This window comes from Tiliqua scincoides, chromosome 3, assembly GCF_035046505.1.
Source record: "Tiliqua scincoides isolate rTilSci1 chromosome 3, rTilSci1.hap2, whole genome shotgun sequence".
In the NCBI taxonomy this organism is placed as follows: Eukaryota; Metazoa; Chordata; class Lepidosauria; order Squamata; family Scincidae; genus Tiliqua; species Tiliqua scincoides.
Genome location: NC_089823.1, coordinates 30,644,555 through 30,716,643, shown reverse-complemented (window position 1 = coordinate 30,716,643; position 72,089 = coordinate 30,644,555). Strand labels below are relative to the sequence as shown.

Genomic DNA, 72,089 nt, shown 5'->3' with positions numbered 1-72,089 from the left:
ATTGTTCAAATAAGTTATATTTAACTTCCAACTATTTCTCCTTGATTTGGATTATGATCTGCAAACATATTAGGTAAAATTTCAGTCTGAAACATTCCATCTAAACCAGATATTGAGGCCCAGCACATATCAATTCTAGACCAAGAATTATGTGAATTTGAATAATATATGAACTGTTTTTTCTCCAGGTATTGTGTTCTCCATGTGTCAATCAACTGAAATTCTTCTGCCATTTCCAAAAAAGATCTGGGTAGGGTTCCTCCTCTTTTTACAGATATTTTGTTAAATTTTCTGTCCCATTTAGCTTGAAAAACTGCATTAAAATCTTCAAATAAAAAAAAGATCCCTGTCTTCTCCCATGATTAATTACTCATATAATCTTCTGTAAAACTTATCTTGATGTGTGTTTGGTGCATAAATATTGACAATTAATGCTTTCCTTTGATAGAAAGATTTCCAGATTCTTGTTTCTGACGCAATGCTAAACAGTCACAGACCCTTTAAAAATCATTTACTGGAGGTTTTATTTACATATTTACAAACCAAATCAGTTCAGTTTGGATACAGATATTCACTCCTTGCTTCTCATCTTGTTTCTCAGAGAACTACACTCAGAAAATCATATTAATAACCTAAGACAAACAAGACAACTATGTGACACTGTATGTCACTTCCACCTCCTTATTAGGCATATTATGACACTGTTTTGATGCATGATTCTAGCTCTAACTAGGAGGTCATTTTGCTCTGAAATCAAATGTTCTTGGCCCACAACTCTGGTTACATAAGCTCTTGGAATTCTATGTGTTCTGCCAATAATGATCTCTTTAGGTCACTTTGACATAACGACATAATCTCTTATCTTTTTACGTGAAACACCAGTTTTCTCTTGGCTCCTATTTCAGTTATTTTTCCAACCAGAGAAGATAGAGATTTTAGAGGGTTAACCTATTATTGACAATTAATACTGACAATTAATGCTTTCCTTGTTTCAGCTTGAATCTTTATAATCAGAATTCTCCCATCTTCCAATTGCCACTTCAATTCAGGTTCCAATTTGGGGTTAACATATGTAGCTACCCCCTTTTCTTTTGGTGTGGGTCTGAGGCAAAAAAAAAAAAGCAAAAAAAAGGCAAAAAAAAGTTCCAATTTTTCTATTATTGAGAAATCTAACATTTTTTCTAATATGTGTTTCTTGAATACAGATTACATCTGCTTTGGTTTGGTATAATTGATGGAATATTCTTCTGTGCTTCTGAGGAGAATTCAGTTTATTAATATTTACAGAAAAAAATTTCACTTGTTGTTCAGCCATTTTCACTTAGAAATTTTTTTAGTCTTTCTTGATATTTTCCTTGTTCTTTGTCTTGTTTGTATTTTCCCTCTTCCTACCACTTCTTCTTCTTCTTGGCTGTCTTCTATATCTTGATCCATATCTTTCTTTTTTTTCTTTTCTCCATTCTGTTCTTTTTGAGTTTGATCCAAAGATTCATCATCTTCTTCTTGAGAGGACGTACTCTCTTTCTCTGAAAGTTCCCTATTTTGTTCTCCTAGGCTTTTCCATATTTTGATAAAACTTGTTGAGCTTTCATCATTGAATTTATATTAAATCTTTTCTCTTTATAAACAAACACCTTCTTATAAGGCTAATCCCCAGGTTTTATAATCTGAGTCATCCAAGTCTTATAACCAACAAGGGTGGATCAGTAGTCCAATTCAAGTCAATAACGCTATCAAATCAAGTTATGCATGCATGCAAATCAAGTTAATATATCTTTAAATACTCATTCCTGAATCCAGCTTCAAGCCTCTTGCAACAACAGGCCTAAATCCAGTTCCAAGCGGTTTAAAACCTTTGTTTGCTCTCATGTTGTATCTAGTGGGCCGTGGGGGGAGTCACCAGCTATCCGAATCTCTCCAAGATGGCAAACACGATGTGATGTGATCCAGCATAGAGCAAAATCGGGATATCTCTGAAACTGCCGTCTCTAGAGATAGTCCGAATTCATGCTCTCAGCCTTCGTTCCTTCTTCTTGGCAATGAAGAGTTCCTCATTATTGAAGTCCTCTGGAAAACACATCTATTTAGCAGTTTCCCCGGGAGTCCTCCCAGGTTCCCTGCTACTGTACTGTTAACTCTGCCTCCCGGAGCATATTTTCTCTGAAGACGGTTTAATCCTTTGATTCATCCTTTCCGCTGCTTGGGGTCAGAAAGAAATATGGATTTGTTGTTTAAATCTTAAAGCTTTACACATTTGTTGCATAATCTCAGACACAAAAGCCACTCTTGATCTGAACTGAAAGCTCTGGGTGTTCCAAAATAGCATCACAGATTCTGACACCACTTTTTGCATCTGATACAGCTGTCATGTTAGTGTGAATCTGAAACACTTCGACCCATCCCAAAAAGGTGTCGAAAATCAGAAGAGGTACTTTATATATGGCCAGGGGTCATGAGGATGTGCATGAGATTGCACGGTCATGGCCTCACCATCTTCTGTCATGCAGCTGTGCCAATGGAGCATGAGCTGCATGCCGTAGTGGGGATTATCAGATGGCCAGCAAGAGAGACAAGTCAAAGTAACTTTTTAGGTAGGATGCCTGATGGTCAGTGGGTCTTCTCGGACCCATTCCAGCTCTTTTGCTGGTATAAAGGAGATGAAAGAGAGGGCTGGGCTGGGCAAATGGGGATAGAATCCTGGCACACACTGTTGCCACCAAGATCCATGCCCTCCAGCCCCCTGCCCTCCCCACCCCAAACCTCCCCCAAACCTTTTACAACTGGCCCCTGCCACCACTTTACTTGCTCTGATGCTGGCTGGGTCAGAAAGTGGATGGTGCACAGAGCTTCCAGCCATTAGCACCAGTGGCTGTGACAAGATTGCAACAGCACACCATTTATGGCACTGCTGCAGCCCTTACGACAGTGGATCACCAGATCCACTGCCATAAAGGTCCCATCGGTTTGGGCTGTGAGTCAGATAACATCCCAACATTTCTTTTTATTCATGCATATTCCATTTAGTCTTCTGAAAGTCAGAAACCAGCATCAGACACTTTTGTAATGATTTTCTTTTACATTAATCTGTGGGGAGAGGGGCTCTTGTAAAATGCATTAGCTAAGCAGTGGTCTAAAATTGGCACCCCTACCATTTTTTCCCATTAAACCTGTACCAGTTTGACTCACTAATAACTAATGGTATATTTGGCAAATATGCATTTCCTGTTTTTCCTATTTACAATAAAGTTTTCAGACTAATTCAGTGCAAGCTTCAGTTTCCCATGCCTCAAATTAAAAGAAAAGAAAGGTCCCCTGTGCAAACACGGAGTCATTACTGACCCTTGGGGTGTCACTGCTTCCATGATGCTTTCACGGCAGACTATAAGTGGGGTGGTTTGCCATTGCCTTCGCCAGTCATATTACCTTTCCTTCAGCAAGTTGGATACTAATTTTACCAACCTCAGAAGACAGAGTCGACCTCAAGCCAGCTTCCCAGTGAAAGCTGGGACCAAACTCATGTCGTGGGGAGAGAGGCAGCTAACGTGCCTGTATGGGCACACTAGCAATGATTGCCAGGCTAACCCCCTATCAGCCGGCAGCAGGACTTTGCTGCTAGCTGATTGGCTGGCTGGCATTGGGGGGGGCGGGACGACTGAGCCTGATCTAGCGCGCAGGTGCTAGACCCGGCTCAGTTCCGTTAGACCTACCACTTTCATTCTTTTGTCACCACAATTATCCAATACCTCTTTTTCTCAACTTTATCATGTTTCACTTTTTGGTTTTACACACATACCTGAGCTTGTGGCAAGTTACAGCATGGTAACAGAGTACATGAACAAATGAAGGATTGGTGTAGACACGCATTGTCCAAGCTGGTCTTTTTTCCCCCTTTTTTTGCCTATTAGCCCGGCAGCAAACACTGATGCACTTATCTACCTAAGGGCCCAATCCTACCCAACTTTCCAGCACCAATGCAGCTGTAATGCAGTCTAGAGGAAAGGAAAAAAATGTTGCCTTGCCTTGAGGAGGCCTCTAGGACTGCCCCTCCACTGCAGGATGCAGGGCACACCCCATTGGCACGGCTGCATCCGCACTGGAAAGTAGGATAGGATTGAACAGCAGAAAGGTAGGTGGTGGCATGCGGGAAGGCAAGGAGGAGGCGCTTCAAGGCAGGGGAGAGTGGGGAGGTGACATGCTAGGGGAGGGAGTGGGTTGGGAGGAGGGTGGGACGGGCCCTGCCACTGAATCAACTAACCCCATTGGGGGGGGGGCTACTTTCCTTTCTTGAGGGAAAGGGATGAACATCCCCTTTCTCCCAAGGAGCTGCCGGTGGCTGTCCGGTGCGCTTAGTATACCGCAGCAGCCCTTTTCAGCAATATGGCAGCCCTGTGCACTGGGCAGCTTAGAATTGGGCTGCAAGTTCACAAATTCAAGTTACCAATTCTACAGAGAAGTCAAGGGACATATATATAGGATTGCAAATGACCACTCTCACCTGGAGTGAATGTACAGTAGGTTGTCCTCAGACAACCAGGGCTGATCCAAAGCCTCTGGTTTGCAGCTGTTCTTCAGCATGCGTACCTTAAGAAGAAAATAAGTAGATGTACTGTCTGTCACTGAGGAAACAGAGAATGCATGCTTACCTGGTAGTTAGTCTCATCAAAAACTGTTGGGCGTGCTTCTAAGTAAACATGCATTTGGACTTCACATGTCAGTTTGGGCAAAAAAAAAAAAAAAAGGAACTTTGTCTATGGCCTATGTGGGGAAGAAACAGAAAATTGGTTCTTTGAAGCTACTTCAAGGTAGAAATGCTAAATATGTTTTTTCCTGTCCTTTTTGGTTCCTTCTTCCAACCTGATGTACATGTTTCCTCAGAATTTCTACTGAAGGTCAAATGCATTATTGCATGTCTGTTTTTTACATGGTTGTTTTTGTTTACACACACACGCACGCGCGCGGACATGGCTGAAAGAATTAAACTTCCTTCGAAGTTCGCAATTGTTCACACTGTTTGACTTGGGAGGGAATTTGGTATTGTTATATTGCCAATATCAGCTGGAAGGTCATTTTTACCAGAAAAAACAGGGCATGGAGGAAGCTTACCCCCCCCCACACACACACACAACAAGGTCCTGATCCAGATCAGCATTTATACATCAAAAGCTATTTATGAAAAGATGCTAAAAGATGCAAAAACACATTTCCTATCATGTCTAATACGACCCTGAGTGTCAGTGGAATAAATCACCAATGCTGTGTAGGTTTGCACCCTTATGCACCTCTTTCGGCAAAAAGGGCTCAAAACAAGGCCATACAGTACTTCCTATCTTGCAATCCCAGCCCTCAAGCCATAGTCCCATTGATCACCCCCAGCAGGCCTAAGGAGGGGGGACAAAATCTCCCAGGGCCTAGGCTTCCAAGGGCCCCCACCTATGACAAAAACTACACAGTACAAAGCAAATGTATTACAAAATAAATTTGGGGACCTCAATCTCAGCCTATCCAGGACTGAGTTTCCACTATAGTTTTAGTCCACTTCCGGTGCACTTCTGTTCCCCCAATGCCTTCTGAAGACTGTAGTTTGTTAAGGGTAGCTCCAATCTCTGATTCCTTAACACACCACAGTCCCCCCAGAAATGCGTTGGGAAACAGAAGTGCATTGAAAGTGGATTAAAGCTGTAGTGAAAATGCAGCCCAGGGCTTCTCCATAAGCACCAACATAAATTAGTAGAGTCCAACCATGAGAAAGTGAAATTTGCACCTTCAGACCAGAACTACTAGGCGTCAGCAATAGGTGGCCCAATTCAGTTCACAGAATTCCCAGGTCCCAATAGTTTGCTCCACCGCTTCTTCTAGTTTAGTGTGTGTATAGATTAGAACACATGGTACTGGATCACATCTACATATGTTTTGGCATTGTTTGAAGGTGAAATTAACAGTATGGAGTACAAATTAGAGCGACTAAGATGATTACGGGGCTGGGGCACCTTCCTTATGAGGAAAGGCTACGGTGTTTGGGCCTCTTCAGCCTAGAAAAGAGACGCCTGAGGGGGGACATGATTGAGACATACAAAATTATGCAGGGGATGGACAGAGTGGATAGGGAAATGCTTTTTACACTCTCACATAATACCAGAACCAGGGGACATCCACTCAAATTGAGTGTTGGGCGGGTTAGGACAGACAAAAGAAAATATTTCTTTACTCAGTGTGTGGTCGGTCTGTGGAACTCCTTGCCACAGGATGTGGTGCTGGCGTCTAGCCTAGACGCCTTAAAAGGGGATTGGACAAGTTTCTGGAGGAAAAATCCATTATGGGGTTCAAGCCATGATGTGTATGCACAACCTCCTGATTTTAGAAATGGGTTATGTCAGAATGCCAGATGCAGGGCAGGGCACCAGGATGAGGTCTCTTGTTATCTGGTGTGCTCCCTGGGGCATTTGGTGGGCCGCTGTGAGATACAGGAAGCTGGACTAGATGGGCCTATGGCCTGATCCAGTGGGGCTGTTCTTATGTTCTTATGTTCTAAATATAAATTTAAATTTGGAGCACAGGAAAAAGGGGGAAAATTTTTATTTAAAAAAGGCCAGGCATGTTTATTTCACCTGGGCTTTGTTTCAAAATCATCACTTAGTATTAATGAGGGAAATGATGAGAGCCGGTCTTGGGATGCCCCTGCATTATTACAAAAAGCAAATGAGGAGGACTTTGCTGAGGGAGAAGAAAAGAAATGCTGTGTCACTACTCAAAGTAAGGAAATTATCCCCGTTCTGATAAATAATAACAATAACAATAAACTTTATTTCTATCCCACCCTTCTCCCTAAATGGACCCAGGGTGGCTAAGTGTTTTCATTTAGTTTCAATCTACCTCATGCTAAGTTAAAACTGATAATTAAAAAACTTGTTTTAAAAATGTGGTAACATCTGTTTTATCAAAAAATTTAGCAAGGTGGGGGGCAATCAGGCATCTTGTCCTGGGTCCAGTGCCAGCTCTCAGTAGCCCTGCCCTCCAGGCCTTTGATGCTCCACACACTGGCAATACTAACTGAATAATTTGTACACAATTATCACACACCAGATTATTTTATGTTCCTGTCATATTATAGCTTATCTATACTGTAGGACAGTGGTTCTCATACTTTTAGCACAGGGACCCACTTTTTAGAATGAGAATCTGTCAGGACCCACCAGAAGTGATGTCATGACCGGCACTGACATCAGCAAGCAGGAAAATTTTTAACAAGCCTAGGCTGCAATCCTACCCACACTTACCCAGGAGGAAGTCCCATTTACTATCATTGTTCAAAAGATATACATAATAGCTTGTTAAAAGTACAGTCTGTAACGTTTCCCCAAATGCAGTCACATACCAGGGGAGTGTCAAGTCTAATATATAAAAAATAAAATATTGAAATGAATGGGGACCCACCTGAAATTGGGTCCCGACCCACAGTTTAAGAAACACTGCTGTAGGGAGTTCTGCTCTTATTTATTTTTTTATATTTTTACATCACTTTTCCTCCAAGGAGATCAGGGTGGCATACATGGCTCCTTCCCTCCTTCTGTCCTTACAACAACCCCGTGAGGTAGGTGAGGCTGAGAGAGAGTGACTGGCCCAAGATCACCCAGGAAGCTTCATGACTGTGTGGGGACTTGCACCTGGAGCTTCCACTACACCACCCTGGCTCTCTTACAGCCAATCAAGAGCAAACTCAAAGCAGGACAGAAAGAGGAGGTCGGGCAAATTCACAATTCATTTCCTGTATACTTAGGAGGGGGAGAAACCCCAGCTGTGAATTTATTGACTCTCCCTTAAGAAGCTGTGGAGCAGTAAATTCCACCTTCATGGTGCCTGCTAATTAGACATTTATTTAACTTTGTTGCCTTTTTTTTTTAATGACTCGCTGCGTTGTTTGAAGTTTGCTGTCTATTATTTGTAATAAAAACCTCTGTCACTTTTTCGCCTCATTATTCCTAACAAATAGCGCATTTCTCAGCCCTCCACTCTCCCCACTGCTGCCGCCACCTCACAGACTATGGCTCCCAGAGTTTCAAAGCCCAGCTGTTATCATTTTGTCGACGGAGTGCTTTTGGGAAACTTCTGTTGCGGACTCAGGAACAGCAGGGGCTGTTGAATAAAATATCAGCCCTTCAAAAGGGAATTAGGCAAAAAAGAAAAGCCGCAGAAAGAAGTAGGAGGCGAAAGGCGGCCCAGCCTGTAGCTTTCCCTCCCGCCCTGCAGTTTGAGAGAGGGAGCCCTTCACTGCCTCTGAGCCTACTACGACTCCAGTGGGTTCCTCAAAATAAGCCCTGCAGAAATTGGTGGGGTTGAGGGCCATGTAAACATGGTTGGATTCTGCGGCTAATTATATAACAGCTATTTTGGACCCTCCAGTAAAATGATCAGCATCGACTCTGCAGTAGCTGCCTCCATTTTTTCTGCCTGCTGAGGTTTCCTTCAGGCCCAGGCTCAAAGAAAGGTTGCTTCTTCAAAGACTGAATGGCAGGCTGATGCATCCTAACTGTTAAAAGGCATAGTTATGCACGTACATTTCTCCCATCATGTAGGGTTACCGCAACTACCTCTGGATAGCTCTATTGAAAAGGCTGCTCCATGTCGGTGCAGTGTCATTGCAGGGGGAAAAAAAGTCACTTGATTGATTTCTACCTGCTAGGCAGCTGGTACAAGCAAGCTGGTTTTTCCATAAGATTGCATGGGCAATCCTCCCATCTCACAATTAGTATACAAACCATCATCCGACCCAAATGAACCCGTCCTTGCCCCTGACTCCTGCTTCTCACTCCTACATCATTCCACTAGACCAAAGCTGCTTAAACCGCAGCCCAGAGGCCAAATAAGATATTCACATGGAACCGTCTGCCAGCGAGCGGACCTTTCGGTTCCACTCAGGCACCCCATGAAGTCCCCTTCAATTGGGGGACAGGGATGCTCTGGTCAGTCGCATCTGCCCGGATGGCCTGTCACGTGGTCTTTTGGGGGGCCGGGCAGATGACGTGACTGCCCAGAGCAACCATGTCCTCTGAAGGAGGACATTGTGCAGCACCCAAGCAGAATGCCTGGATGCGGTGCTGACAGACCACAATCCGGGCACACAGTAGTTGCAACTTTGAACACTGCTTCTCTAGACCTGCTGTAAATCTCTAATAATGACACATGTTCCACTTGGCCTCCTCTAGATTCACAATCTTACTTTGCAAAATTGGGAGAACTGAGGGAACCATCTCTGCCACACTGCAAGGCATTACATGCCTTTTCTATAGCAGTCAATAGGGACTATGGGGACTTTTAACTCTACCCCTACCATAGTTCTTCAGCTATTTACCTTAGAGTAAGACATCCACTGGCTCTCACTGCCCCTTTTCTGGGGTAAGTACCAACAGGATACATTTGGGGTGCTGAATCCAAAAATGGGGGTACAGTCTAGCCTGTATGCTGATTCAAGAGGGTTCTTCATGAAAAATCTGAGGATATGTCTTCCTCATGAGGAAGCTGCTTGAATCAGCCTATAAAAAGGTGGCTAGGCTGTCTCCCCCCCTCCCCCAAAACTGGAACCAATCAGGCAAAAGCAGTGCCTTTTTTGATTCAACACCCAAAAATATACTAAACTTGTTCAAACATCCTTCTTTCACCTTTTTAACTTTGAAGTGTTCGCTTCCTGTTAATACAGGTCAGGCAGCCACAATTTTAAGTGACAGCCAGACATGTTAGTATGGTCTTCATCCATACTATACCAGTGACAAAAGCCCATCACACACTCTTCCTCAACTACAGGATCTAGCATTCATTTATCCACCTTTGTTCTGATGTCTGTAAGTCCTACTGGCAACACAGCTTCACTCTTCCTGGGATCTCCGCACTCCCACTTATTACCATATTTATATGCTGCCTCTCTCATAAACTCAAGATGGTTTGCATAGGTAGGCTGAACGTAAACCCAGTTTTTCAATAGGATTTTTACAAGTATTATTCTGTGAGAAAATCTCACAGAACCTCAATTTTTCCACGTTTCCCTCCATTGTGTAGTTGTCATCCTGGCTGTTGCCTTCTTGCATTTATCCAAGCTCTCACAGGTAGCTACACCAAGCTTGAGACTGGTTTCTCAAAGGTATATAGCCTTTTTTTGCTAGCTGACTTCACCATACTCCATTCCTCCACAGAGGTACACCAGATTGAAATTTCAAAGAGAGTGTGCAGAGCAACACTGTACAGCTTGATAGCACTTGAAAAACCCAGGGCCAAATCTTTGAGGAGTTGATTGCAAGCATTTGCAAACATCACAACCCTGTTTCTTCTGCAATTGTGTCATATTTTCCCTTTAACAGTTTTGCATCTTACATTTAATGGCTGTGGCAGTTTCTCTAGCAGAATGGCATCACCACTCAAAGCATTGTGATTTGGGAGATATCTTTGATGATATGCTGCGGAATATAGACTCTGGCATAAGTGAGATGATTCAGTAATGCTTAGTGACAGACTGGCTCAGACTTCTACAGAAATTGCACAAAGCATAGATAGAGCTGCTCAAGATGTTTGAGACTTGTAAGAAAACTTGAAAAGACTTATGGGGGGCTGACCATGCCTGAACTGCCCAACACCGCAGAAACTAGAAAGACTTTGAGGGTGCCAAGTTCCAGCCTGTAGTACAGCACCCCACTCTTGGTAAGGAAGGAAACAATACTCAACCAATACTCAACCTACTGCCACATGCCTACTGAGTGCTGGCTGTACCTAAAGGCTGGTCATAGTGCCCAACTGCCATACAACACACACACACACACACACACACACACACACACACACACACACACACACAGAGCCTTACCCCTTCTTAGAGGAACCTGGAAGTGGAAACAAGAGATGTATATAAAGGTGTTTTTAAAAAAATCTCAGAGGAAGCCAATACTAGCTGAAGTTACAACCGAGTAAAGCTAGCAGCTGAAGGGACCATTACAGAGCCAAGACCTCATGTAACATGTGGTGAATATTATAACATTATATACTGTCTTGACACTAGAGACAGTGTACAAATGTATTAAGTCAATCTGGCAACACATAGAGCTTAACTACACCTGACTTCTAAATTATATAGGCCTACAAAAAACCACCTTTTAATTGCCAAGTATGTTTGGCAGAAGTTACAACCACGTAAAACTAGAGGATAACAATGGAAGTAGACATTGTCTGTGCATGATCAGGGAAGCCACTTAACCAACTGTGGTCAAATAAGGCCATAGTGTAGAGTGCTGAGAACATTGCCGCATACTGGGCAACAACCAGTGAGGGGCAATACCAACGTAGCAATGAAATATGCTGACCAGACACTATGCGCAAAAGACAAAGAACCAATACAACCTATGGTTGAAGGCCTGGAAAACTGAACTAAGATAGACTTGAAACTGACATCAGAGCAAAGATGTTCAAAGAGCGGTTCTTTTCTAGATCATAATAAATGGTCTAAGTTACAGCAAGGTCTGATGTTTTAAATGAAGAATAGTAAGGCAACAGATTAAGGTAGGAGAGACTGGAATAAACATTAGTTCCAACTTAAGAGATGGGTGATCTACTGGTCTCAGCCTTTAGGTATTCTCCAATATTGAGTTAATGTGGCATTTGTATTAACACTAGAAGTACTTTTATTGAATTGCATTTTGCACTATGATATAAGGCAGCATTTGTCCCTAGTCTTTTAGCTGTTTAACAGTGCAAACTGTTAACCTAGCTAGTGCATCCAAGTATTCAAATGAGGGCAAGACGACGACAAGTATTGCCATTTAAGAGATTGTGCCAAACCTCAGGACCTGGCAAGGCAAGCACACAAGCTTGAGAGGACATTGTTCTAATTCTTTATTAAAGCATGTTGACTTGTTCACACTTTGGCCTTTTCCAGTATCTTAATCCTACGAAAGCCAATGTGACAGACACAACTCCCATGGCAACAAGTAGTACACTCTCCCATTCTTGTGATAGGATTGGTTTGGTGCAACAGGAACCTGAAAGAAAGAGATCCACTGTTAAACCAAGCTCTGCGAAGTTTTCTGTTCAGCTTCTACAGCATAATCCTGCATACCCATCTTACAGTCCTCAACTCACTGCCCTCACATGATCTTCCTTCCTGCACCACTGCTGGTATATGCTGCAGTAGATCTGTATGCAGCTTGTGTTACTAAACTGCTAGTAAAGGTGCATCTATACCACTGTCAATAATGCCCAGTGCATGCCAGATAAGCTGACTTTGCTCATGATTTTGTCCTAGTCTGGCCTTCATCCTTCTGTCAGCATATGGATTGAATACTTACCAACTCTGAGAAAGTGACTCAAGTTAGGAATGGCTTCCTGGAGTCAAATTTAAGAGGTTTGCTCTGTAGGTTCTGTACTCTCATCTAGACAGGCTGTGTTAAGGCCATAAAAAGCTCCCTTAAAGAGAGTTAGGCCCATGATCCAAGCTGACTTTGCTCATGATTTTGTCCTAGTCTGGCATTCCTCCTCCTTTCAGTATACAGGTCGAGTTGAGAGGGTTCCATTCCCAGAACTCACATGGACGGCAAAAATTGCACTATAGCAAATCAATTTTAAAGACAAATCCCTTTGCTCAGGTGATTTAAAGACAGCATTGCTGACCTTTGTGATGTTAAGACAGAGTCATTAAGAAGACAATCCAACAATCAGTCTCTCTCCAGGCCCTCAGAAAGGATAATCTTTCTTTTACCTATTCAGGGGGAAGGGAGAGGTCTCTTGGAGAGAGAATTGGCGGATTGTCAGCTGGCTACCTTCTCTCTAATTGTAAAGGACTGTTTTCCTTTAATTTAAAGGGCCCTTCTCATCATGTTGAGATAAAAATTTCAACAGTAAGAAAAGCATTTTAAAGGGGTGCATTTTTCCCCTTCTCTAGGGATCAGCACATTCCTTCTCTTTTGCAGTGGCCATTCTCATTTAGTCAAATCCTTGTATAACAGAGTTGGACTTGTACATACTCAAAGACAGGAATATTCAAGAATGCAGCTCTAAGATGGAAACCAATGCAGAAGTGGCTGTGAAGGTACAGCATGTGCTAAGATCCAGCCACCCTGCCACCCCCAAAAGGGTCCACTGCTGCTGCTACTATACCTCCCAGCCCAATAAATCAGGATGCCACAGGAATCGCTAGTCAACTGTTGAAGGACCACTACCACTCTGGACCATTTTACAAAGCTGTGATGTAGCCAATTCCCATGCAGCATTGAGAGCCAGGTACAATAGTACCAGGAGAAGTACAGTCTGCTTCCTCACCAATCACTTGGATGGACAACAAGTCCTTCACTAGCTGAAACAGGAGTGGTATTTGATGTGCATTCATGCTTTCTAAAGAAAGAGGATCACTGGGTGCCCCTCCCACCCCACAAAGAAGTTTGGAGCAGTGTATTCCCTGCTTTTCAACCAGAGGTATGGCCAGTTTTTTGGATCCTGCAAGATTAAATCCATGCTAGGTTCAAAAGTGCCATCCCCCACCCCAAAAAAGGCAGAGTATTCATTGACAAGTACAGTACAACAGATAGCCACAGCCACTTGCTCCTCACCGTCCTGCTCAGTTTGTGCTTTGCTGATCTGGAAGTCAATGGCTCCTTCAGCCATCACTAGGCTTCTGGGCACATCTGGCAGGACCTGGTTCTTTAGTGTTCTTCTGACTGTTGGAGGAAACAAGTAGTGCGCAGGTCATTCTACGACTGTCCTAGTTCATATGTTGGATTTCCTTTCTTGTCTCCCATAAGGACACCTTTGACTATCATTTAAACTCCTTTGATGTAGTATCTATGTTGCCCTGAAAAGCACACATCTGAGTAACAAAAAGGGCATTTAAAGTGACATCTGGTTGAATTCTTCCTTAAATCCCCTTGCTTGTAAGGCAACTTGTTTACTTAGAGCAGTGGTTCCCAACCTTTAGGAGCCTGCGGACCACTGATCCGAAAATTGGAATCATCGTGGACCACATGCCACTACCCCCACCCTGCACGCCAAAAATACAATTTCTAATAATTAAAGATGATGGATAGAGAAGATTTGTGGGTTGCTACTTTTGTTGCTGGCTGTGGCCGCAGATGGTCCGTTCTCTGCCCTCTGTTGTGGAGCATGGGAAAGTGTCTCCCAAGCGAGTACTCCCCCACCAACAACCAGAGAGGGTAAAGAAAGGACTGCCCACAGCTGGAGCTGCCACTTCTGTGTGGGCCATCCATTCTATGCCCTTTAGTGGTTCATGGGGGAAAACGCTCACTTGGCAAGACACTGGAAGTGATCAAAGGTGTTTGTGGGAGACCTTGCAGACCACTTCTCAGGATCTTGCAGACCACTTATGGTCCATGGACCACAGGCTGGGAACCAGTGACTTAGAGGAAACAAGTATTCAATTCCGCAGAAGTTTGAAGGGCTTTCTGTCCCACAAAACAGGTTATGGTTTTTTCCTTCTGAAGTGGGGAAGACAAAGAGTCTTACGGTGACAAGTCAATTTACATTTGTTATTTGAAACCCATAGCTTTTGTATTTACTCTACCCTTAAGAAAGGAGTGGATGACTTCCTTGCCATTACCTCAGCTCCTAGGACATCAAGATATGCAGGATTCCATTTCCGATGGTACACAGGCAGAAGCACTACAGTGGAAGTACACCTGGCAAGAGATAATCAAGCTATTTTAAAAGTTATATCCTGCTTTTCCCTTGCCAAGGCTAATACCCAAGATAGCATTTAGAAGCAAGCATTTCCAATGCTTTAGAATTAGATCATAGATCCAGAGGGCTGTTCTATATGCAGCATCTCCAACTATACCCAGATGAGAGACTCCCATTTCTGGCTACAAGCCATTTCTATGTCTGGTTGACATGGGTGCTTGGAGTTTATTATTGGGCTAATAGCATTTTAACTAGATTTAATTACCAAGATGAACTTGGTCAAGCATACTAGGAGATGTATCTGTTTGTTTTTGGCTGTTTTAAGCTGCAGTTAGTTAGGGGCGCATTCAGACACCCCTTTGCTATTCTTGGTTGAAACAGCAATTTCACAGAAAGCCAAAATATGCACCCTGCTACATAACCAACTTCAGCTTTGCACCAGCTACATTCCAAGCACATCATTTTCATTCAAAATACATATTTTTTTCAGTGTAAATTAAGCAAAGCCACCATGCAACCTTAGTGCAATTGAACACATCTTACCGGTCCCGAAAGTGCCCGACGAGAAGCTGCGTCCACAAATGTAAACGTACCAACGACAAAACGCTGGTGGTGAGATGGGAACTGCAGTCCTGTAGCTGCTCCAACAGCAACAAACTGGGTCTGGTAATTATCACCTTCATATGGACACCTGAAAGAATTGGAGCTGCAACAGGACAAGAGCGTTTTAGTTGCCTCTACTTCCCAACCACTGAAAGGAGTCTTACCTGTTCACTAAGATTGACCATTGGGGCTGCTGCAGAGGATTAGTGCTTAGTGTGGCCCAGCACTCATGAAGGACCAGTACCAACATTGGATCGGTTCATCGTAGAATCCGTACTTCCAAGAAGACAGGGTCTCGCAGAAATTTGACTACAGGGTAATCTCCATGAGTGTAGTATTCACTGTAGTGTTGGTCTGAGAACAAAAATTCCAGATAGTGGAATGCAAGTATGACATTTGAAGGCATGATCCTTTCAGAAAGGATACTAAACACAATCAAGTACTCCAAACAGCTTATATTTGTACTACATTTGCCAGATAATCCCCAATTAAGGTGTTCATTCCTTCTGATTGTGGTTGATATATCAAAGTCTTCCAGAGAGCTCAGCCAATCTCTCAGTGTAGATAGGGAGTGGAAATCTGGGCAAGATTCCCCACTTCCCCTCATCAGGTGGTCAATGCACAGGCTCTTTCTTCCAATGTTCCACATTGTATTGAATGAACGAGAACAGGAAACTCAGCATGCATGCACTGCTCCTCTTTGTTTGAAAAACAGGCATGGAGGATGCACACCAAACTCCCAGTAAGGGAAGAAGTGAACAGGACAGTTCTTTCCCCTCCCTGTCCATGAAGAGGGGCACATCCTCATTCCTCCTCTCCCAACGAATAAGGGCAAGGGCAAGCAAGTGGTAGGATGAACAAACACAGAAGGGCAAACTTGGGAAATTCAGGTGCTGGGGAGCACAGGCCACACCTGCCCTCTCCCTGCAAAAGACACACCACTTCAAATTAAAAATACAAGTGAGAAGAGACATGGCACACAAAAGCTTGCTGCTCTCACACTGTGAAGATGCCCAAGATTGCTCTGTAAACCAAGTTTGGTAGAAATGCTAGCCACGGAGGTTTAGCTTCTGGGTGCAAGACAGCACTTACCACGGGCAATTCTTAGCTCTAAATCAAGTGGACCATACTGAGTGACCAAAGGTACAGGCGGCAGAGTGAACACTTGCACTGCGAGCGAGAGGTGGTCCTCTGTTGAATAGCTACAGCCAATGTACAACCTATCAAATGAGAAAGATATTGGAGTTGTTTTGATTCCTATGCTCCTTTTTCCACAAGGTTGTGAACTGCTTGAAGCTCCAATACATGTAACAGAGCACGCTTTCCTTCAAAATATCTACTTTGTGAACGCCAGGAACCATTACCTGAAGGTGCTATCCCTTGTAATGGAGCCAGTGTTCCAGTTTTGAACATCCCGATGTGCAACCAGCTCATTTGCATATACACCCTGGCCTTCAGTCACCTATTGCAGCATGAAGATAGCAGAGTTAGGCATCAGTTTAGTCCCCCTGCAATCCTTGCTGACCCAGATTTTGGGAAGAAAAAATGAAGTTCAGTCTTAAGATCTTTCTAGCTTAGAAGGGTTTTGATGTTTATTGTGCATCCACTCAGGGGTTGTTGACTGACAAAGGCAGCTCACATTACCATGACTGCATCGGCAGGCACCCAGGTGAGATTCAAAGAGTAATTCAACATGTAAAGTGGTCTGCAAACCAGAAGCTACCAGGTAAGGTGGTCTTGTATCTGTTCCTACCTGAAGAGTAGTTCCACAAGCACTGAGAGGGAACTGGTAGAGGATACAAGCATCGTTCTTTGTCACAGGAGAACAGCCACTTCCATGTCCATTAACAAGATGCACGGAGTCTAGGATTAGTGATGGCAGGATCACTTCCCTAGATACCGCAATTGAGAAGTGGCCATCTGGTGTACACTGCGCAGTTACTAAAAAAGAAAGAATGCCAACATCATTAGAATGAAATTCCACCATTGGTGTCAGATAGGATTCCTCTTGAGTTGCTGTTCTGTTTTGCTGCCTAACCACCTTGTCTGCAAAGAGAAAAATCAAAATAGCTCCAATTTTAGTTTGGAAGGCTCATTGAGTGGGACTACTAGGGAATATAAAAATTGTTTTGTTCTTTCTTGGTAAGATAGCCAAGGTCAAACTTTATGACCAATTCCAACCTGTCTCATTTGTGGGACACAAAGATTACACTTCCCTGAATTTGCTAGGACACCACTGTTTCTCCAGTATAAGGAAGGAAAGAGAGGCACTTTGACATTGCAAGTTTGGGGGCGTTGATTATTGCAAATAATTCTTTATTACTTGATTATTGCAAAGAATTCTAGCAAAGCACCGCAGCTTGCTGTGGGGAGGAGGTGTCTCACTTTGCCTAGAAATTCAGTTTGCCTGTTATTACCAACATGAAGCATTCCATCCTCAAGCCCGAGTTCAAGGTATGACCAACTTCTACAACCGGTTTTCTTAAGAACTCCAACCTACCTGTATTGCCATAGTAACAAGCTGCATGAGGATCATTAGGAGTGTAACAGCAGCCTTTTCTCTCACATTCTTCCTGAGAGACAGACTGCGTGGCACAAGGAAGCCGGTTTCATCTCTGTACACCTAGGCACACACTGCTGCTTGGAGCATCTACAGCTGTAGGCCAAAGCATTAGGGACTGAGTCACACCATCCCCAAAGAATCATTTGCCATCTATTCTTGGAAATGTTACCACTCTAGTCCATCATACAGTAACACAGTCACAGTAATTTAACATTTCTGAATGCTCAGGAGCCTCAGTTAGAACCATTATTTGAGAGAGCAGGAAGTTAAGGTGGTAAATAAATGCCATTTGCGTCTCTTCATCCAAGATGCAGAATTATTGTGCTTCCTAAACCTAACTCCAGGTCTTCCCCCCTACCCAATTCAGTATCCTGTTCTCTTTCACTACCTTCACCTAGCCTGGAGGGCCCATTCGTAAAGTAGAGGTCAACAAATTCTAAACTGTACCTGGCAAGTGAATTGGGCACCTCAACTCTTCTTCATAAGTAATAAATTTTCCAGCAGCATCTTGACTTTTAATCCTGAAAGTCATCACGTAGTTGCCATTCTGTATTAGGAAAAAGCAAGCATGACCATAGATCTCCATCCGGTTAGTTAGGACAGATCTTGGAGCCCATGACATCGGTATTGCAGCAACAGTGCAGTTATAAAGCCTGCCTCTCATGTTACAGGTATTGCTTAGAAATGAACAGCAATCCGACTTTCTATGCAAGGTTGCAAATCTTCATAAGTCAACTACAGCCATATGATTTGGCTGCCATTTTAGAATCTTACATGTGACATGGTCATATTAAGACCTAGACCTGAAATTGACAAAGAATCAGAGGTATGCAATAAGCGCTTCTATTACTTGCTCATCAATCCAGATCCGTGAGCATTGCTATACAACAGTAACAATTTTTGATGTACAGATGTATGCTGGGTTCTTAACATTATCTACCTCCCTGTGTTACCTTTTTGAGGAAGAGACATCCAGAATAAGGAGCAGTGACCACTATGAATCCCTCTTGTTTCTGAGAGACTGAGGTGCTACAAGTAGAGTTGTCAAGAGGATGAAACTGGTCTTCTGAACCTAGGGGAGAAACATGCCATCTTCAATAATGCCACAGTAAATTATATAGTGCTAGAGCATTTCAAGACACTCTTCTCCCATGCTGAAATACCAACCTTTAATTTCTTCATTAGAGAGTTTCTTTTCTCGCAATTTTTCTATTTTCACACACTTATTGCACTTAGCTTCATCCCACTCTCTTGGAATGAGTTGCAATTGTTTAAAATAAATCAGAGAAATTGAAGGGATTTAAATATTTCCCATAAATGCCAAGTACTAGCGCATGCATTTACTTACAAGTGTCAGTGTCTAACAGGACTTGCTCCCAAGTAAACCTATACAGTGTTGTAGCTTTAAGCCATTTCTGCCAAACATTGCATATACATAATAGGGACCAAATGTGTATACCTGTGGGCTGGGCAGAAATGGGTTAATACAACATTGGCAACATACTATCTCTTGGGTAGCCTTTGGGCTGGGGCACCTTCCTTATAAGGAAAGGCTACGGCGTTTGGGCCTCTTCAGCCTAGAAAAGAGGCACCTGAGGGGGGGCATGAATGAGACTTACAAAATTATGCAGGGGATGGACAGAATAGATAGAGAGATGCTCTTTAAACACTCACATAATACCAGAACCAGGGGACATCCACTAAAATTGAGTGTTGGGAGAATTAGAACAGACAAAAGAAAACATTTCTTTACTCAGCGTGTGGTTGGTCTGTGGAACTCCTTGCCACATGATGTGGTGATGGCATCTGGCCTTGACGCCTTTAAAAGGGGATTGGACAAGTTTCTGGAGGAAAAATCCATTACGGGGTTACAAGCCATGATGTGTATGTACAACCTCCTGATTTTAAAAATGGGCTATGTCAGAATGCCAGATGCAAGGGGGGGCACCAGGATGAGGTCTCTTGTTATCTGGTGTGCTCCCTGGGGCATTTGGTGGGCCCCTGTGAGATACAAGAAGCTGGACTAGATGGGCCTATGGCCTGATCCAGTGGGGGGGCCTATGGCCTGATCCAACAACTTTAGAAAGCACATGGTGCAAAGGCCATATGTTACCGACAGGTATAGTGCTACCAGGTGTGCTTTTAAATGTATGTTAACATATGGCAGAAATCTATTTCATGTGCTGGGACTCTGTGCAGTGGTTCAGCAGGGACTGAAAAAGGAAGCAAGGGTGAAGAGCACCTTATGTTCTTATATCTGCCCTGCCCCAAACAGCTTGTTTAGTTGCCTCATACTGAGCTTAGTTCTGCATTGCCATTGGCCCCCCCCCAGCCCTGTTGATAATTGACATCACCCCCCCCCCCATCCAGCTCTGTGCCTTTAATAGCTACAGATATGTGAGTGGATTCAACAAATTACACACACACTATAGTAGTATTAGTAGGAACCCAACTTCTGGGAAATTACTGCAGGTGTTCAAGGTTTAGTACATTTCAGGAAGTTGAGAAAAAGATAGTAACTCACTTGAGTCCACAGAATAGCACTTGTGTCAAAGTCACCCTGTTCTCTCATATTCAATCCTTCTAAGGCCCACTAGCTCTCAACATTTGTGTAGTTCCATCCTTTTAAGCTTTGGGCAGCATTTCAGATACAATACTTAAAGTCCCAAGATACAGCTAGTGTGTCAAGAGCTCCAGATACCAAATCATTTGAAAACCACTGGCCTAGGCCATCAACTTTCCCAAGAGCCTACTGACACAGTATAATTCATGTTACAGCCTTATACAAGTTTTCTTGGGAGCAGGTCCTACTGAACAGTTGAACTCCCAAACAAACATGTACAGGCTGTCTCTACAACTCCATATATGCCATTTTACTCCATTACAAACTACTCCAAGGGTTCAGGACAAAATGAGCAAGCTCATTAAAATGAAGCATAACATTTCAAAGCAGGAATAAATGGCAGGAGAATACACTAGTGGAGAGCTGATTGTGTTATATAATCTTAGTGAGTTATCACTGCACTTCTGAACTATCTGTTGACAACCTTCAGTCTCGAAAAACTATGGTATCGCGCTCTGAATGGTGGTTCTGGAACAGCGTCTAGTGTGGCTGAAAAGGCCAATTCGGGAGTGACAATCCCTTCCACACCAGGAGCAAGTGCAGTCTGTCCCTGGTCTGTCTCCCTGGCTATGGGCCTGCCTCTGTGCCTCAGACTGTTGGCCAAGTGTCTCTTCAAACTGGGAAAGGCCATGCTGCACAGCCTGCCTCCAAGCGGGCCACTCAGAGGCCAGGGTTTCCCACCTGTTGAGGTCCACTCCTAAGGCCTTCAGATCCCTCTTGCAGATGTCCTTGTATCACAGCTGTGGTCTACCTGTAGGGCGCTTTCCTTGCACGAGTTCTCCATAGAGGAGATCCTTTGGGATCCGGCCATTATCCATTCTCACAACATGACTGAACCAACGCAGGCATCTCTGTTTCAGCAGTGCATACATGCTAGGGATTCCAGCTCGTTCCAGGACTGTGTTGTTTGGAACTTTGTCCTGCCAGGTGATGCCGAGGATGCATCACTTCTAAACTACATAGTTACTATACCATCATTAGCAGTAGGTTTTATATTGAGTTCATCAAGGGCTACTCTTAAGAAACTAAACAGCTGATTGCAACCTTAATGATGAAAAGGCAGAGATAGGGTTCACAGCAAGATTAGTTTGTTGGACATTGTTAAGTTCTAGCTGCACAATTTCAGTATATTTGTGGCAGTTGCCATGAAAGATCAAGGTGAGCATAGATGAGGACTTAGCTGGTGCAGTCCTTCTAAGAACTCACCAGGTAGCCTTGGGAGAGCCTTATCCCTATATTGTAGCAAGGGAGCCAACGTTTACAAGAGATCATCAAGATAATGCATATTAAAGCACTTTGCACAAAAGGAAAATCAATGCAGCTTCCAAGGCAGAATCACGTGTAGTTTAAGGACATAGGAAGCAATACCTTCTCAAGCAGTATTCATGATAAATGAGAACCTACTTCACAAAATTGACTTACCTAAAACAGTAAGAAGAGAAATAATCTCTGCTTGACTTGCAGGTAAGATCAAGCTTGCAAGGGTTGCAAGCTTTCCCTACCACAGTAGACTGTGCCATGACTCCATAGCCTAATGTTTGAACTCCTAGGAGTACCCAACACTAGCAAAAAGAGGCAACAAAGCAGCCAGACCACCAACATACTAAAAGGTGCTGAGAGCCACTTTGCTGTTCCTATCCTGCTTGAGCAGCTAACACCAGCCTTTCCAGCCAGAAAGGATCTTTAAATAGGCTTCACAGATGTTGTGAAGTCACAGATGTTGTGACTGGACAGAAACTAGAAAGGCGGGTGGCTGCTTTGGGCTGGATAAGGCAACAATATCCTCTTGGAAAGTGTAGAGAGAAATCAATTCACACCTTCCGCTGGTTCCCGTTTAAATTCCAGCTGCACCTGCTCCACATTTATCCAGTTTTATTTGTTCTGAAATTAGTTTTCTAAATCCAGCCATATTTGCCAAGGCAAAATAAACAAATTTCAAAATGGTAATAAAAGAGACAGCATCTGAAAATCTCTTTTGCTTCTTTAGTGGGTCAGAATAATAATAAATGATATGTGTGAGTCAACAAAAATGTGGATGTACAGAAGGGGGAGGTAGAAAGGCTTGATTTGCAAAAAAGCCAGTAGCTGTACTACCAGCTCATAAAGTGCTGAACAATGTAGTATCCTGTTTGGAAAAGGATGCAAATGATTTTGCTAATGTGGATGCATGTACATTCAGCATTTTATGTTGCAGTGTGTACTATAGATTTTGTGATGGTTTCAAAAAAGATTCCTGTTGTAATACACCTTTATATGTCAGCAATAGGGAAATAAATTTGTTTCAGGGCCCAATCTTATCCAACTTTCCAGCCCTGGTATAGCTGTGCCAATGGGTTGTGAACTGCATCTTGTGGTGGGAGGCTAGTTATGGACCTCCACAAGGTAAGGGAACATTTGTTCCCTTTCCTTGGGGCTGCATTGCAGCTGCACCGGTGCTAGAAAGTTGGATAGGATTGGGCCCTCATTCTGCAGCTTGATCCTGTGCCAAGTTCAGTGTGCTTAAGCCTATTTCAATGCATAATGATGTGCCCATATCAAGAAGGGCTGTCAGGCTGCATTCCTATACACACTTACAAAGGAGCAATCCCCATTTAGTCCAGTGGGATTTACACCTGAGTAAACATGCATAAAATCAGGCTGCATGGGTTGCCAGCCTCTGTTCCTGAGACGAGCTCCTTGGCTTTTATAAGGTGTACGGCAGTCAAACATTCAACAGGTTTTGCTTTTTCAATCACTAGAACTCTATGGCAAGAAAAGCTGCACCTTACAAGCATTTCACTGTCATGCAGAACATAAGAAGAGCCCTGCTGAATCAGGCCAAAAGCCCAACTAGTCCTGCTTCCTGTATCTTTCCATGGCCTGCCAGGTACCTCAGGGAGCACACAAGACAACAAAACACCTGCATCCTGTTGCCAGTCCCTTGTATCTGGCTTTCTAAGGTAGCCTAAAATCAGGAGGTTGTACATACCCATCATGACTTGTTACCTGTAATTGACTTTTTCCTGCAGAAATCTCTCCAACCCCCTTTTAATGGAACCTAGGCCAGACACCATCACCACATACTGTGGCAAGGAGTTCCACAGAACCATTTTACAGACAAGCTTGTTGGCCTTTTCCACATAAAACAGTCTTCTTCAACCTGTGGGTCACAATCCCTATGGAGTTGTGAAGTCTCATTTGGGAGAGTGATGGTAACCTTTCCAGGCCTGTGCAAGGAAGGGCTTGGATCCAATCCAAATATGTTACTGGTTTCTCAAAACTGAGTTCTTGATATAATCCTACACAGCCTCTTCATGCTGTATATTACCTCACAGCTCCTAAGGCTATCCCTGCTCAGGCCACTACCTACAGGGTTGTTGTTAAGAAACAAAGGGTAGGGAGAAACAGTGCAGGCAGGCGTGAGCAGTGAGAGGGGTGGGGGGATTGGACAAATTGGATCCTAGAAGGGAGGCAGGATTGGTGGTGGGTCCTCAGTTTTAACATACATAATACTTTATGTATGGGGGGGGTTGTGGCACGAAAAAGGTTGAGGATCACTGACATAAAGAATCAGTGGCAGTTGTCAATGGTCAGCAGCTCTAAGCAGACGAGATGTGGAGTGTGCATGTGAAAGAGCTAAGTTTCACTCTCCTCAGCTAAGTACGTCCAACTTGGTGCAAGTCAAGATCTTCCAAGCTGATCCACACATGTTTTTGAATAGCTTTGCAGGGTCAGAAGTGCAGAAACCTGATAGCATTCCCAGTTGACCCATAATGGTGGCCTGGCCTGCTCCTGTGCCTTTAACAACAGCTGCCTGTGCCACAAAAGTCAGCAGGTGAAGCTTTTCACAGCATGGAGTTAAACATTATCACCTGCTAATGTTGGCAGATCAAGCTAAATGCACAGCTCCCAGGGAAAGGCCAGTTAAAAATCTATTCAAACCCTAATTGCTTTACAAACGCAGGACACTCACAGGCTCTCCACTTGGACAGAGGCTTTATGCTGCTGAATTACAGACAAAAATGTACCCAATGCAGCTTTCCCTGATATGGAGTCAGTGCACTGTTGGCTAAAAAGTTCTATCTGCTATGCAGCTCTTATGGATCAGAAAGCCTCTTCCAGAAATAGAAGACAATCCTACAAACTCAGAGCTTACAGACCACTCCTAACTTTGCTTAGTGCCAGGGATTTCAATGCAACTTACTTCCAAGTAAGGGCTGAATCCTATCCAACTTTCCACTGCTGGTGCAGCTGCAATGCAGCCCTGAGGCAAGGAAACAAAAGTCCCCTTACCTTGTGGAGGCCTCCGTAACTACCTGCCCATCACAGGTTGCAGTGCACACCCCATTGGCATGGCTACACCAGGGCTGGAAAGCTGGATAGGATTTGGATCGGATTTTTGTAGGACCGCAGCCTTAGAATCACTTTTGAAAACAAAGCAGAGCTGCAGTTAGGAAACATGCAATGCTGCTTTCAGGTGAACCATAGAGGTGGGGGCAGAGGGCCCTAGAAGCTGCATGGTGCTTGAGGATATGCTTCTTCATGGTGCAGAGCCCAATCTTATGCATGTCTACTCAAAATGACTATACATGTCTAGCCCAATCCTATGCATGTCCCATTATAGTCAATGGGTCTTACTCTCAGGTAAGTGTGGATAGGATTGCAGCCTTATAGCCCAATCCTATCCACACTTTCCTGGGAGTAAGCCCCATTACTTCTGAGTAGACATGCATCGGACTGGGCTGTTAATCTACTATTAAGTGCTATTGTTGCTGCTGCCCCACAAATACATCTATCTCCTACGTCAGCTGGCTGCCCCCCCCTTGGCCTGCTACTTTTCAAATGGGACCACCACATGCTCATCCCATATTCATCAACTAGAACCCTTTCTCACTGAGAGCCCAAAGGCTGAGGCTAAAGGTAGTATCCCTCACCACCAAGTAGGCCTGACCCTTCTTTTGGTATCACCCATTTTGGTGGCAATCTGCCAGCAGCCATCCAGAAATAGCCCTGCCCTCCCTGGCGTTGACAGCCAAGCTGCTAGAAGCTGCCATCACATCCAGATGGTGGAGTTACCTTCTCAGGCCAAGCTGTTTCTCTGCCACTAATTCCTCAGTCTCTCCTGCAGTAGCCAGGCTACCTTCCTGTGCTGCAGCCGCATGTCTTTGCAATGAAAGTGGCAGCTGTGCCAAAGCATATTGGAATCTTCTTCTTTTTCTGATGGTGCAAGTTGTGAATCGGGCCACAACAAATGGGCAGGGGGATGCAAGGGACATGGCAAAGTGGAAACGAAATGAAAGTTTGCACTGTCTGATTGCTCTCTCAAAACATTCAGGAAAGAAGGGATGCTGAGCAGGGCTGGAGGAGAGGTGCTATCAATTGTGTGGCATTGACAGATAATCTTCACCAAGAAGGCTGTAGCCAGTCATAGCCAATCAGTTAAGGGGATAGTAATTAAGCAGAGAATAATGATTAACATCTTGGAAAAGCGAGGCTTGGAAGGGAAAAAGAAAGGGAATGTAAATGTGGTTAATATTGTGGTTTAATTTACCCCCTCTAAATGTTATGTTTTTCTTGCCTTCTGCAGGATGGAAGAACAGTGCACACTCAAACTCTCCCCAATCATGTAAAATTCATCAGCTCCTTCGTCTGTTTTGTGTGTGGGCTCCAGCAGAAAGCAATGCAATTACATGTTCCTCTGGCACCGAAGCCTGCCGAACGTAGCAGTCATTAGCATACCAGCTACAAAAGATGAAAATGGGGAGAACCGTGAAGAGCTTCATCATCAGCAATGTCCTGCTTTCAAGGTATCTCCGCCCCCAAAGGCACAGGTTCAGCTTTTATTAATTTCGGAGCTGAAACTGTATGAATCCTGAAACAAAAAGAATTCTGCTTTGCAACTTTGGATACCAAATATTCTCAGGATATTTTCTGAAGGGTATTGCATACAGTATTTGTCAAAATGCTGCATGATGTTTAATGTCTGCATTTGACAGCCAGTTATATTTTAATACAGTATTTGATACTTAACAGTTGATTCTTGATAGCATACGGCCCGGATCTACAGCCAAATGCTCTCCTCTATGTAGGGTGCAGGAGACTGAGAACATACTACTTCCCACTTTCCAGACATGCCTGTCCCACCTCTGATAGCTCTGTATATCCATGAATAGAAATCTGAAACATGTGAGTAGTATATGTACATAAATACTATTGGAACAGCCTTCAACAGGATGATCGATGTTCTGGTTACAATCCCTGAACTGCAAGTTGAGTCTATAGTATTGAAATTTACATGTCTGTACCACATTCATATGTTACACAAATGGGTATCTACACAAAAAGCAGGGCAGGTGTACCCTGCTTTTGACTATGAAGTGTATCACCCAGTCTGGGCTTTTGATCACTAAAATATTCATAGGTTTTGACAGTACAGGTTGTGCATCAACAGTACATATCATTCCTTTTATCTACTGGGGAAGAACCCCCAGTGGATTAAAAAAAAAAAAATCAGTGGATACCAAACAGTAGAAAAATAGCTTTCAAGACCCGCTTCCAGGTTTGTTGCGCCTCCATTGACACTCCAGAATGCATTGATGGAGATGCTATACCACATTCAACCACTAGATGGGGTGAATCATGGAATCTAATGGAGTGAAATTATTCCATGATTCACCCCATTGATGGCGGGATGCTGTATAGCGTCTACATGTATTCTGGGACAATGGAGGAGCAAAAAAAAACAAAACCCAAACTGGGTCTTTAAAGCTATCTTTAACCCCAAGAAGCTTGCAATCAATGCAGTTTAACAGTGCAAAGGTAGGAAATTGGATTTGGTGCAATTTTTCCCCTTGTTACAAGGTATTTAAATGTGGACCCTGGTATCAGTGGTGAGTCAAATCAGTGGATGCCAAATCAATGGGTACCAGGGTCCCACCGTATTATAGCTGATGCACAACAGTCCAGTGGTTTTCAAACTTCTTTCAGGGGACTCTTTCTATATTGATTGTCTGCCAAGGACTCCTGTGCGTCAGGAGGTTCCCTCTTGTGTGTTGCAGACGGTTTTGGGGTGTGTTCCCAGGTGCTCAGTTCGCACAGAGCATGTTTGGATCTCGCCATCTCCCACTGTGACTTGCACATTGCTGGTGTTTTTTTCTTGGAAATCTTCTCATGGGGAATCCTTGCTAATATTTAGGAAAACTCTTTCTAGATGTAGGTGGGTGTGGATATGTGCCAGAGTCCATTCTCCCCAAATATTCTGAGTCATTTGTTCATCTCTTCCTGCTTTTGCTCCCAAAGGCTTCACTGCATTCCCTTGACTGGGGCAGGACGATATTAATTTTTTGCTCTGCTAGTCAGAAGATTAGAAGTATTAAGATGTATGCAGCATAACGGTGTTTATTTTTATTTTTTTAATCTGAAGGCCAAAGAAAATTTAATTGCTGGGGAGAGAAAACAGCATTGCATTAACAAACAGGGTTATCTTCCCATTGTGGAGCTATCTTTCTAGCCTGCCAACTGACTTGATTTTAATTGTTCCAGGATTTCTTCTTTTGCTAAGCACTTTTTGTCTCTGTTTACCCCATTACATATATTCTATTCATAGGTGCTTGTCAGAGAAGCTTCAACTGCCTTCAGGCAATACATTAAGAAACCAATATAGCCCCTGCCCCCATCCTTTTTGTTAAACTTGTCTGAAGTAAGATGGAGGGGAGTCAACCCAAATGTAAAGCAAATCTTTGTTCTTAGCTTCAGTGCAAAAGTCATACCAATCTTGCCATAATGTGATTTATCCTTGGGAACCAATTTGCTACCACCTTGCAGGCCATGTGTCAGTTTAAAATGAGTCAAGGAGACACAAAATATTGCTAGATGACTGTGGTGGCTTTTACACCCTCTTTGCAAAAGCCAAAAAGAACTAAAGGCATTTCCAAGTGATTTGAAAAAATTTTGCAGTTTTTGCAATCTTTTCTGCAATCTCACCCCATCTGGTGGCCCCTGTACTATATCCCATGCTAAATGAACTGCAGGGGGAGTGAGCAGACAGTAGCTTTGTTGCTAGGGCAGTAGCATTCTGGGTTGTCAACCCTTGAAATCCAAAATTCAACTGCATGGGCAGGGCCTTGGAAAAGAACTACCTGGGGAAGAAGGACAAGAGCACAAAACAGGTTTAAAGGGTGGAATGAAGTGCAGGGCCAGTGGCGTAACTGAAGGGAGGCAAGGGGGCAAATACCCTGGGCACCAGGCTTAGGAGGAGCAGCTGCTGATAATAATGGTATGCCAATCTGAGTGCCTCCCACTGATGGCCTCCCCCAGAGGTGTTCTGAGGGCTGGAGTAGATGCGTGCTGCTTACCTGGCCCTTGGAAGACCTTGTAATGCCTTCTGGGAGCCAATAACCATCACAACTGGGGGGCAGTGCATGCAGGGGGTGGCAACTCCAGATGAGGGTTGGCAGCCCTGGAGGTGTGCCCCAGGCCAGGAATGCCACTGTGCAGGCCCAATGGTTTTTAGAGGACATGTGGGCACAGTTCAGTCAGTATGAGGGGAAGAGACCCAAGTGACTTTTTAGAAATGATATTGCCTTTTTAAAAGGATGGTTGGGCAATGTGTGCTCCGTGTAAGAGAACTCATAGCTTACAAAGGGTTGTGGCTCAATGCTAGGGGCCTTTGCTTTGCCTGAAAAAGGCCCATGTACAAGCCCCACACCTCTGGGTAGGGCAGAGGAAAATTCCCCTCAAAAGCCCTGGAGAGTTGCTGCCAGTCTGTGTTGACAATAATGGCAGAGACCAGTGGTCTGATGCAGAGTAAAGCAGCCGCCTCTGAGCTCAGATGGAAGAAGCAGAGAACAGACATGACTAAAGCTGAGGACGTGACTGCCAGGGAAGACGGTTGCTTTGCTGTAAATCATCCCTTTATTTACAAATGGCTCCATAAGCACTCTGAGCTCAAGTGGTAGGAGTGGAGAGCACTCAGCCTTGAAGGAGTGCATTTAGCAAGACTCAATTATTTATTTCTCTTAAAGGATTTTTTCCCCCTGGAAATAAGAGCACAAAAAGACATGGTGGTGGGCAGGATGGAGAGGTTACAGCATTTGCACCACAATGTCAATATGGGCCAGTAGCATGACTCATCTTGGCCACAATCCTTGCAGCACCAACAATGGCAGGGTCCTCTTTCTCAGCCTATGAGCCACAGTTCTTGCTATTTATCAAGGCCCAAGCATCTCTTTCTCTCCTTCAACCTGGCCTCATTTGGGGGGAGGGCATGGGTTGTTTTTGCTACCTAAAGAGAGACTGGCAATCCTAAAGCTGCCTGCACCTGATTTCCGCTTCATATCAAGAATGAAGGAAATACTTTATTGAAATGTAAACCATGTGTGAAGCATGAAAGCAGAAAAAATTCAATATGTTGGTGGATGTCAAACACGATAGATGGAGATGCTGAAACAGGCACTCCAGTTGCCATGAATATAGCAGTACATTGTGCTCCCCAGTTTAGTTAGGTATAACTAAGGGAGCAATCCTGACTGCACCCTAGGACGGCGCAAATCCCTTGCACTGGCCCAGGAGGATCACAAGCATGCCATAAAGCATGTTAGCACCTCCCTGAGAATCAGCCGGGCTGGCGCAGGGATGCGTACTGGCCCATGGAGGCTGCATCCAGCCTCTGCGCCGACTTGGGAGAGTTGCGTCGGCCAAGCTTGGCTGGTGCAGGGGTCTGGGGAGGGCAGGAAAGAGATGTTCTGGGGCAGGGGGAGGGTGGGCGGCAGTGGTCCCAGGGGTATGTGAGCAGGGAGCGGGAGGCAGAGCTCTGACTCGGCTGTAATGCTGGATCCCAACCCCGTTCCCCAAGCAGCGTGAAGCAGCTGCAAGCCACTCCTTTCTCCTCAGACTTATGCCACCTCCTGAGGTGACACAAGTCTGAGGAGACCCATTGGGATCATGGTGGCTTACGTAGGGGGTAAGGGGAAGAGTTCCCCTTGCTTCTGGCTGAGCCACTTCTGTCCCCAATCTTGCACTGCCTGTTCCACTGGCCTGCCTGTTCCACTGCAAAATAGGATTGCGCTGTAAGAATCAGAACCCCATAATCACTTTTGGGATCTGATAGTCTTAACAGTAAATACAGCTTGCACTCTGTATGTCTGGATACATTCCTGGCTGTCCCTAGAAATCTTTTGTTCCCACTTGGAATGGTTTAAGCACATGGGCAGCAGAAGTCCCAATCATGTGTAACCTGCCTTTTTCCAAGGATGTAGTTGAGAGGGAACAGAGGGGGAGAGCTGTCAACCAGCACAGGTGTCCCTTTCTTAGAGTCATCCTCTTGGCTACCACTGCAACATACCCAGGCAATAGTTGCCTGGTTCTGACCCGGTCTCTGGCTGCCACTGGTGCCTTGTGGTGACTTGTTACACACCAGGCCTTGTTACACAGAGCAGTGATTTTGTAGTGTACAATGGGTGCATCCAGTACAGTCATCAAGAGGACAGTAGCTAAAAATCATTATAGAATGCACGCATTTATCTACTAGGAGCTGTGTGCAGAGGGAGTGGGAACCAGTGTACAGTGATGAGGGGCGGTGGCTAAGCGCTATTGTGAGACCAAGTACGAAGATTCAGACTGGTGAATCAAAGAACCTTCATTTAGGCAACTTCCAAAGCTTCTCGGAAGCTCCATAGACCACAGAAACATTCCCTTTGAGATGCTTTTACAGCCTCTGAAGATTTTCCCCAAAGCTGTCCTTGATTTCTTTATTTCCCTTATCGCTGGTGGTCGTCAGCTGCTCCCTTCAGGCTGCACAGTTCACATTTCTCTCTCCCAAATCAATTTCTGTTTTCTCTTTAGATATATTGCCCTTCTATTTATGGAAGGGTTGTTTTAACCCAAGGGCTAACTATCTCTGTGTGCATTTTATAGACATATATATGCACTTTCCTGAAAATTACATTTTAGGGCTGTTAATTTGACACAAATGTAAAGACAGTAGAGTGCCCATGAGGTCAGGGAAAGATGCAAGGAAGCTTAGCAACAGAACCACAAAGAAGGCTAAGTTAAGATGTACCTGTGTGTGGAGGGGAGTGGCTGAAAGAGGTGAACCTTTTCTAAGACAGTGGGTTTCCAAATTTTTTTGCACTGGGACCTGTTTTTTCAAACAACACTCTATCGGGACCCACCTAGGTTTATAAGACTGTTAAAAAAAAGAGAGATTTAGAATTTATTTATTTACTTACTTACAGGTAGTAACCAGTGTTTGCAAACTGCAGGAGCTGAGCTATTTACAGGACAATTAGCTATCTTACAAACTGCAGGAGCTAAACTCTTTGCAGAGCAATATGGCAGCTATCTGATTATAGCAGCTTTCTGATTTCTGAATAGCCTCAAGGCTTGAGGCACTTAGTTACCTGATCTTTCCATCACTCTGTTTTAGTTGGAGGCTCCGCTGGGTGCTACATGACTCACCAGTGGGTCCCAACCCACAGTTTGGGAACCACTGGCATTCAGTACTCTTTTGATAACAGTGTTCTGTGTGATGACTCCAGTTAGGATGTGCATTTGTATGGAGTGGAACTAGGTCTTGCTTCCAGGTCAGAATTCAAACAGTGTGGTCCATTTGATGGAGTGGGAGGAGGCTTCAGGAATGACATTAGTGAAGCTTTATTTGGCTTAAGGAAAATGTCTGAATTTCCAATGTGTGTTTAGATTTTTGTTTCAAAGACACATTATATTAAAGGCTGCTTAACAGCCTGCAGAGAACAACTGTACAATAATGACTGTTAACATGATATAACATTATGGAACTTATTAATTTATATGATTTAACCAGGGCTTTGCTGTTAGGTATAGACTAGCACATCTGCTGTGGCCTATGACCAGCATGCAGCATTTAGGACTGATTCAATGTTGAATATTTGTGCATGACTATGGATGTCACGGAAGGAATGTGGTTAGAGTGGGCTGTAATAGTTACACACAACAGGCAAGCATTCATATATAGTTTTAACTCTAACCCCAGGGCTGGCCCATCCATGAGGCTACTTGAAACAATTGCCTCAGGCAGCAGACTGGCAGAGGGTGCTCACTTCCATCCACCCTTACCTTCACTGATCCTTCTTCTCCTGCTTCCTGGACTGGAAAAGGAAGAGGGGGATAAAAAGTGTAGAGGAGAGAGAAGTGGTGGGCTAGAGTGTTGGAGGAGCAGAGGCTGGTACGTTACCAATTGGGGGGGACAGCATTTGGCATGCTGCCTCAGGCACCAAGAGGTCTTGGGTTAGCCTGTTAGGAGAACCCTGAAGTTCTAATAATGGTCTTCAGTGAAAACCAAACACAACAGTTTGCCTGGATACATACAAATAACAAAACCTTAGTGATGGAGTAAATACTTATTTGGAATGAGAGATTGGTTTTCCTTTGCTGTTTCCAGGAGAGAAAGGAAATGGGATAAAACATAATTGTGTGGACCTGTGTGACATATTTTCAGTTGTTTTGAATTTGAAAATGTTATTTGCAATTCAAAACAAAAAAAAAAAACCCACATCAATTTGGGATGGCATGTCAATCCATTTTCCGAATCATTTTTTGAATGTTCACCATATCCTTTTTTACTTTTAACTACTGACGAAACTGATTTGCATTGGGAAACTATGTTAAGTAAATGAGAATGGAATGATAAAAAAGAAATGCCTCCCTGCCCAAAGAAAAACTATCCCACAGAATTAAGTGTTCCGGGTGCATTAGTTTTTGGATTTTGTCACACATTCATCCTGATCCAGTGATGGGCATCCATGGCTGGACTTCTCCTGGGCACATCAAAATGGCTTTTTGTTTTTGAAGGAGACCAATACCCCCCTCCCAATTTAGAAATTGAATAGAAGAGGGTCCAATTCACACATTGATTCACACATCAATGTGAATCACATTGAGGGATTCACACATTCAGCATTGGTACCCTTCTACATTTCCTTTCCCATTCAGGACAATTATTTCCTGTTTCCATTTGCATAATTGTTCTGGTCATTAAATTATTATAAAAGAAAACGAGAAAGAAAATGGTGCCTGATAGAATGCAGAGCTATTATGCTTAGAAAGAAGGAAGGTCGCCTCAACCCCTGGAAGATAAGAGTCAAGGTCAGCAAAAAGCACTGTGCCTTGGCAATGCAGTCATTCAAATAAAAGAAATGGGACTGACACTCATCTCTCACTCCTCCAGACATTCATTATTATCTCTAATTTCCAGTATTCCTTCCATCTACTATTGCCTCTCACTGGACCCCATATCTCTTTGCCACATTCTGGCTTTAAGCTAGAGAAGCTTAACAGGTGAACTCATGTGAGCACTTTAGAGATTTATTTAAAGACCTTTCATTTAAAGGAACAACTACAGCTCTACAGTTTCAAGTCCAACTCCAAGGAAATTGTGTCCTAGATTACTCAGTAGCACTCACTCATATTTTAACCCTGGAAGGAACTACGACAAATATCTATGTTTCCAACATGTGTCAGGATGCGTCCACAGTAGTCCATTACTCTGCAATTGCTATTACAGAGCATCTACAAGACAACATTAAAAAAGACATCTCAAAAAAGACATAGTGGAAATGGAAAAGGTGCAAAAGAGAGTGACTAAGATGATTACGGGGCTGGGGCACTTTCCTTATGAGGAAAGGCTACGGCATTTGGGCCTCTTCAGCCTAGAAAAGAGACACCTGAGGGGAGACATGATTGAGACATACAAAATTATGCAGGGGATGGACAGAGTGGATAGGGAGATGCTCTTTACACTCTCACATAATACCAGAACCAGGGGACATCCACTAAAATTGAGTGTTGGGCGGGTTAGGACAGACAAAAGAAAATATTTCTTTACTCAGTGTGTGGTCGGTCTGTGGAACTCCTTGCCACAGGATGTGGACGCCTTTAAAAGGGGATTGAACAAGTTTCTGGAGGAAAAATCCATTACGGGGTACAAGCCATGATGTGTATGCGCAACCTCCTGATTTTAGAAATGGGTTATGTCAGAATGCCAGATGCGAGGGAGGGCACCAGGATGAGGTCTCTTGTTATCTGGTGTGCTCCCTGGGGCATTTGGTGGGCCGCTGTGAGATACAGGAAGCTGGACTAGATGGGCCTATGGCCTGATCCAGTGGGGCTGTTCTTATGTTCTTATTACATGCTATATTGCATTCCAGTGTTTTCTGTGTTGTCCTTCAGTGTTTTTCAAATTTGATTTATTGCATATTTATTTACTTTTTTCCTATCATGGAAAGCCACTATTAAGGCTTTTAAACCCATTTCTGCCCAGCCCACAGGTAGACACATTTGATCCCTGTTGCATATATGCAACGTTGGGCAAAAATGGTTTAAGAAAATATATTCCTTTTAAATTGAAAACCTCATATTTTCAGGTTCAGTCAGTTTTATTGCTTCACAAGCCAGCATGCCTGAGAGGCCACTGCTGATTACCCCTTAATTGCCCCACATTCAATACCTTTTAGTGATAATAAAAGTTTGAATGTTCTAAATAGTCATCACCCTATGGTTTTATTGTTTTTCATTATTTTATTGTTTTTATATATTGTAAATTTTATTTTTGGATATTTGTAAGCCACCTTGGGCATTTGCTCCAGCATGCAAAAGGCGGGATATATTTTTTTAAAAATAGATCATACAGTTAATTAGCAATGTTTTAAATTATCGGTTACCTCTTTCTTTCTTTCTTTCTTTCTTTCTTTCTTTCTTTCTTTCTTTCTTTCTTTCTTTCTTTCTTTCTTTCAGGACCCTGTTAATTCTGAATCTGGATTAAGTTCTGTTATGTCAATAAGATCAGGTTCTCTGATGGCCACATAATCTCCAGACTATTTCTAGAACAGTGGAAGGGGAGAGTCTGTATACATGAATCACAACAGTTAACTGCTTGCTTATTTTTTTGTCCCAGTGCCATAACTACTTCTGCAGTAATAATTCCTGCACTTGAAACTTGGTAAAAACAAGTCCATCCTCTCTTGCAATCAATGTGTATAGAGGATGCCACATTTTATAAGATCACTATTGCCAACTATTGGCAAGATCACTATTGCCAACTATTGGGAACTATTGCCAACTATTGGCAAGATCACCACTATTGGCAAGATCACTATTGCCAATTGGAGAGAAGGTGGAGTACCTCAAGACATGAGGGATGCAAACATCATCACGCTGTACAAGAACAAAGGTGACAGGGGTGACTGCAACAACTACCGCGGCATCTCTCTCCTTAGCGTTGTAGGAAAGCTGTTTGCCCGAGTTGTACTAAAGAGGCTCCAGGTACTTGCAGAGAGCGTCTATCCAGAATCGCAGTGTGGATTCCGAGCCAACAGGTCCACCACTGATATGGTATTCTCCCTTAGACAACTGCAGGAGAAATGCAGGGAACAACGACAGCCACTCTTTATAACCTTCATAGATCTCACAAAGGCTTTCGACCTGGTCAGCAGAGACGGCCTCTTCAAGATTCTCCCCAAGATTGGATGTCCACCCAGGCTCCTCAGCATCATCAGATCTTTCCACAAGGACATGAAGGGCACTGTTGTCTTCGATGGCTCCACATCAGACCCTTTTGACATCCGAAGCGGAGTGAAGCAGGGCTGTGTTCTTGCACCAACCTTGTTTGGGATTTTCTTCACTGTCCTGCTGAAGCAGGCCTTTGGAACTGCAACAGAAGGCATCTATCTCCGGACCAGATCAGACGGAAAGCTCTTCAACCTCTCCAGACTGAGAGCAAAATCCAAAGTCCAGCTGAAATGTCTGCGTGACTTCCTCTTTGCCGACGATGCAGCTGTCACTACCCACTCTGCCAAAGATCTCCAGCAGCTCATGGATCGTTTTAGCAAGGCCTGCCAAGATTTTGGACTGACAATCAGCCTGAAGAAAACACAGGTCATGGTTCAGGATGTGGACTCACCTCCCTGCATTACAATCTCTGAGCATGAACTGGAGGTTGTCCATGACTTTGTGTACCTTGGCTCAACGATCTCCGACACTCATTCTCTCGATACCGAGCTAAACAAGCGCATCGGTAAAGCAGCTACCACGTTTTCCAGACTCACAAAGAGAGCCTGGTCCAACAAGAAGCTGACGGAACATACCAAGATCCAGGTCTACAGAGCTTGCGTCCTGAGTACACTTCTGTACTGCAGCGAGTCATGGACTCTTCGCTCACAACAGGAGAGGAAACTGAGCGCTTTCCACATGCGCTGCCTCCGACGCATCCTCGGCATCACCTGGCAGGACAAAGTTCCAAACAACACAGTCCTGGAACGTGCTGGAATCCCTAGCATGTATTCACTGCTAAAACAGAGACGCCTGCGTTGGCTTGGTCATGTCGTGAGAATGGATGATGGCCGGATCCCAAAGGATCTCCTCTATGGAGAACTCGTGCAAGGAAAGCGCCCTACAGGTAGACCACAGCTGCGATACAAGGACATCTGCAAGAGGGATCTGAAGGCCTTAGGGATGGACCTCAACAAGTGGGAAACCCTGGCCTCTGAGCGGCCCGCTTGGAGGCAGGCTGTGCAGCATGGCCTTTTCCAGTTTGAAGAGACACTTTGCCAACAGTCTGAGGCTAAGAGGCAAAGAAGGAAGGCCCATAGCCAGGGAGACAGACCAGGGACAGACTGCACTTGCTCCCGGTGTGGAAGGGATTGTCACTCCCGGATTGGCCTTTTCAGCCACACTAGATGCTGTGCCAGAACCACCTTTCAGAGCACGATACCATAGTCTTTCGAGACTGAAGGTTGCCAATACAATATTGCCAACATATATGGTCAGTTGAGTAGTTTTACTTTGGCAGATAAACCCACCTCACAGATGATGGTAGGCTGTCCCTGATGGTGACGGTTGGTGGCGTGAGACTTTAATACCAAAGCAACAGGCTGCTGCAGGACAATGAAAGGATAGGATGATAGTTGGAAGAATTTAGAAAAGTTGCAATTGAATTCATCTGCTGATTTCAACTTTGTCGAGGTTAACCACTGCTCAGGACTGGGTGATCACGGTGGTATATCCTGTTCAGTCTTCTGAGATTCCGAGACTTTTTTGGTCCAAGGCCATATTTTCACATGAATGAGCATGGAAACATCTCGTGAATATGAGTACATGCATCATTTTACTTCCGATCTGCTCCTCCCTAATCATTAGCATAGCAATTGATGACCTCCCCAAGAACCTAGAAAATGTGTTTTTATCTTAAAGCATGACACTTTTAGCCTTAACAGTGCCAATTAAAACAAACCCCTCTGCTCCCTGCTTGCTTGCAAGGGGTCAAAACATAATGGGTTCAAAAGGCCAAACTGACCCATCATCACCTCCAGGCCATAGTGTAGCAATTTAAATGCTTGAACTCCTAGCCTGTAAACACTTCACAGCCATTCCATAGCAGTAACCCATAGCTTTCAATGTACATGAGATCAAATTGTTGTTGTTGGGGTGAAGCAACTTTTATTTGTATACAACTGTCTCTCCTCAGTCACCTATGAAACTTTTATTTCCAACCATAACTCCAACCACACAATCCCATGCCCCCTTCTGGATAGAGAGCCCCTGGTGTTAAGCAATTACTGCCCAGTGTTGCATATATGCAACAGGAATCAAATGTGTACACCTGTGGGCTGGACAGAAATGGGTTTTAAAAATGCAGAGACTAAGCACAGCTGGTGGTCCATTTCCTTTCTTTTTTCATTCCTTTTTTACTGACATTCCCACCCCTTCCCCAACCATGTTTTGGCAAATACAGTTGGCCATTTACCAAATGGTAACTAAACAGAGTGCATCCAAATACCTGTTTATTATTTATTTTTACACCATTCTTCCTCCAGGTGAGTTCAGAGTGGTGTACATATCAGTAATTACTCCCCTCCTTTTGTCTGCACAAAACCCTATTAGGTTGGTTCGCTTGAGAAATAGTGACTGGCCCAAGGTCAACCAGGAAGCGTCATGGCTGAGCAGGGATTTGTACCTGTATCTTGCATGTCTAAGTCCAGCTCCAGAACCACTATCACCATCCTGGTTCTGCTTCTGCAAGTTTCAATTCACATGGTGAATGGTGATGAAATGATCCTGAATAAATGAAAGAGGACAGGATTTAAGAAGGGGTTACATACCTACCATGGAAACTTGCCACTTGGTAAATGGTCACCATAACTTGCAATCCTATAATACTTACCTGGGAGTAGGCTCCTTTATGCAATGCAACTTACTTCTGAGTAGACATGGTTAGGATTCTGCTGACAATCAAGCTAGCTTTGGCTGCCTTTCCAATATAGCATTGCCACCTGGTTAAGTGATTAATATGGATACCCTATGTAGACATGCTAACTGTGAGATGGGAAGTTTCCAGCCGATCACAGGTGGAGGAATTATTTTATCTAATTTGCACCTTGTTTATATTTATTGTGCTATGTCAGTTATTTATAGGTTACGTTTTAATTTTTGACACGACTTTTAAAATTTTTTGACATTGATGTATTGCTTTTGACATATGAATTTTCCTCAGGTGGCATTTGCTGATTGAGGGCCTCATTCAAGGCCCTACATTTCCACATCCTCCTTTCAGTTCAGCTGAATTCTGATCCTTGATCATTTTTGTTAAAATGAAGTTCTGAGGGCAAAGCAACAGTAGACATAAGTGGATAAATTTCAACACTCTTTGATCAAACCTTATCCCTGTGTTCATATTGGGATTAGTTAGAATTATCAGCACTAACTTGATCTATTCCAGCATTTCTCAAACTGTGGGACAGGACCCACTTGGTGGGTTGTGACCCAATTTCTGGCAGGTGCCACAGAGCATCCAATGAAAACAAGGGTGTTGCAAAGATCAGAGAACTAATTATTTCAAGTCCTGAGGTTATTCAAAAATCAAATAGCTGCTAACTACCCTGCAAAGAGCTGAGCTCCTACAGTTTGCAAGCCTGTGTAAATATAGGGAGATAAATGTTTGAGCATCTTTTTTCTGGTGTGTTCTTTTCCCCATCAATAGCAGGTAGAGGGGGCAGGTGAAGGCTAGGTCACATAATGAAGACCTTCAAGCCTTGAGGCTATTCATTAGGGCTGTCTCATTACAAGAAATGGATCAAGGTTTTTTTCAAATAAATAAATATTACTTGTAAAAAATTTCTTTCTAGACTACTTTTTTCAAAAGTCTCATAAAGCTAGTCGGTTCCCAAAGGAGTGTCATTTTAAAAAGTGATTCCCGGTGCTAAAAAGTTTGAGAACCACTGATCTAAACTAATACAAGATGAACCTTACTTTCCACTTGAAAGGTGAATAACCATGTGAACCTCACCCACGCTTGTGGGCTCTACCACTCTGTTGTTGTGGAAGATTCTTCTTGCTTGTGCTACAACATCTAAACCTGGAATAAGATCAGGCTGTAAATGAGAATGCTTAGTTGGCGCTATTAACACCTTGAAATTATTTGCTAGTGTGGCATTTCTGTCTAAGCTCTAGATTCATCTTCATAACTCATTCTACAATGGCACCTATCAGGTGATTCTTGTTGTATAAGTATTTTTGATATTTCTTAATGCAGGTCATTTAAGATGTTTTATGATATATTAAAAATTCCAAGCAGCTGATTTTGCTGGCACTCCAGATGAAGTATAGCAAATGAGTGGAGCTCTTTATAGGTAGCCATTGATTGTGACAGAAGCAGGGTCTAAATTGTATGGAGAAAAGTTCAATTGAAAAATCTTTTTTGTCATGTAGTCAATAGTGCCCAGAAAGACAGAGTGTTGTCCAGTAGGATTCTCACAGATATTGGGCATGTGTAACAAAAAACCCAGGAAGGAGTTTTCAGGTGAAACTTTTCAAAATACTAACAAAGATTTGAAATATACTACCAAAAACCAGTAGCTGTTCTCTCCCCCCCCCCCCCCCCAAAAAAAAAAAAGTTTGGTTATATAGGTTCTAATCACTAACGTTAGTTATCTTAAGTAAGACTTAAGTCTCCTGCGGAGACTTAAAAAGTGTAAACAGCTTTAGCCTGGACCAAGATCACAATGAGGTATTTATGTATCACCAGTATAATGAATATTAACAAGTTCAGATGGCTAAAAAGAATATGTCATTCTGCATCCACAATTGGTGCTGAACATTTTCATTGCTACTTTGTGAGCAGCCACATCCGGTCTTTTAAGCCTTCAGCAGGTCCAGGGTTCCTCCACCCAATGCATCACAAAGTTTTCAATTATCAAGTAAATGAGAACCTCCCACCAGCTGACAGGAGAAGACAAATGGCCTGAACAGATTGGCTGAAGGGAGCCAAACAAGTGGGCAGTAAAATTGGGATTATAGGAGAAGGATTTAATGGGAGCAAGAAGATAAGGAAATTGAATGGACCCAGCTTGGAGAGAAACTTGTTTAAGGGAATGTTGCAAAAATACAGGGTATCTAAAAAATTTTTTTACACACATTTTAATGAGTTCCAATCCATACATGCTTCATTGTAGAAAACCTACAACACTTGGACATCTATGGGAAGCAATTGAAGAGATGTGTGGAACCATCTCATCGCATGTTGGTGGGTGTCTGCAGATCTCCTACAACCCAATCCTATGCATGTCTTTTCAGAAGTAAGTGCCATTATAGTCAATGGGGCTTACTCCTAGGTAAGTGTGGATAGGATTGTACCCTAAGTCCAGTGGTTCCCAAACTTTTTCAACTGGCGGCTCCCTTGACTTACAGCCCAATCCTGTGGTTGGCAGCATGGCTTTTTGCCACCAAGCACAGTTGCAAACATGCCGTAAGGCACATTTGCGGGGCTCATCACTGGGCTCCCGCTGATGCTAGCCCAGCACTGGCCGGCACTGGGCTAGCGCAGGGCAGTCGCCCAGCTACCGCGGCTCAGCAGTCTCCCAGACCGCCAAGCTGTGGAATGGGAGGCAGAAGTGTGGAAGGGGGTGGGGAGGAGGCGTTCTGGGGAGGGGGGAGGCAGGCAGGGGGAAGAGAGAGGGCAGAGGGAGGTGTGCCAGGGGGTGGGCTGGAGGCATGTCAGGGGGAGGGAGGTAGGAGGGTCCATGGAGCTCCGCTCCACAGGATCCAAGGTGCTCGTGCAGGGCTGCGTGCCCTACACAAGCACCTTTCCCTTACCACCAACAAAGTGAGTAGCCCCATTGCGGGGCTGCTTACCTTACTCAAAGGAAGGGGACGAACGTCTCCTTCTCCCAAGGTGCCTGCCACGGTAGCACGGGAGGTGCAGGATTCAGCGGCAGCCCTTCTCAGTGCCAGCGAGCCTGGGTGCCCCAGGCAGCTCAGGATTGGGCTGCCCATGGGCCATTGGCTGTGGTTCCGCACAACAGGGCTACAATCCTATTCCTTGTGTAGGGCAGTGAGGTTTTTGCAAAGATTCTGTGGCTGTCCTGGCTGGTTTCCGCAGTTCCCTGGGGAGTCACGACTCACAGTTTGGGAACCACTGCCACAGTCAATTATGTCAGTGGTGTATAGACATGCTGAACACTTGGTCTAATTCATTAACTCAGTGGTTCTCTCATGCATTTAGCACCAGGACCCACTTTTTAGAATGAGAATCTGTCAGGACCCACTAGAAGTGATGTCATGACTGGAAGTGACATAATCTAGCAGGAAAACTTTTAACAATCCTAGGCTGCAATCCTACCCACCCTTACCCAGGGATAAGTCCCATTAACTATCATTGTTAAAAGATTATACATAGTAGACTGTTAAAAGTATAGGTCTGTAACATTTCCCTAAATGCAGTCACATACCATGGGAGCATCAAGTCTAACATATTAAAAATAAAATATCGAAATGAATGGGGACCCACCTAGTAGGTTCTAACCCACTGTTTGAGAAACACTGTATTAACTAATTAATTAGCTAACTGGACCAAGCAACTGCTTCTGTGCACATCATTTGCATTATATGTGTAAATCATATTATAATATATTTGACACTATGAAGTATGTAAGAAGAGATTCCTCAGAATCTCAAGAACTCATGTCATAAGATCAACAGAACAGAACAGGAATTTTCCTTTTCATATACAGAAATTTGCCCTCATTTTCTGGCACCCTCTAATCAAAGCAATCAATAAGATATAATGTTTAATATTAATGCCATGGCTCCTATACCCCATACTGTTCTGAACATATTCCTTTTTTAAGAAAAGGAAATCAAATACGAATACTCTTCAAAGATTTTGATGCAGATTTAGCAAGGCACTGTATCAGTACACGTTTTGGGTGTCATTAAGCATGTACTTTTGTTTTATGTATATATGTATTTATATTAAAATCACCAAGAAAGGGGATCCAAGGTAGCTTACAAAATTAAAACAAATTAAAACGGAGCAAGAATGGAGGTGGCAAGGAAGGACAAATGGGAACGAGGTAGCTGGGAAAGAGGCCACCTTTACCCATCCACTGTGTAAAACAACCCACCTCACCTTGCTTCATGGATGAGTAGACTAAGAAGACATTTTAACAGTCCTGTGAAATATCACTAGGGATGTCCTCTGGAAGGGAGTTACAAAAGGCAAGTGCCACTAGTTAGGCAGTCATGCATATCACACTCAAATGTAACATGCTGTATAACTAGAAAGATGGTTGGTTGGCAACCTTCAGTCTCGAAAGACTATGGTATAAGCCTACAGCACCCAGTATTCCCAGGTGGTCTCCCATCTAAGTACTAACCAGGCCTGACCCTGCTCAGCTTCCAAGATCAGACAAGATCAGGCATCTGCAAGGTAACAGTTGCTGCTAGAGAGATGACTACACAGTGAAAGGAAAACATCTGGAGACTGAAGGATTCTCTATATAGAACAATAATATAGACCCTATATAGACCCTATAATATAAGACCCTAATTAGGTCTAGGACAGCCTGCCTATGAAAACTGCCTTGAGTAATATCTGATGAGAAATCCGATAATGAGAAATGTGGTATAAAATATAGAAATAAAATAAAATGATTAGTCCTCCAAAACTGATGGCTCATGCAGAAGGCTTCTTCTGGTGAGTACATTTCTGAATCCCTTTGGTTGCAGGTTAGGGCTGGGGTCCAAAGAGTTTGATGTGCAAGTGGAAAGTCCTTCCATAAGCCCACAAGAGAGTCACCAATTCCCCCAGCTGCGTTGCTTACCACCATATTGCATAGTACTTTAGATGATCCCCAAATCTGAGTGACTCTTCAGGGTATACATAAAGCTACTGCAGTAGGAAGGGGAAGGCAGAAGACTGTTGGAGTTCCATGTGTGGCTCTCTGGATCCAAACCAACATCTTTTGGAAAGACAGAGCCTAGGGCAAATCCTATATACATGGGAGTAAGTCCCATTGAACTCTGTAGGGCTTATTTCTGCATAGACATGCACAGGATTGTGGTATAGGCTTCTACAGGTTGTATTCAACTAATCTAAACTACTGGCTGTGGTTCTGATGCTATAACATGAACCTTATCTGCGACTGTTGAAATGAATTGACTTGTATCCTAATCCTCCCCTCTTTTCAACTATGTAAACTACAAATCCTCCAACCGCTGGTATCTTAGGAAGCCTTAAAAATTAGCTCGAAATCCGAGTTTTACTTATACTGTTATCTTATACTTAGATCTTATCTTCATGTTGTTTTGTGTACTGTAAACAATAAATACAGTTCCTAGAATTTGAGTCTGATCTGTAATGAGTTTAGCATCTTGGTTATTACTCCAAACATTTGGTTATACTATTGCCATTTTTTCTTTTAAAATGACTACAGTTGTTTCTGAACAGTGCAGACAGGATCAGGAAAGCCATGAGTAAGAACTCAATAATTAAGCCATATATCCTTCTAGAGCGGGCTATTAGATTTGATTATCTGAGGTCCTAATGGTCTGGAAGTAAAATGAATAGCACATTACGTAGTGACAGCTAACTGAGACCACCTTACTCATGCTAAATCTCACTGAAATTAATGGGACCTAAATTAATTGCTGCTAACCTGTCCTATTGATTTCAATGGGACATAAGAACAACTGCTTTCTTTGGACAGGAGCCAGAGTATTTCTGTTCACTTAAGGATTTAGGTATATTTCTTCTATGCACATGTATCCAAACACATCTCTAAAAACTTGAGGACTAGGAACATTTTAATAAAAGTTAAGATTCCCAGAAGTATAAGATTCAACGTGTAATCCTAGCATTCTCTTTAGCCAGTGCAACAGCTGCTGCACTGACCCAGAATGTAATCATAAGGCACATCTGCAACAACATGAGCCAGCAGTGCTGACAGGGAGGTCTGTGCCACCCTGCTAATGTTGCATCCCGACCCTGGGTCACCAACGAAGTTAGGATTTGCACCAACCAGTGCAGGAGTGTGGGAAGGGCAGTGGGGAGGAGGCATTTTTTGATGGGGGTGGGTGGATCAGGGGGTGGATTGGGCCCAGGAGAGGAATGGGATTAGCAGAGGCATTCTTAACTATATCCTTACCCCCTCCCGGACCAGCTGGTGTTACATCAGGCTGCTTGAACTTCCGCCAGCTATATACCTGGTGGAGATCTGAGTAGCCCTGTAGAGCTGGCTGGAGTGTTACTTAGAGTAAGGGGGAAAATATCCCTTTACCCCCAAGGAGACTGCCAGACACCTCCTAACCTTCGCTGGATGCAGGGCATGCTATGTGACCTGGCTGAACCAGCACAGGTTAGGATTGGGCTATTTGATTCTCTGTGAAAATTCCATATTTTTTTTCCTTTAAAATTGCAAGATATAAATGACTGAACCAGCTATAATTCCTTTATCATAATATCTGAAAGCAAACATATGGAAATTACATTTTATATATGTCTGTCAAATGAGCTCCTAGGCATCGAGGAAGCTCAAAGGAGTGCTCTCCAATACCTCTTTTGCTCTCTAAGGAAAACTTTTTTCTTTTCTTTTTTAATTTGCCGTTTGCTTTGTTGCTAACCAGGAAGGAAAACAGGGAGTCCAGGTTTTTCTAATCTTTCTAGTAAAACACATCCTACTGGATTCCAGAGTGAGGGAGGAAAATATATCTTGCATCAATTTATTGCTGATAAAAGAATAGAAAGGTCACGTCGTTCTGTGCATAACTGATATTTACTTTCATGCTCTCTTCAAGGCATTCTCACTCCTGGAATGCAAAGTAAATGGATGATATTAGAAGATATACTGAGGATTGTGAGAAAAGTTGTAATTTTTGCAAAATGAAGCAGGTGTTACAGGCAGGGCTAAATTAGACATGTTGTTGAGGATGCTAAAGAGCAGGTTTAGGCCAAACTATGGTCTGTCCACTTACCCAACCATGCTCCTATATAGGACTATACCGAATTCCCAGCAACTTGAGCAATGGTGATCACTATCTTATCCAGTTGTGGGAACAACTGTTGTATCCAGTTGTGTCTATCCAGTTGTGGGAACAGCTATGAACAGAATCGACAAGCGCGTTGGTTTCAAAAGAGAGCCAGGATGTTGCAGTGGGTCAGGTCTAAGTCCGACCTAAAAGATCCAGGTTCAAATCCCTGCTCAGCCATGACACTTCCTGGCTGACCTTGGGCCAGTCTGCATCACTTACCTCACAGGATTGTTGTGAGGACAAAAGTTGGGAAAGAACCATGAACACCACCCTGAGCTCCTTGTAGGAAGGGCAGTATAAAAATCTGAAAAATAAAACATAAATATAAAATAATTAAAGTGATGCTGTGAATTGGAGACCCACCTGCTCTGCAGAGCTCTGGAAAAGTTTGTTTTTCTCAACTCATTTCAATACAGACAATACCTGTGTTGGAAGCCACCAGTCTGTGTGACTCACCAGTCTCAAAATCACTAACCAATGCCCCCTTAAAGGGTGGGGAGAGGGGAAGGCAGCAACATGATTCTAAGGATCCCACTGCTGCCAGGGAGAAGGGAGATTTTTACACTCATCTGCAGCCAGAGCTGCAATCCTGGAGGGGGGGTTACAGCTTTGCAGGTACGGGAGCCCTGCAGAGGGCTCCCCGCACCCCCTGAAGCCCCAGGACTATAGCACTGGCTGCAGGTACGTAACAAATCCCCCTCCTGTCCCTGGCAGCAGTGTGTTGTCTCCCCCCCCCCCCCCGGCAAAAACTTAACAGTGCTCTCAGCTCTTTTATAGGAGTTTGGAAAGCACTGATCTAAAGATCTTGGAGGAAAACAAAGCAAATTTCTTCAGACTAGTGAAACTTCTCAAGATGATCAGCCCAAGGTCACCCTCTCTTATTTCATTGCAGACTGAACATTTGAAGCATGGCTTTCCCAGCATAAGTCCACTACATCACACCAGCTTCTCAGTTCTGTTTCTTCCTCCTCTTGACACTTCACAGCATCCTCGCCATTTTTTCACTCCTCATGTCATGCGTTTTTCTTCAAGTTCACATCCTTCAAAGGAGAGAGCAGCAGCTCGTATACACTGTTCACTCTGATAAAAGCAACAAATATTTCTCATAAGCCATTCTGATTTGCGTAGATGCATACCCAGCAAATAGTGAGGTTCATCCTTTTTCATAAACCGAAATGTCATGGTTGGTTTCCCAGCTGTCCTTTGTTCTAAACGCCTTTCAAAATCAATTGTCATTCTCGGTGCAAAGCGGTTCTTGAATTATGGTCTGCGATCTTTTTTTAATGTCAGGATTAGTATTTATTATTTGTTTGGTGCCAACATTGTGAAAGTAGCGTGAAAGTCCCTCCCTAAATGGGAACATTGCAGTTCCCCAGGAGGGGGTAATGCTGCCATACCAACACTCAGTGCTTGTAATAACTCTCTGCACTTCTTTATTACTTTCCATCAAAGTGCTTAACAAACAGGAATGAATTAAAGATGACATTTCAGAAAGCGACTGCTAATTGTCGACGTCTAGCTTGAGGCGCTGTGTGGATCTCTTTGCAGAATACGTTGAATACCTTAAGCCCTCACCAATTGGCTGCAGGTGAAAAGTTTGATCTCACTGAAGTCTTACATGGTGAGCAAGCAAAGCAACCTTATGTTCAGTGTTCCAGTTGGGAAACGGAAATGTGAGACTGAGGCAGGCACAGAGGCACAGGACTGGATTAACTGTTATGCTAAGTACACGGCAGAGTAGGACGCCAGACAAACTGGGGATCCTGGTGTGGCTTAATTGTTTTTCAGTGTTACAAATATGTCTACCTTGTGGCCTGAAAAACAGTGCTTGAATTATCAGGGCGGGGGGGGGGGAGAGCTTTAACAAAATCCTCAGGCCCCACTCATTGATCACCACTTTTGAACATGATTGGAACCAGATGTGAAATTCTCATTTGTGTGTTACCCCTTCAGGGTAGCACAACAATGTCAAGTAACTTTTCCTTGTAGAGATAGTGTATATGACTCAGTCAAACACCATCAGTGTCTCTCACCCCACTGTTATCCAGAAACCTGCACACCACTGTTCCCACTAAGCTGCATGGCCGCATGGCCCACTAAGCTGCACTGATCCGCATGGATCAGTGAGCAGCACAGACCCTTCATAGGAAACAGTGCTGCACCTATCCTTCCCATCTGCTATATTTGTTGGTCACATGGACACTGCAAAAACCATTGGAGAACTTTGATAATGTTTGAAATGTCATGTTACATACTTGCAATTCAGAACTTGTACATGGCTTTGAAAAGCAGTATACTTTTATAGCAAGCTATGAATGCATAGATACCTTATATATACTAGTCCATGCTAGAAAATATGAACCATATACACAAATCAAAGCATTGACTTTCAAATGGTTCGTTGTCATCCCAAACTGGGTTATGTACTAACCATCTGCAGTGGTTGTCAGTCTACTTCCAGGCCCAGTTCAAAGTGCAAGGTGATTGCCTTTAAATCCCTAAATGGGTCAGGATCACAGTAGATGTACAGTTTCTGCCATATGATCTGCCCATTCCATTCATGGAGGTCATCAGGAGCGCCCCCCCATACACGCACACATGCCCTGTCTGTATTTGAAATACGGCTATCCAGAGCACTTATGAGATATGTTTCTGAAAGGTTTTAGTTTTCCTCACATTCTACTTCCCTTTAAAAAGAACGGAATCTGTCTGTCTGTCTAAAGCACACCAGATAACAGTACTTTTTACTACTATACAACAGCCAGTCCTTCTCTAAGAACTGTCGATGACTTCTCTTCAGAATCATGAGAATAACCAATATGGGTAATGATTATTCCAGTAATTTATAAATAAAAGTTTTCTGTATAAATTTGTCCAATATGTCCTCTGTCTTTGATCTTTTATAGTATCTGTATTTAGTTTTGGGTACTGTACCTCAAACCTGCTTTAGCTTTTCCAAAATTCCATGTTTCAAAATAATGAGTTTCCAAGAATGCTATATGTAAATATTCAAATCCCTTAAAAGAAATTCTAAAATGATGAGCGTTCTTTTCCAAAGGGGTTTTTAAAAAAGGCACTGGTTAGTTATCTTTTCCATGAACAAGTTGTTGCATTTGCTTTTGTCTTGAATTAACTTTTTTTTTATAGATCTCCCATGTTCATTTGTATCCATTACAGCGCAAACCTATGCATGTCTACTCAGTAGAAAGTCCCACTGGATTCAAAGGGGCTTACTCTCAAGAAAATGTGCATAGGACTGTAGCCTTAATTTTAGTCTTACCAACTGTTGCTATAAGTTCTTCTACACATAAGAACTGACAAAACATGTTTTTGTTAGGTCTAGTTCCTCCTGGAGTGGTAACTCTTTGTATAGGCTGTACTGCTTCAGCTTTTAGGTGTGGGCTCACATGGTAGGCTGTTCCTTAAATACAGAAAACTAGATGTTAGGCAGCAGGGTATAATTTTAGCCTGCTCCCTGACATCTTTTGTTTTTTGGGGGGGAGGGGGTTACATATTACGGCATTTCCAGTAATGCATGAGCCCTGATCTACGGTCTGAAGTGGTACAACCTATACACAGAGTTACCACTCCAGGGAGAACTAGACCTTGGAATACTACTACTACTACTAATAATAACTAGGTATTTATATACCGCCTTTCTGATCAGCGGACTACTCCTCTGACTTTATTCAAGGCGGTTTACATAGGCGGGCTTTTCTAAATCCCTCAAGAGGATTTTTACAATCATAGAGGTTCTCTCTTTCAAGAACCAACAACATTTCAGAATGGATCTTCCTGGTTTGGTCTCACTTCTGGCCTCCAGTTCTCCCACGCAGGCTGACAAGCAGCTCCATCTCTCCCATGGAGGGCAGCCAAGACGCTTCTTGCTCACACCAAGAGCAGGTGGAATCACTCAGCTCGGCTTGTCAGATGCTTCAAGGTCTCGCCATTCTCAGCCATTTAGGGAGCTGCCGGTGTCTTCAAACTGGCGACCTTCTGATGTTATCTTCGGGCTAATGGAGACTCTGCCCTCTAGACCAGACCTCCTGCCCTACTACTCCTACTACTGGTCTATTGCATTCCATAGAAAATTGACCACCCCTTTATAGTGCCCCCTCTAGATGAGCAACAGTAGCATTGCTACAAGAGGTCACAGCACTACATTTTGTAGGGCGTGCCACAACTCGCCATGTAAGCTCCCCTCCCCTTCACCATCGTAGTCATTTGGTGAGACAAAGCAGAGGAGATAGCTCTGCTTTGTTCTCGCTGCATGGCTTCAACATGTCCCCTCCCTGTAGTTATGCTACTCATGAGCAACAATGTCCATCCTAGTTTAGCCATGATCAGGACGTATGATTCCTCCCCATCCAAATGGCAGAAGCAACCCAATATTTTAAACCTATCCTGCATCTCAAGAAATATCCTCACCAGCTCCCAAGGAAGTCTTTCTGTTTCGTGCAAGGGATACATGAAGCAGCAGGTCAGGGTTAACGGTGGAGAGTTCTGATGAGGCACTCAGGCTTATATTATCTCACCGCCTTGCCAAGTCACAGAGAGTTCCAACTTTACTGCCACGTGCTGAGTGCTGAGGGAAGGCAGAAGCTGTTCTCTCTTGATGGCTGTACATTACTGCCATTGTTAGTCAGTCAATGTAAAGTGCTCTTGGAGCAGTGGCAGATGTCGTATTATGTGGAGGGAAGTAGGACACTACCTAATTAGGTTCTCCCTGTGATTGACTACTTGTGCTGGAGACAAAGGAAGGCAACTGCCCTGGCAAATGCCAGCAGAAGGCAGGCCGGCATGACAACACTGATAGACATCACTATAAGAACTTGTCTGGGTTTCAGATGGAGCAAGGAGAGGAATATGGAATAAAAACTTCTGAGCAAATGGAACACTTGCCAGGAACAATCCTAGTCATGCTGTCAGTGAGGTGGAGCCCACAAAAGGCAAATGCTTCAGTATGGTGGGTGTTCCATATGGCAAGAGTAATGCTATTTACCATGTTCGAGGGTCCTGTTGTAAACAGAGTCTCAGCAGCAGCATCATTCAGTATGCAACACTGGCGTTGGGGCTTGCCATCAGACTGAGCTGGTGCACATACTTTGTGGCTTTCAGACACTAGAACCAGCTTGTGGGATTTCCACTTGGCAAAGGGTTATCTGATGGTGTCCGTGTGGTAGTCTTGCTGTTTGAATTGAAGATGTTTCCCAGCCCACAATCCAAAAATCTTCATCCCCTCTCTCAGCCCTTCCCATCTTCTTTTTGAACCCTTAGGAGCGACACATTTGTTTCCCCACAAGTAATGTAATGTAGACTTAAAACTGGAATGGAACATTGGTTGTACCCTCCAGCCTGCAACAGAAATTCTGCCCTTTATATTGATACGTTTTGCTCTCATGAATGATAGCCCATTGACAGCAACTCAGCAACCAACTGAGAAAGCAGTGGATAATATTTTTGAAAACTGAGTTAGACATGGGCAGCCACCTCCACTAATTCTTTAGGAAACCGTGTAAGGAAATGTCTATATTAGCAGCCAGTTCAAATCTATCAGTGGTCATACCTGACATTAAAAGTGACATGGAATTGTGGTTCATAGCTGCCATTTTCCTGCCAGTTGGTCAGTATAACAAGACTCCATCCAAAGTAAATTCCATTTCAACATATTTAGCCAATTCTGTCCCAAAGCAGGGACTGCTGCTGAGTTCAATGACTGGCATGCATTTTGCAAATTAAGAGGCTGCTGAGAGTGCCTTGTTGCCAGTGGAGATACTTAGCGGTAAGTGTTTCAGTTTGCAATGTTATATGCACAGTTTCCTGGATGTAAGGCCCACTGAAATAGAGATATATCTGACTAAATATGCATAGGATTGTGCTGTCAGCCTGTCGCTTGACAAGGCAGATTGGCAAGTTTGCTTACAAGTTATTCCTGTGCTGTTTTTTGCAAGTATAGACCATAGTTCTGCATCAAAGAGCAACAGAGGCCCCTATGGGCATGCTGTGAGGTAACTAGCTCCACAAGAAATGTGAAATGCATTGTAGAAGGACAGCACAGTGATCTCATTCTACTGGTCATTCCATTTAAGAAACACCAAACATTTCCCCAATAATGCCATTACTTTAAACGTGATTCAAAAATGTTATCTTCTTCCATTTGCCTTCACCTCTGCTGAATTGGAGCATCAATTGCCATTTATTAGGTTTATTTATTTTTCACATTTTTATACCGCCCTTCCTCCAAAGAGCTCAGCGTGGTGTACACAGCTGCTCTCCTCCTTTTGTCCTCACAACAACCCTGTGAGGTAGGTGAGACTGAGAGAAAGTGACTGGCCCAAGGTCACCCAGGAAGCTTTGTGGCTGAGGGGGGATTTGAACCTGGATGTCCCAGGCCTAAGCCCACCTCCCAAACCACTACACCACCCTGGCTCCCAGGTTCTACTGGGGCTCTGGTGAAGAGGTAGCTGCTTCTTCCTCAGAACCACCAGAATGGTGGCAGAGAAGGACATGGTTTCATTCAGGTGATCTGAAGTGCAAAGAGGCAATTTCACGGACCAGACCAAGGCTCAAGTAATTGCATGATTTATGCTCATGATAAAAGCCAATCTGACAACGCTAGAGCCACAGGAGCTTGGAATCGCCCCAGCACTCTGAAGAGCCCAGCTCACTGTGGCAGCTGTTCAGCCAGAAGTCTGGCATCCTACATCCTACATCGATGCCTGCAATTCTGAGCAAAGGCTTTCAAATGTTTCTGATGTTTCCCCCCCCCCCCCAGAGTGTGTTTCCCTGATGCTTTACTTACCTTTTGAAATTTTAATTCTTGTAAGTAATTTTAACACCAGCAAGAAATGCTGGATTGACAGCCCTGGGCAGCAGAGTGTTGGAGCTTCCCAGAACACAAACTGTTCCTGTAATCAGATGTCCCTCCACTCCTGATGTGATGTCTAAGTTATGATCTAATTTGAAGTTCATCTCTATCAATGCAGCCCACTGCACTGTCATAATTAAGGCTCACTCATACCCTAATTGCCATGTGTTAGGGTTTCTCCATGCACTCAGGGACCTTGAACTGGGCATAGCCAGCATGCATGCAGAGAAACAAACCAACAGTCTTTATGTTGCTGTTTTGTTTCCACTTGTGCTTTGGCTTCTGGTATGTTTTTGATACATGGTCTAGACATGAAATTATGACATTCTAGAGTAGGACCTAACCCACATTCAACAAGCTCAAATCATGCCAAGGTCAAGTACAGATTTTTTTTTTTTTTCAAAACTACTCTAGAGTTATGTAGAACAGTATTTCTCAAAGTGTTCTCCTAGGCACCCTGGGGCTTCCTGAGACTCCTTCAGGGGCTCCACAAGCACACCAAAGTGGCAGCCATCTGCCCCCTCCCCAATTTGTTCACCCATCCCTCTCACCTCCCCTGTTCATGCGCTGGTACTCTTGGACTCCCTGAGACTCTGTGCATGCACTGGTGGGGCTCCCTGAGACTTTTTAGCAGTGTAAAGGGCTCCAAGGACCAAAAAGTTTGAGAACCGCTGATCTAGAGCAGGGGTCTCCAAACTACAGCCTACAGGCTGGATCCACCACACCAAGAAAATCCTCTTGGGTGCAGGATGGTGGTGACAAACCCTTACTGTTCCACCCTGCCGCCTCCTGTCATCATGCCCTCTTTTTGGAAAAACTTGCACTGGGCAGCCACTTTCCCCAGGAAATCAGGGCACAGAGCTAGGTTGATCAGCAGCAGAAGCAGCTGCCTGGCCTGAGTTTCTGCAAAGATCAGATACAATGACGGGAGGCAGCAGGGCAGAACAGTACGGCTTTTGCCACCACCGAACCATGCCTGAGAGACTTTTCTTGATGTACCATGGACTGTACTTCAGAGGCCCCTACCCTAGAGCAAATTCAGATCTTTTAAACATTTTTTAGCTTTTGCCCAAAGATTTTTTTTAAAAAACTAATAATAGAGCTGTGATCAGGATGAAAACTATAGTGAGAGAAAAGTATTAAATTCCCTTCAGCCTGCCACAGTGTGCAAAGGTATTGTAAGGGGAGTATGCATGATTTAAAAAACAACACCCCCCCCCACCCCAACAGGCCATGTTGCACATTTAAACATGCCTAGTTTGGGCCACACTAATAATATGCTGGAAGGAATTTCCCAAGGTATTCTGGCTTCCAGTGTATTTCCAAACCCAAGTCAAGGAGCTGGCTTTATTTAAACTTTAAAAATCCAAAATAATGTGCAACTGAGATACCTCAGGGATCTTTCTCATTCACATGAGCCTCCCTAAAGTCTGAGAGCTGCTGACAAAGGCCTGTTTTGTGTTCCATCTTACGGAGACTTTCTGCTGGTTTCTGTAAGAAGCAGGGCTTTTTTTTTCAGTTGCCACTCCAAAGCTTTAGAACTTTATCCCACAAGGTATTAATTTGACTCTGCTCATGGCATTTCAGAAGCTAATAAAGGCCATTTTGTTATATTCTACTTTTGGAAGTTGGTTGACTTGCATATGTTTTTGGTTTATGTTCTACTTTTTTAGTGTTAAAGTTGAGTGTTAAAGCTGTGTTGATTTTTTATTGTTAATTTTATGTTCTGATTTTAACATATGCTTAATTTTTTGTTTGTTTGTATGCCATCACTTGGAAACCATAGCTGAGAAACAGTTTGCAGATCAGAGTAGCCAGGTAAATAATAAATTAAACCACAGCACAAAAAAACTATCTTGAAGGAATCCTTTTTTGCTGGGTTTCCATCAATATACGTCTGCATTTGTGTGCTTTGGTAACCTGGAAGGGGTGTGGGAGGAGATGCTCACTGACATTGCAGCCAAATGTGCCTGTACTGGGTTCTGAGGCGAGGTCTGAAAATCAGACATGAGATTGTGAAGATGTTGCTGCTGTTCTTCAAGCAAAATCTGTTCTAATTTGAAACCCCCAAGATTTGGGGGGGGGGGAGAGGATCTTTGAGAATCAATGATTGCACCACAACAAATCTGAGGTGCATATTTGGCAAAGCAATTTCCATTAAATTTGCCAGCCATCTCAGCCTCTCCCCTGAGATTTGATGTACTACTTCATTGGGGTTCTGTTCGTTTGTTTTGGATATTTTTAGTTTGTTCTTCATTCTGCTTAGCCATAGGCTATACAATAAGCCAATGGGCACAATCCTAACCAGGTCTACTCAGAAGTAAGTCCTATTTTGTTCAATGGGGCTTACTCTCAGGAAAGTGTGGTTAGGATTACAGCCACAGTTGGTCTCTTCAGCCATGTCTCAGCTACTTAGGACACAATCCTAACCAACTTTCCAGCACTGAGGTAAGGGCAATGCAGCTCTGAGGTAAAGGAACAAACATCCCCTTACTTGAGGAGGCTTCCATGACTGCCATCCAACTGCTGGATGCAGCATATACCCCAATCTAGAGTTGGGCCTTAATCCTTACATGCTATTTAAAAGCACAGAAAGGGGGGAAGTAGCCCTAAATGTATAGGAGTTGCTGTTCAGTTTTGCTGTTGAATTTTCTATTGAATTATGCTTTGTTCTTTATGCAACAAAAGAAAACAAAAGTTCTTTATGTTGTGCTTTGTTCTTTATGACACAGAATTCATGAAAGTGTTGCTCCACAGTCCTAAGTGATCTAGAAAAGTCCACCCCATATTTTATAGTGTGCTTGGGGATAAGGAGCACTCAAGGAAATAGCCCTCAGCAGTTTAGCTGTGCAGTGAGCAGCAAGATTAACATTGTCTGTCTCTCTTGACCTTTTGAGCTTGCAGCCTCTCTGTGTCAATCCTTGCTAAAGCTTCCAGTATTCCAGTACACAACAGGTGGATGTTTCTTGAATTCCTTTCAGTACATTTGCCAAGAAAAATTTGCCAAGAAAATTGACCTCTTAGGGTCAATCCAGATTCAAGCTTACCACCTCAGCTGCAGCTCCTAAGAACTAGGCCACAGATATTATAAGAACATAAGAACATAAGAACAGCCCCACTGGATCAGGCCATAGGCCCATCTAGTCCAGCTTCCTGTATCTCACAGCGGCCCACCAAATGCCCCAGGGTAGCAAGAGACCAGATAACAAGAGACCTCATCCTGGTGCCCTCCCCTACATCTGGCATTCTGACTTAACCCATTCCTAAAATCAGGAGGTTGCGCATACACATCATGGCTTGTACCCCATAATGGATTTTTCCTCCAGAAACTCGTCCAATCCCCTTTTAAAGGCGTCTAGGCTAGACGCCAGCACCACATCCTGTGGCAAGGAGTTCCACAGACCGACCACGCGCTGAGTAAAGAAATATTTTCTTTTGTCTGTCCTAACCCGCCCAACACTCAATTTTAGTGGATGTCCCCTGGTTCTGGTATTATGTGAGAGTGTAAAGAGCATCTCCCTATCCACTCTGTCCATTCCCTGCATAATTTTGTATGTCTCAATCATGTCCCCCCTCAAGCGTCTCTTTTCTAGGCTGAAGAGGCCCAAACGCCGTAGCCTTTCCTCATAAGGAAGGTGCCCCAGCCCCGTAATCATCTTAGTCACTCTCTTTTGCACCTTTTCCATTTCCACTATGTCTTTTTTGAGATGCGGCGACCAGAACTGGACACAATACTCCAGGTGTGGCCTTACCATAGATTTGTACAACGGCATTATAATACTAGCCGTTTTGTTCTCAATACCCTTCCTAATGATCCCAAGCATAGAATTGGCCTTCTTCACTGCCACCGCACATTGGGTCGACACTTTCATCGACCTGTCCACCACCACCCCAAGATCTCTCTCCTGATCTGTCACAGACAGCTCAGAACCCATCAGCCTATATCTAAAGTTTTGATTTTTTGCCCCAATGTGCATGACTTTACACTTACCGACATTGAAGCGCATCTGCCATTTTGCTGCCCATTCTGCCAGTCTGGAGAGATCCTCCTGGAGCTCCTCACAATCACTTCTGGTCTTTACCACTCGGAAAAGTTTGGTGTCATCTGCAAACTTAGCCACTTCACTGCTCAACCCTGTCTCCAGGTCATTTATGAAGAGGTTGAAAAGCACCGGTCCCAGGACAGATCCTTGGGGCACACCGCTTTTCACCTCTCTCCATTGTGAAAATTGCCCATTGACACCCACTCTCTGCTTCCTGGCCTCCAACCAGTTCTCAATCCACGAGAGGACCTGTCCTCTAATTCCCTGACTGTGGAGTTTTTTCAGTAGCCTTTGGTGAGGGACCGTGTCAAACGCCTTCTGAAAGTCCAGATATATAATGTCCACGGGTTCTCCCGCATCCACATGCCTGTTGACCTTTTCAAAGAATTCTATAAGGTTTGTGAGGCAAGACTTACCCTTACAGAAGCCATGCTGACTCTCCCTCAGCAAGGCCTGTTTGTCTACGTGTTTTGAGATCCTATCTTTGATGAGGCATTCCACCATCTTACCCGGTATAGATGTTAGGCTGACCGGCCTATAGTTTCCCGGGTCCCCCCTCTTTCCCTTTTTAAAAATAGGTGTGACATTTGCTATCCTCCAATCTTCTGGCACCGTGGCCGTTTTGAGGGACAAGTTGCATACCTTAGTCAAGAGATCTGCAACTTCATTCTTCAATTCCTTAATAACCCTTGGGTGTATGCCATCAGGGCCCGGTGACTTATTGATCTTTAATTTATCAATGAGGTCTGAAACATCTTCTCTTTTAACCTCTATCTGACTTAACTCCTCGGTTAGGAGGGGCCGTTCGGGCAGCGGTATCTGCCCGAGGTCTTCTGCCGTGAAGACAGATGCAAAGAACTCATTTAATTTCTCTGCCATCTCTAAGTCTCCTTTTATCTCCCCTTTCCCTCCCTCACCATCCAGAGGGCCAACCGCTTCTCTGGCGGGTTTCCTGCTTCTAACATATTTGAAGAAGCTTTTATTATTCCCCTTAATGTTGCTGGCCATGCGTTCCTCATAGTCTCGCTTGGCCTCCCCTATCACCTTCTTACATTTCTTTTGCCACAGTTTATGTTCCTTTTTATTCTCTTCATTAGGGCAAGACTTCCATTTACGGAAGGAAGCTTCCTTGCCCTTCACAGCCTCTCTAACTTGGCTGGTTAGCCATGCGGGCACCCTCCTGGATTTAGTGGAACCCTTCTTTCTTTGCGGTATACACCTCTTCTGGGCCTCTATTACTGTTGTTTTAAGCAGCCTCCATGCACTCTGGAGAGATTGGACTCTTTTTACCCTCCCTTTCAACCTCCTCCTAACCAGCCTCCTCATTTGAGGGAAGTCCGCCTGTCGGAAGTCAAGGGTTTTTGTTAGAGATTTGCCTGGTATTCTTCCCCCAACGTGCACGTCAAAACGGATCGCAGCATGATCACTGTTCCCCAATGGCTCAGTAACGTTTACATCTCTAACCAGGTCCTGCGTACCGCACAAAATTAAATCCAGAGTCACCTGTCCTCTGGTGGGCTCCGTGACTAGCTGATCTAAGCCACAGTCATTTAGCACGTCAAGAAATCCGGTTTCCTTATCGTGACCAGAACACAAATTGACCCAGTCAATATGAGGATAATTGAAGTCCCCCATGATTACAACCCTGTCCTTCCTTGTCACCTCCCTGATCTGTTTCCTCATTTCAAGGTCCCCATCAGATTTCTGGTCTGGAGGGCGATAGCACGCCCCCAGTATTACATCGCTGCTCAAGCCTGGTAATTTAACCCACAGAGATTCTACGGTGGAGTCGGACCCACCTTCAATCTCTACTTTGCTGGATTCTATCCCTTCCTTAACATAAAGGGCCACCCCACCTCCAACACGCCCCTGCCTGTCCCTCCTGTAGAGTTTATAGCCCGGGATTGCGGTATCCCACTGATTCTCCGCATTCCACCAGGTTTCCGTTATGCCCACTATGTCAATGTTTTCCCTTGTTACCAGACATTCCAGTTCTCCCACCTTTGCTCGTAGACTTCGGGCATTCGCATAAAAGCATTTATACATGGAATGCCCCAGGATGGGCTGCTTATTCGCTCCTTTGTCCCCGCATCCTCTCATTGTGCCAAACTGTCTATCACATCCCATCTCCCTACCTTTCCCAATTTCTTCTCCTACCCTGCCTTTGTCTTGTTGTTCTCTAACCTCCCCATCCTCATCCCATAGGGATGAGGAGTCCCGAACCGGATGCCCCTCGGCTCCTGTCGGAGCCGTTCATATTCAGTAATGTCACATATTATTCAGTGCAATAATATGCGCATGCCTGATCTTGTCTGATCTCGGAAGCTAAGCAGGGTCAGGCCTGGTTAGTACTTGGCTGGGAGACTGCCTGGGAATACCGGGTGCTGTAGGCTTCTACCATAGTCTTTCGAGACTGAAGGTTGCCAACCATATATGAGAGAGAGAGTGTGTGAAAGAGAGTGTGTGTGTGTGTGAGAGAGAGAGTGTCAATGCCCATCTGTTCAAATTACAGAAGGAGAAGTAAGAGTGCTTAGTCCATCTTTTGAAATCATCCACTTAGGCCGCAATCTTAAACACACTTTCTAGTGAGTAAGCCCCATCAAATATATTAAGTCAGTGGTTCTCACATATTTAGCACTGGGACCCACTTTTTTAGAATGAGAATCTGTCAGGACCCACCAGAAGTGATGTCATGACCGGAAGTGAAATCAGCAAGGAGGAAATTTTTTAGCAATCTAGGCTTCAATCCTACCCACACTTACCCAGGAGTAAGTCCCATTGACTATTATTGTTAAAAGAATATACATAGTAACTTGTTAAAAGTACAGGTCTGTAACATTTCCCAAAATGCAGTCATATAACATGGTAGCATCAAGTCTAAATATATTAAAAATAAAATATTGAAATGAATGGGGACCCACCTGAAATTGGCTCATGACCCACCTAGTGGGTCCTGACCCACAGTTTGAGAAACACTGTATTAAGTAAATCCTTCTGAGTAAACATGCATAAGTTGCACTGTTAATTTGCATTTTAGTTAATGTGTTATCAGTTGAGGATATGGTTTGTGGCTTTCATTAAGATCTCCCCTTACCATGTCTATCCATCCCCCTTATTTGAACACTGGAATCCACTCTCTAAAAGTGCATGTTTCTTGCCTGATTACTTAAGTTGGGATATTATTATTAATTAACAGTATTTATATACCACTTTTCAACTAAAAGTTCACAAAGCGGTTTACAGAGAAAAATCAAATAACTAAATGGTTCCCTGTCCCAAAAGGGCTCACAATCTAAAAAGATGCAAATGAATACCAGCAGACAGCCACCAGAACAGACACTGCTGGGGTGAGGTGGGCCAGTTACTCTCCCCCTGCTAAAAAAAAAAAAAAGGAGTACCTACTTGAAAAAGTGCCTCTTACCCAATTAGCAGGGATATCTGGGTCTGCTTTTAATTAATAGGATTCCTTCTATGCAAAGATGCTTTGGACACATGTGGAAATTTGAAGTTTGGAATGCTGTCCCGAAAGAGAGAATGGGTAGATTGCAATAGACACTGAAAAACTGTTTACCTCATACAGTATGTTTTTGGTAGCTTGTTTTATTTTGTTGATTCATGCTGCTGAAGCACTCAAGGAGAATGGAACAAAAATAACAGAGAAGAGGTCCTCAGAATGTCATCCCAGTGAGCTCCCCCAAAGCAAGAAAACAAGATTTCAACCCCTCAGGCATAGCTGAAGCAAACAAGCAAAACTGCCAGTACAGTGTGTTCCTCCCTCTTGACCTGACTATGGCATCAGTGGGACAAAGGAAAGAAGGCCAAATAGGTCCCACAGGAAGGGCAAGGGAAAAGATCATGAAAACCGCCTTCTTTGTGGGCAGTCAACACTACAAATGGGGACACCATAGACAGAGTTGCCAAGGAAGTTTTCTTATCTTTCCTCGTTCTTTGAGAGCTCCTTTAAAAAGCCTCAATTTTGTGTCACTCTTTGAGCGCATCACAAAATAGCTGCTCTGACCATTGCTGCTCCCCAACCCTACTAATAAGTTGAATTCAGAATTGCCTGTTTAAAAAAAAAAAAAAATTCCTCACACATTCATTCAGGCCAGAATTGTGATTCAAATCGGCTTTGTGCCATTAGGCGAGGTGAGGAGGAGGAATAGCATGAAGTGCAGTGCTTCATCTCTGGTCCCCGCTGCTCTTGTGCTCTGTGCCTCAGCGAGTTGCCCAGACACCTCACCCTGCTCCATATGAACAGCCAGCAACCCCATGCTGTGGCCTCTACACGAAACCATCAACAGCAGCTGCTAATGGGCAGCCTAATGGCCGTTTAATGGGACTAGTAAAACTAATAGATTTTTAAAGATAATATTCATAATAATAGCTGGAGTGAGGGCTGCTGAAGAGGCATGAGGGCGGGCAGGCTCTGCCCTCTTGGAGTGCACTGACTGAACCGAGGCCTTCACGGCGACCGACACCAGCGATGAATCTGATTTCCAAACCTCCCATGGCCTGAGTGGAATAATGAAGCTTTATTTTCATGCAGTGTATTTTCTCTTGAGAACCTCCCAGTGTAATTCAGTCCCAGCTGCTGATGAATCACCATGCCCAACGTTATAGACTCCAACTGTCCTTATTTACCTTTTCGGGATATCTTGTTAACATTTTTAGAGTAGTTGTTAGAGCTGTCATGCTTTGGGATTCAGCTCACTTGGTCTGAGTCCCTAGAAATCATATTTGTGGGAGGGGGTAGATGTATCTTTTCCATAGTACACATACACAGAAATGCAAGCACACGCATCCATGCCATTTCATATTCTGAAGTAGCTTCAGAATTTGGAATTGTGGGGTATATCTTTCAGGGCAGTTTTGTTGTCCTAGTAGCCCATCTTTAATCCAAGATCCAACACATTCTTGGATTTTTATAGCAGTGGAAGACAGGCTATTGCAGGGCAAATGAACACAGCATCCCACAGGCAGGGCAGAAATTCCTTCAGCAGTGTGTAATAGTGGGCAGCTGATGTCCTCAGGAGAGAGCCTTTCCAGGAGGAGCACACATAAAAGAAGTATTGCAAGCTTGATAGCAACTGGAAAGAGGGCCTAATGGCCAAGCTCTCTCTCTCTCTCTCTCTCTCTCTCTCTCTCTCTCTCTCTCTCTCTCTCTCTCTCTCACTCACACACACACACACACACACACACACACACAATTAACAGTTTCAGTGTCTCATGCGAACTAAGATCAAGTGAGGTGGTAGGGTAATTCTGGACTTGCTCAGATTGCAGGTTCAGACTCATATCGTTTTCATTTTCTCCCAGCAAAGCTTTCTGCAGGTTGCAAGATAGCATGTAAGGAAAAATGGCTATGCTAAAACATTTCGAATGCAATCCAAAGCACCCTTTCGGCCAGTGCAAGTCCCTTGTGCTGGCAGAAGAGTGTCGCGAAAATGCTGTGAAGCACTTTTGTGCCACTGTTCAGGGAGATTGACCAGCGCATGGATGTGCACTGGACTCCTCGTGCTGATGCAGGCCCCATGGACAGGTGAATTTGCGTCAGCCGAGCTCGGCTGATGCAGGGGTCTGGGAGGTCGTGGGGAGGGCGGGGAGGAGACAGGAGGGAAGCGTTTCAGGGGGAGGTGGGCCGTGGGCAGGGAGTAGGAGGCAAGGACAGGATCGGGCAGTTATGCTGGATTCTAGCCCTGTTCCCTGGATGGTTCAGGGCAATCCTAGGCTGCTTGGATTTGCACCACTAATTTTGGTAACAGATTTGAGTTTTGGCAGATTTGAGTTGCCTCATTGGGGATGTTGTGGCTCTCCCTGGGGTAAAGGGAAAAGTTCCTCTTTGCCTTGGGCTGAGTCTCAGACAGCCTGAAACTTGCCCAAAACACAGGCCGTCTGACCTGCTTATTCCAGTGCAAGATACAATTGCACTGTCTTTCTGATATCCTCGTTTTCTAAATACAAGAAATTCAAAAAGGGGGAAAAAAGGGAATTTAAAAAAATTATTTCAACACCTGCACTCGTTTCGCTTAGCTGGTGGAACAGCTACCTTAGACAGAATGAGATAGAAGGAGTTGGTGAAGTTCTGGGCTCTTCACTATTTGACAGCCAGTATAGTGCTTTGGAAGTTGGACTTAAACCTACAATATCCAGGTTCAAAACCCCACTTAGCCGTGAAGCTTTCTAGGTGATCTTGGGCCAGTCACTGTCTCTCTGCTTCATCTACCTCACAGGGTTTTTGTGAGGACAAAAATATGGGAGGAACTATATACACCACTCTGAGCTCCTTGGAGGAAAGGTAGTACAAAAAGTGTGATACACATAACGGTAAGCCAAGTGGAGCAGCTTTTCAGTAATTGTTTCAAGCTGGGTAGTCCTAAATATCATAGACATCTAATACATCTGTACTGTATGCTTTTTTCCGGCAGGAGATGAAATTGTGTTCATCAATACGTTACATATTAAAGTTTGTTTACGAAAATATGGTGGCTTTCTGCAATGTGCTGAAGGCCTAACTGACACAAAATTCTCCTTCGCAAGTGAGTTAATCAGACTCATTTCTCTTGTGATTAGACCCACATTTCAGTAGCGCTTGCTGAGCTACCAATTTCTCCTGACTCATAAGATTAATAGAGCAATGTTGGGGCTTGGGGAGGGATTGGGGAAGTATAAACTCAGCTAGAAATTTGAGATATGGCTTATATCAACAATTAACAGGCTGGAGCATAATTCAATTAGAAATTAAATTGGAAAAAAATAAACCATAATAATAAAAGGGCGATTTGCGTGTTGATTAAAGTGAAAACATGCAGTCATTAGCCTGTATTTAAATCTTATTAGCTGGGAGGTTGAGCAGTGCCTTACTATTAACCTGCTGAGTGCCTGCTGAGAGTGTGCCTTTCTCTGGCTGCTAAAGTGGGCTGGATGTGCTTCAGACAGGTGCGAGCAGCCAAGCTTAGTGCAGGTCACAAATGTGTAAGGTAAGCAGATGCTAGGGATTACACAGCCCTCAAAACATGGCATTCCCAGAGTGCTTCTGCAAGCTGTCTGTTTATTGCCACCCTCCGTTCTGATTGGGAAACTGGAATATCATCAGGCAAACTTTTTTTGAAGTCCTCTTTTCTGAGTGTGACAGCGCAACGCTCGACCAGGATTCTCCACCCAAAGACATCATACAAAATTTCAAAAGCAGTAAAGACACTCTGTAAATGTCATGGGGATAACCTATTTATTTTCAGTAACTTAAAAAAAAATCCCACCCTTGACTGAGTAGGAATTTTCACCTGAACATTGTATCCACTGCTCTACAGTGACTGTCAAGGTGCTGTCTTCTAGCAAGATGAACTGGCTTCTCACCATACGTTACGTATGTTATGTCATCACTCTTTTTGCGGTAAAATTGGATAGTGCCAGATGCAAGGGAGGGCACCAGGATGAGGTCTATTGTTATCTGGTGTGGTCCCTGGGGCATTTGGTGGGTCACTGTGAGATACAGGAAGCTGGACTAGATGGGCCTATGGTCTGATCCAGTGGGGCTGTTCTTATGCTCTTAAAGAAGTCATCTTATGAAGCACAATTCATTTTCTGAGGACCCTATCCATTTCCTATCCACTTGTCCAGTGACAATGCAACCGCAATGCAGCTTCAGTGCAGCCCTGAGGTAAGGGAACAGATATTCCCATTCCATGACTGCCACCACCACCACAGGATTCAGCTCATGCCCCACTGGCACAGCTGCATTAGTGCTGGAAAGTTGGATAGGATTGGGCCCTTTGAGAGATGGAATAGCACAGCAGTAGCTGTGCCTAACTGCCTGGGACTAATCAGATCATGGATAAGGTCCTCGTGTCCTAAGGAAATAGCTCCAGTAAGGTTCCAAACAAAACAAAACAAAAAAGCAGATGGTGTTTAAAATGTTCATATTTTTACTTTTCAAAAAAAAAAAAAAAAGTTCTCAAAGTGGTTTGAATAGGCGGAAAAATGTTTCTCTCTCCCAAAAGGGCTCATCATCTAAAACAGGGATATCCAAAGTTTTTGGAAGAAAGGCCACATCATCTCTCTGACACTGCTTCGGGGGCCGGGGAAAGAAAGAATTAATTTACATTTAAAATTTGAATAAATTTACTTAAGTTTACATAAATGAATATATTAAAGATGAACTTATATGAATGAATGAAGGTCTTGCAACAGCTCAAGGTTTATAAAAGGCCTTGCACAAAGCAAGGCTGGCCTTTCCTTTGCTGCCACTACTGCATCACAGACATGAAACAGCAAGCAGTGGAGGAAGCCCTCATCCCACAGCTCACCCAAAGAGGTCAAACAGTTGCCTTCACGCAGTTGTGTCGGGCCAGTGCGGGCTGCAACAAATCTCTGGAGGGCCAGGGGCTCATTGGAGACTGGGGGCTCCCTGAGGGCCACATTGAGAGGCCTCGAGGGCTGCATGTGGCCCCAGGGCCGGGGTTTGGGCACCCCTGATCTAAAATATACAAGAGGACACCAGCAACAATAACAAAACACTGGGAAAAGAATATGCTGGAGTGAAAGGGGTTAGTTGCCTTGCTAAACATAAGAAAGTGGCCTTCTTTTAAGGCCACTTAAAAGAAGCCTATTAGCCCAATTGACAGGGGCAGTCCTAACCTTACCAAATTAAGAGACCAGTATAGACACCTTTCTTTCCAACATGATTAGCTAATTGCTTTCATTGGTCAAAGGTTTAGGAAGACGGTGACCTGAGTCGTAAGTGTGGGTGTTAACACTAGCAAGCTGTCGTGTTCATGTTTGTCAGTGTGATGGTTTGGGAGTCATGAACATCCCAGGTCCATATGTTACTCTTTTGCAAGTTCAGCAGGAAAAATACCACTGAAAGATTTCACCAGTTTATGCTGAGGTGTGAATGATTCTTAATAAATTAACGTAATTAGGCTACCAATATGTTGCTATGTTCCTGTGGGTCCAGTAAGCCACTCTTCTTTCTCCCCCTGCTGACAGTTTCTTGATAGCACTACCATTCAGTGGTACCAATTTACCTGGCAGAATACCCCATTCTGAACTGTGTACATTGTTACCTGTACTAACAGCACAGATTCAGAGGTGAACCCCACGCCCTCCAGTGTGCTGGTTTATAAATGGGTATTGTGGTCTAGTTTTCAATTCTGTTAGAGTTTTGAGTGACCTTGTTTTAAACTAAGTATACATAGCTGACATCTCAAACAGGTATAGGTACATATTTTCAAGATCATAGCAAACTCTAACATGGCCACTCTGCCACCATTTGCTATACACTTTGTATTATGCAACAGATTATCCTTCTTGAGAGCTGTGACCTTGATTCATCATTGCTTTCTGGTATCCTATTCTTCTAAATCAGGATCTGTGGACTATATTTGGCTTCCCCCTGGTCTCCAAAAGCCTGGCACTCCTAAGGAGCACTGTTGCCTTTACTAGAAAAGCCACTTACTCCTTCTACATTCACAATTGCTTCCTTCAATTTTGGTATCTGGTTTTCAGGGGTGTCTGCTCACAGACCTACCTGGAGGGAGGAGGCCTCCAATGAACACACATACACCCACAGCAGCCAGCCATGGGGCAGGGCAACTAGAGGGACCTCTATCATGGCTGCCAGCCTGGAGGCTCAGTCCAATGAAGTCCTCATGGTCTCTGTGTGACAAAGAGGAAGGAACAGGGGGTAGGCTATAGGGGAAGACCCCTATCAGAGTAGCCCAGCCTAAGATACCCATGCAGATGGGAGGAATGGTCCCCTAAGGCAGCGACCAACTTCTGCACTCTCAACACAGGTCAAGGCGACTGGGGCCACAAACCCCTTATGGATAGAATGGGGAGTGTTGGGGGCTGGCACACAAGGGAGGTAGGGGAAGAGGGGTATGCGACAGGCTCAGAGACTATAAAAGATAAGGACAGAGAGAGTGTACCTCCATCTCTGCTGCCACTTCTTGTAATGTGATTGGCAGAGGAAATGCTAGGAGTGGAGAGGTTCTTCTCCAGACATTATCCCACCAGCAGCCATTTTACAAATGGTGGTAGAGCTGGAGGGAAGCCCTCGCCATCTTCCTGTCTAGTGCTCTCCAAGTGCATGAAAAGAGGCTGCTGGGCAAATGGGGATGTGTGCACACAGACCCTGGGATGCACCATCAATGGTGTACACTTAGAAGGGCATGTTGTGGAGTGTGTGATAGTGTGCACTGGCAGGCGTAGGGCATGGGTAGCAGAATTGGGGGGTTTGGGTGACAACTTGTCTTGGGCTGACCCTGGTATTAAGGGTTGGCAAGGTCAGGGTCTGGTCAAGGGTCTATGTCCATCAGAGGCACCACCAGACCAAGCTGACTGTTGAGCTTTCTGTATCTATTGCACTGCACAGAGCTGCCTGTCCACTGCCTCCTCTGGCCTTCTGCCATTCATGCCACTTCAGTCAGCACGCCAATCCATTTCCTGCTTGCTAAAAGTGAGCAGGAACATGATCATGGCAGTGGCACTGCCTCTGCCTTCCTCCAGCACCACTGGGAGTAAAAAACCTCTGCTGTGGCCCCCTCCTCCCCACTGAGCTGCTTAGAAAAGCACCCAAATGGTCCAGAAGAGGTAGAAGGAAAGAGAGTGAAGAGAGGGAGAGGAACCAGAGCCCCCAGAGTGCCCCACTTTTCCTGTTGATTCTGAACACATGACTAGTATTCAGCATTAAGAACTGCTGAAGGTAAGATAAGAAAGGGAAGGAGGCTGGTAACGGGGACTTGGTTCAGTTTGGCTCCCTCCCTTCTTCCTAGCCACCTGTGGTCAGGCAGGCATGCTAACATGGACAGGAGTTTTTCGCTTTTGTGGATGCAGCAATTCTGGGCTGCCTCATGCTGCACACAAGTGTTAGCTGGGTCTGTCATTGGGGAGTGAATGCAAGGAGTGCCATGGGACTTTACTCCAGGACCCTCAGTCCCCTGGCACCAGCACTGTTGGTTTTCACCTACTCACTTGATTTTGGAAGGAAAATGTCCCTCCTTGCCTGCATAGTCCTCTGTTCCAGAGAAAAGTGAGAAGGATGATCAGAGGAATGGAGAACAAGCCATATGAGGAAAGGTTGAAGAAATTTGATATGTTTAGCCCGGAGAAGAGAGACTCAAGGGTATTTGATAGCACTCTTCAAATACCTGAAAGGCTGTTGTATGGAAGGACACAATTATTCTCAACTGCCTCTAAGAGTAGAACTAGATTCAAAGGGTACAATCTTCAAGACAGGAGATTCTAGTTGGATGTTAGGAAGAAGTTATTGATGGTAAGGGCAATTTGGCACCAGAACAGATTGCCAAGGGAGGTGGTGCATTTTCCCTCGCTGGAGAACTTCAAGCAGAGGCTCAACAAGCACTTGATGGAGATGGTCTAGGACAGTGATTGTCAACCTTTTCCATCTCATGGCACACTGACAAGGCACTAAAATGGTCAAGGCACACCACCAGGTTTTTGACAATTTACAAGACACACCATGCTGCCAGTGGGGGCTCACATCTCCCATTGGCCCTATTAATAAATGACTTGTCCCCAAATTCCTGTGGACCACCCACGGCACACCAGTGTGCCACGGCACAGTGGCTGAAAATGGCTGGTCTAGGATTTCCTGTTACAGGCAGAGGGTTGGAATAGATGACCTTGTAGGTACCTTCCAACTCTATAATTCTGTGAATGTGTGAATGAACTATACTGTTCATCCCATGTACTGTGCTTAAGCATTGGATATCACTGCTTTAATCCTTTGATTTTAACTCGTTTAGATTCCCTTCAGGATCTATTTATTTTTTTCTGGGTTTTCTAAGACAATGTTTGAACTCTTCAGTTATTTCTGAGTTTTTCTGAGAATGCTCAGAAAATGAAACAGCAAAAGTGTACACCTCCTTTCTTGTTAAACCTACCCCCCTTCCTAAGCATGCATGAACACACACACACGCAAAAGTAACAGAAACCTTAGCGATGAGAAATGGGGTGGGGTAACCAAACAGTTCCACATCACAGAGATCCGCATATTTAACTAGAAATGAAGTTCCTGAGCACACTTTTGAATGTCAGTTCCTGCCATGAGCATGGGAGTGTAAATTCCTCTGTCTTCCAAACTGAATCTAGAGGCAGAGGAAATAACAATCCCAGCTCCCAAAAAGAAGTCATTTTCAGTTAACAAAACCTGCCTTAACTTCAGGGAACCCACCTTGCTGCTAGTTACTGCCTGTCCATTCTCAGAGAAACGGAAGATTTCTGCTTGGAGAGCTCGAAAAAAGGGTTGGCCAGCAGTCAGGTCAGCCACAAACCCATTTCCAAGCTGGACCTAATTTCAGATGCTTTGGCACCTGGTTTGGACTGCAGTGTTCCGAATGCTCCCAGTTCCAAATTTGCCTTATTGCTTTAACCCAGTTGTTGCTGCCTATTGTGTTTTCTGATTTCTGAACCGTCATTGATGACATATTTTATTTCGGGTCCTTGGGGCATGTTTTTACATAATGGAATATGAAATAGCATTTTAGTCTCCACAGGTCAAGTCTATTATTGTTGTTCTGGCTGGCAAAGGTTATTCTTATTTCTGCTGCAATTTTGATAGACCTGGTTGGAACAGGTCACACACTGCATGAAAGGACTCTCATCTCCTGTTGGCTTCCAAGATAATTCTCCTGTTCTCTGTGCTGTTGGCCAGCTAGCCCCAAGCCCCTCTTTTTTTGGTGCATTGTCTTGGATGCAGAAGGGATGCCCTCCCCCTTGTTACAACTGTGCCAGAGCCCAGCTCAATCTGTCTTTCTATAAAGAGAGAATAATAATAGCTCTTTCTCAGCTCTTGTTCATGCCATTTGTCTCTTTTGTTTTAATATATTCCCTCTTCCATTCTCAGTGGAGTATGCCTCTACGAGAGTATTAGATCAGATTTTTAGATCAAATTATCCTTCTGTTGCATAAAACCATCTGTAATTATTCCCCTATAACCACAACTTTAAATGACTGCTGAACGCAACAAACAAGCCATTTTCATACATCTCCCAAAGATTAAAAGACAAGCTAGTAGTATCAGAGGTTTGCAACTTTGTGGGTAGGATTTTTTTTAAAAAGAGTTATCTGGTTTGACAGAAATGAGTACGGCCCATGTGCTCTCTGTAGAGTCTGCCAGAGCAATAGAAAAATGTGGGTGCTCTTCTTTAATGCATGGTTTTTGCAAAACTGAGAATTCTGTAGGGCTGGTCCCTTCAGTCAGAAATGTGATCAGACATAGCAATGAGACTGCAATGAGGTTTATCCTTAAGGACTTGATCATTTTACGCATGTACAACTGGAATTGGGCAGCTCCCAATACAGTACTGCAAGCCCATTTTTAAAACTCAAGACTTCATAAGCAAATCTGAGGTATCTCAGTTCAAAAAATTACCAAAACATTCAGGTCTCCTGCTCTCACTTATCTGGATCAGGGCCCAGCAGCCCAATCCTAACTAAATTCTCCTGCCAATGCAGCATGTGCAGTATCCTGCAAGAGAGGGGCAGTTCCAGAGGCTTCCTTGAGCTAAGGCCACTTTTGTTGCACCAATGCACAGTACTGTCTGTGCAAGGTAAGATCAGTCCTGTTTGCTGGCCTATCTGGATTATGAGGGCACAGTCCCAACCTTCCATTGGGTCAGTGCAAGTCTCTTAAGGCTGTAAGGCACTTTCATGCACCTCAGGAGTCAGGAGGCCAATTCCGGTGCAGTTGCACCAGAGGAAAGCTGAGTTCATGCTGGCTGTGTTGGGCTGGCATGGGGGTCTGTGGAACAGGGGAAGGACAGAATGGAGACATTCTGGGGTGGGGAGACAGGTGGGCCAGTGTGCGGTCCAGGGCAGAGCAGAAGGTGAAGTCAGGATCTGGCACTTAGGCTGGATCCTTACCCCACTTCCAGTGACCCAGTATAGCTCTGGGCTGCTTGAATCTGTACTACCTCTTTAGGCACTGCAGATCCAAGTAGCCCCTTTGGGGCAGCTGCCACATTAATAGGGGGAAGGGGAATCAGTTCTTCTTGCCCCAGGCTGAGCTTTATTCCACCACTCCGTGCTAGAATGGAGCAGGCCACCTGGACTGCTCATTCCAGTGTGGATTAGGATTGGGCTATAAGAGACTGATCTGCAAATCAAGACATCCCAGGTTTGAACCGCACTTTTCCCATAAATTCTTACTTGTTGTCCATTGGCAAGCCAACCCCTCTCAGCCTTCCCTCCCTGGATGCAATCTGGGGATAACAACACTTATGTTACAGGGTCATTGTCAGTGCAACATCACACTAATACACAGGAAGTGCTTTGTACAATCAGAAAGGGCTATACATGTGAAGTATAGTTTTTATTCACTGGTCATTATCGGGGGGCTCTACAGTGTAGCAAAAAGCATCAGTACCTTCCTCTGCCTGAGATCTCAGTTGTCCTGGGAGTAAAGTGCCTACATTATGATTGCTTGAGTCCTTGATTCATATGTTTACACACATGCTAGCATCTTACAGGCAGTCCAGTATCCTGCTTTGACCTGTGCACCTCTCAGTCCTAATTCTTATAAAGACAACTGCAGTAAATATTAACGTTTCCATTATTTAGCTATCCTAATCCTTTGTGCAGATACACAGTGATGGAACACCAAAGGATGACTTCAAATAGCTAATAGGAATAGAAGATACCTGCATGCCAAACTCACTCCAAGAGTATCTTTTAATGATCAGAGCAAGAGTCGGTTTTCTACAGCTTAAAGTAAAAGTAATTAAAATGGCCTGCCTATCATTCATTTGCTTAATGTACTTGCAAAGAACTTTCTTCCTCTCTTTGCAAATGCCTGACTCTCAGAGTTCACTTTCAAGGCATTGAGATGGTGCATACCTGACAGAATGGCAGCCACTGAAGAGTATCCAAAATGAGAAACCAAAATAGTACGAAAAGGGAAGTGTTCATTATCCTGCTGACTCAAAGGCATCTTTTCAGTTCATTTTAACTCTTATAGATCCCCTGCTGGCTTCTTAAAACCTACCAATTTGGGCCAAAGGAATGCAAGCTGCAGAACTTCATCTTCAAAGGTGTGGGGAAAATATTCAGACTGGCAAGACAGCTTAGTTCAAGAGGTTTTGTAGAATATCATTCCTGTGCTTTTCTTTTTATTAAATAGCAGTATTCTGTAAAAGCTTTGACTTGAAGATTCCATGTATTGATATTATGAATTTATCCCTAACACCATTTCATACAGGTATGTGATTTCTAATAATTGGATCATTTGAGTGGGGTTGCAGCTGTATAGAGTCAGAGGCCTTTCTGCTCAAGCTGTCTTAACTGGAAATGTCAGAGGGATCTTCCGCTTTCAAGGGTGAACACTGTCAGTGAGCTACGGTCCCTCCAAAACAGTGATGTTCACAATCAAGCAGCATGTAGTTGGCTGGTGAATTC

At 44.0% G+C, this 72,089-nt stretch overlaps 1 protein-coding gene across 1 annotated transcript; it reads right to left on the bottom strand.

Moving 5' to 3' along the window:
* Positions 1–14,597: 14,597 nt before the first annotated feature.
* LOC136644999 (zona pellucida sperm-binding protein 4-like) lies at positions 14,598–47,000 on the bottom strand. Its single transcript, XM_066621258.1, is given in 10 exon segments — positions 14,598–14,660; positions 15,205–15,352; positions 15,429–15,618; positions 16,357–16,484; positions 16,629–16,726; positions 17,018–17,205; positions 17,765–17,920; positions 18,275–18,374; positions 18,781–18,899; positions 46,901–47,000. Coding segments are annotated over 10 exon segments (1,290 nt in total).
* Positions 47,001–72,089: the final 25,089 nt, after the last annotated feature.